Here is a 72,089-nt window from a genome sequence, read left to right as displayed (position 1 = left end):
ACAAAAGTTGAGTGATTTTTGCTTTTCCAACTGCAGTACTCAGTTCATCTCATTGGGACCAGTTAGACAGTGGATACCATACGTGGAGAGTAAGCAGAAGCAGGGTAGGGGGTTGCCTTGCCTAGGAAGTGCAAGGGGCTGGGGAACTATCTCCCCTGGCCGAGGAAAGTTGTAAGGGACTGTGCTATCCAGCCCAGATATTATGCTTTTCCTGTGGTTTTTGCAACTCAAAAACCAGGAGATTCCCTGGTGTGCTTACACCATCAAGGCTCCAGGTTTCAAGAACAAAACTGGGTGACAGTTTGAGCAGACACCAAGCTAGGTGCAGGAGTTTTTTTTTTGTTTTTTGTTTTGTTTTTCATACAACAGTGGCACCTGGAACCCCAGCAAGAAAGAGCCATTCACTCCCCTGGAAACAGGGCTGAAGCCAGGGAACCAAGTGGTCTTGCTCAATGGGTCCCACTCCCACAGAGCCTAGCAAGGTAAGAATCACAGGCTTGACATTCTTGCTGCCAGCACAGCAGTCTGAAGTCAACCTGGGATGATCACACTTGTTGTGGGGAGGAGCGTCCACCAGTACTGAGGCTTGAGTAGGTGGTTTTCCCCTGACAGTGTTGAGAAGCTGGGAAGTTCAAACTGTGTGGAAACCACTGCAGCACAGCAAAGTGGTTCAGGCCAGACTGCCTCTGTAGATTCCTCCTCACTGGGCAGAGTATTCTGAAAGGAAGGCAGAAGCCTCCATCAAGGCTTATTGATAAAACTCCCATCTCTCTGGGACAGAGCAACAGGGCTAAGGGGCAGCTGTAGGCACAGCTTCAGCAGACTTAAATGTTCCTGCCTGCTGGCTCTGAAGAGAGCAGTAGATCTCCCAGCACAGCACTCAAGCTCTGCTAAGGGACAGATTGCTTCCTCAAGTGGGTCCCTGAGCCCCATGCCTCCTAACTGGGAGACACCTCCCAGCAGGGATCAACAGACATCTCATAGAGGAGTGGCTGGCATCAAGCAGATGCCCCTCTGAGACAAAACTTCTAGAGGAAGGAACAGGCAGCAATCTTTGCTGTTCTGCAGCCTCCATGGGTGACACCTGGACAAACAGTCCAGCAAACTGCAACAGACCTGCAGAAGAGGGGGCTGAGTGTTAGAAGAAAACCCAGCAAACAGAAAGCAATAACATCAACATCTACAAACAGGACAGCCACAGAAAAACCCCATCAAAAGGCTATCAGCATCAAAGATCAAAGGTAGATATATACACAAAGATGAGGAAAAACCAGCACAAAAATGCTGAAAATTCCAAAAAGGAGAATATCTCTTCTCCAAATGATTGCAACTCCTCTCCAGCAAGGGCATAAAACTCAACAGAAAATGAGTTTGACAAATTGATAGAAATAGGCTTCAAAAGGTGAATAATAACAAACTCCTCTGAGCTAAAGGAACATGTTCTAACCCAATGCAAGGAAGGTAAGAACTTTGATAAAATGTTACAGGAACTCTAAACTTGAATAACCAGTTTAAAGAAGAACATAAATAAAACGATGGAGCTGAAAAACACAGCATGAGAACTAACTTCATAAAGAGTACACAAGTATCAATAGCTGAATTGATCAAGCGGAAGAAAGGATATCAGAGATTGAAGATCAAATTAATGAAATAAGACAAGATTAGAGAAAAAAGAATGAAAAGAAACAAACAAAACCTCCAAAAAATATGGGACTATGTGAAAAGACCAAACCTACATTTGATTGGTGTTCCTGAAAGTTTGATTTGCGTTCCTGAAAGTGACAGGGAGAATGAAACCAAGTTGGAAAACACTTCAAGATATTATCCAGGAGAACTCCCCCAACCTTGCAAGATAGGCCATCATTCAAATTCAGGAAATACAGAGAACATCACTAATATACTTCTCAAGAATAGCAACCCCAAGATACATAATCATCAGATTCTCCAAGGTTGAAATGAAGGAAAAAATGTTAAGGGCAGCCAGAGAGAAAGGTCAGGTAACCTACAAAGGAAAGCCCATCAGACTAACAGCGTATGTCTCTGCAGAAACCAAACAAGCTAGAAGAGAGTGGGGGCCAATATTTAACATTCTTAAGGAAAATAATTTTCAACCCAGAATTTCACATCCAGCCAAACTAAGCTTTATAAGCAAATGAGAAGTAAAATCCTTTACAAACAAGCAAATGCTGAGGGATTTTGTCATCACTGGACCTGACTTACAAGAGCTCCTGAAAAATCCACTAACTATGGAAAGGAAAAACCAGTAACAGCCACTGCAAAAACATACCAAAATCTAAAGACTAACAACACTATGAAGAAACTGCATCAACTAATGGGCAAAATAAACAGCTAACATCATGATGACAGGATCAAATTCACAAAAAATAATATTAATCTTAAATGTAAATGGGCTAAATGCCCCAATTAAAAGACACAGACTGGCAAATTAGATGAAGTATCAAGACCCCTCTGTGCCCTCTATTCCGGACACCCATTTCATGTGCAAAGGCACACACAGGCTCAAAATAAAGGGATGGAGGAATATTTATATTTACCAAGGAAATGGAAATCGAAAACAGCAGGGGTTGCAATCCTAGTCTCTGATAAAACAAACTTTAAACCAACAAAAACCAAAAAGACAAAGAAGGGCATTACATAATAATAAAGGGATGAATGCAACAAAAAGAACTAACTATCCTAAGTATACATGCACCCACTGCAGGAGCACCCAGATTTATAAAGCAAGGTCTTAGATACCTACAAAGACACTTAGACTCCCACACAACAATAGTGGGAGACTTTAATGCCCAACTGTCAGTATTAGACAGATCAACAAGACAGGAAATTAACACATATTCAGGAATTGAACTCAACTCTGGACCAAGCAGACCTAATAGACATCTACAGAACTCCCCATCCCAAATTGACAGAATATACATTCTTCTCAGCACCACATAGCACTTATTCTAAAATTGATCACATAATCAGAAGTAAAACATTCAGCAAATGCAAAAGAACAGAAATCACAACCAACAGTCTCTCAGACCACAGTGCAATCAAATTAGAACTCAGGATTAAGAAACTCACTCCAAACCAGACAACTACATGGAAACTGAACAACCTGCTCCTGAATGATTACTGGGTAAATAATGAAATTAAGGCAGAAATAATAAAGTTCTTTGAAACCAATGAGAACAAAGGCACAATGTAACAATCTCTGGGACACAGCTAAAGCAGTGTTAAGGGGGAAATTTATAGCACTAAGTGCCCACATCAGAAAGCAGGAAAGATCTAAAATCGACACCCTAAATCACAATTAAAAGAACTAGAGAAGCAAGAGCAAACATTCAAAAGCTAGCTGAAGACAAAAAATAACTAAGATCGGCCGGGCATGGTGGCTGAAGCCTATAATCCCAGCACTTTGCGGGGCCGAGGCAAGCAGATCACGAAGTCAGGATATCAAGACCATCCTGGCCAACATGATGAAACCCCGTCTCTACTAAAATAAAAAAAAAATAGCTGATGTGGTGGCATATGTCTGTAGCTCCAGCTACTAGGGAGGCTGAGGCAGGGGACTCACTTGAACAAAGGAGGTGAAAGTTACAGTGAGTAGAGATTGCACCACTGTACTTCAGCCTGGTGACAGAGCAAGACTCCATCTAAGAAAAAAGAGAAAAAAAAAAATAACTAAGACCAGAGCAGAACTGAAAGAGATAGAGACATGAAAAACCCTTCAAAACATTAATGAATCCAGGAACTGGTTTTTTGAACAGGTTAACAAAATAGACTTCTAGCCAGAGTAATAAAGAAGAAAAGAGAAGAGAAGAATCAAATAGACACAATAAAAAATAATAAAGGGGATGTTACCACTGATCCCACAGAAATAGAAACAGCCATCAGAGAATACTATAAACATCTACATGCAAATAAACTAGAAAATCTAGAAGAGGCTGGGCATGGTGGCACACACCTGTAATCCCAGCACTTTGGGAGGCCAAGGCAGGCGGATCACCCAAGGTCAGGAGCTTCAGACCAGCATGACCAACATCAAGAAACCCATCTCTACTAAAAATACAAAATTAGCTGGGTGTGGCTGTGCATGCCTTTTAATTTCAGCTATTTGGGAGACTGAGGCCGGAGAATCACTTGAGCCCAGGAGGCAGATATTGCGGTGTGTGTGTGTGTGTGTGTGTGTGTGTGTGTGTGTGTGAGAGAGAGAGAGAGAGAGAGAGAGAGAGAGAGAGAGAGAGAATGAGGGAGAATTTAATAAGTGGTTCCTATTTAACAAGTGGTGCTGGGAAAACTGGTTAACCATATGCAGAAAACTGAAACTATCCCTTCCTTATAGCTTATACAAAAATTAACTCAAAAGAAAAGAAATCCAGAAGAAATAGATAAATTCCTGGACATATACACCCTCCCAAGACTAAACCAGGAAGAAGTCGAATCCCTGAATAGACCAATAACAAGTTATAAAATTGAGGCAGTTATTAATAGCCTACCAACCAAAAAAAGTCTAGGACCAGAAGGATTCACAGACGAATTCTTCCTGAGGTACAAAGAGGAGGTGGTACTATTCCTTCTAAAGCTATTCCAAACAAGAGAAAAAGAGGGGCTACTCCCTAACTCATTTTATGAGGCCAGCATCATCCTGATATTCAAACCCTGGCAGACACAACAACACAAAACTTTCAGCCTAATATTCCTGATGAACACTGATACAAAAATCCTCAATAAAATGCTGACAAACCAAATCCAGCGGCACATCAAAAAGATTTTCCACTATAATTAAGTTGGCTTTCTCCCTGGGATACAAGGCTGGTTCAACATACGCAAATTGATAAAGATAATCCATCACATAAACAGGACCAATTAAAAGAAAACCACATGATTATCTCAATAGATGCAGAAAAGGCCTTCGACAAAATTCCCCATCCCTTCATGCTAAAAACTCTCAATAAACTAGGTATTGATGGAACGTATCTCAAAATAATAAGAGCTATTTATGACAAACCCACAGCCAATATCATACTGAATTGGCAGAAGCTGCAAGTATTCCCTTTGAAAACCAGCACAAGACAAGGATGCCCTGTCTCAACACTCCTATTCAACATAGTACTGAAAGTTCTGACCAGGGCAATCAGGCAAGAAAAAGAAATAAGAAGTATTCACATAGTAAGTGAGGAAGCCAAATTTTCTCTGTTTAGAGATGACATGATTGTATATTTAGAAAACCCCATTGTCTCAGCCTAAAAACTCCTTAAGCTGATAAGCAACTTCAGGAAAGTCTCAGGATATAAAATCAATGTCCAAAAATCACAAGCATTCGTATACACCAATAACAGACTAACAGAGAGCAAAATTATGAGTTAACATCCATTCACAATTGCTACAAAGAGAATAAAATACATAGGAATACAACTTACAAGGAATGTGAAGGACCTCTTCAAGAAGAACTGCAAACCACTAGAGAGAACACAAACAGATGGAAAAACATTCCATGCTCATGGATAGAAAGAATCAATATCATGAACATGGCCATACTGCCCAAAGTCATTTATAGATTTAATGCTATTCCCATCAAGCTACCATTGACTTTCTTCACAGAACTAGAAAAAACCACTTTAAATTTCATATGGAACCAAAAGAGAGCCTGTATAGCCAAGACAATCCCAAGCAAAAAGAACAAAGCTGGAGGCATCACGCTATCTGACTTCAAACTATGCTACAAGGCTACAGTAACCAAAACAGCATTGTACTGGTACCAAAACAGATATGTAGACCAATGGAACAGAACAAAGGTTTCAGAAACAACACCACACATATACAACCATTGGATCTTCTACAAACCTGACAAAAACGAGTAATTGGAAAAGGATTCCCTATTTAATAAGTGGTGCTGGGAAAACTGGCTAACCAGTTTTGCAGAAAACTGAAACTGTACCCCTTCCTTATACCTTATACAAATATTAACTCAAGATGGATTACAGACCTTAATGTAAAGCCTAAAACCATAAAAACCCTAGAAGAAAACCTAGGCAATACCAGTCAGGACATAAGCATGGGCAAAGACTTCATGACTGAAACACCAAAAGCAACTGCAACAAAATCCAAAATTGACAAACGTGATCTAATTAAACTAAAGAGCTTCTGCACAGCAAAATAATTTATCATCAGAATTAACAGACCACCTATAGAATGGGAGAATATTTTTGCAGTCTATCCATCTGACAAAGTCTAATATCCAGAATCTACAAGGAATGTAAACCAATTTACAAAAACAAAACAAACAACCCCATCGAAAAGTGGGCAAAAGACATGAACAGACACTTCTCGAAGGAAGACATTTATGTGACCAAAAAACATGAAAAAAAGCTCATCATCACTGATCATTAGAGAAATGCAAATCAAAACCGCAATGAGATACCATCTCACACCAGTTAGTATGGCTATCATTAAAAAGTCAGGAAACAGATGCTGGTGAGGATGTGGAGAAATAGGAACCTTTTTACACTGTTGGTGGGAGTGTAAACAAGTTCAAGCATTGTGGAAGACAGTGTGGCTATTCCTCAAGGATTTAGAACCAGACCATTTGACCCAACAATCCTGTTACTGAAATATACCCAAAGTATTATAAATCATTCTGCTATAAAGATACATGTACATGTATGTTTAATACAACACTATTCACAATAGCAAACACTTGGAACCAACCCACATGCCCATCAATGATAGAATGGATAAAGAAAATGTGGCACATATACACCATGAATATGCAGCCATAAAAAAACAATGAGTTTATGTCCTTTTCAGGGATATGGATGAAGCTGGAAACCTTCATTCTCAGCAAACTATAACAGAAACAGAAAGCCAAACACCACATGTTCTCACTCATAAGCAGGAGTTGAACAATAAGAACACATGGACATGGTGAGGGAAACATCACACACCAGGGCCTGTCGGGGGAGAGGGAGCAAGAGGAAGGAGAACATTCAGATAAATACCTAATATATGCAGGGCTTAAAACTTAGATGACAGTTTGATGGGTGCAGCAGACCACCATGGCACATGTATACCATGTAACAAACCTGCATGTTTTGCACATGTATCCCAGAACTTAAAGTGTAATAAATAATTCTTTTAAGTATGCAGCACCTCCCCACCCTCTCTTGCTTCTACTCCAGCCATGTGATGTGTGTGCTTCCTCTCTACTTTCTGCCATGATTGTAAGTTTCCTGAGGCCTCCCCAGAAGCCAAGCTGATGCCAGCATATTCAAGCAGATTCCTGTACAGCCTGTGAAATCATGTGCCAATTAAACCTCTCTTCTTCATAAATTACCCAATCTCAGGTATTTCTTTATAGCAGCATGAGGACAGACCAATACATCTCCTTTATCGCTTTTATAAGAGTGGGGAAGAAAACAATGAACACGCAAATACTGGGGAAAAAAGGAAGTGTTAATATAGGGAAGAAAAGGAAGCAAGAGTTCTAGATGTGATTGTGAGACTCAGGCATCTCAGGGTCTTGGGCTTTGCCTGGGTTTCCACAACTGTAGTAAGTATCAGTGAATAATAGGCAACAAAGCCCAGAGACAGTGAGACATAATCAAGAGCTAACAGGAATGTAGAGGAATAAAGACAGAAACGGTTACTTTTCAATAGGAAGAAGATCTCAGAAAGCATCTGTAGGAAAGTGGAAACGCAAGACAGGAAGTGAGAATAGCCAAAGCAGGTTGCATTAATGAGCACATTACCACTGTATATGGTGATAAGGATGTTTCTACTGTAGAAAACTGGGTCTCAGTCCTGTGGGGGACTCAGCAATTTGCATGTAGTACATCCCAGAATTGTATCACTTGCTGGACCACTTGATACGTAAGGAAGCTGGAGTGTTTATCTGTAAGTCCTAAATGATGTTGATTGAAATCTGCTTCTAGGACATCAACTCTGACAACTTCACACTGCTGCATGCACTACCTACACATACTTTTGTAGTCAGATAAACCTTCTAATGGAGAATTATGAGTGGCTGAAGTAAGACCTCATACACATGCATAGAAACAGCATATGTCAAAGAGCTGCTGAAAAGGCTCTGAAAGCATCATCATGAAAGGTACATGTCAGGTATCAAAGACTTATTCAAAGCTGATCTACATGGCTTGGGCTAGGATGAGGCTACTGAAAAGCCCTAGGCACCTCACTCTTAAGAAAACACTCGCTCCCAGGGTCATCCACCTACAGGACCTGCAGTTGGGTGACCCTGAGAGTGAGCGCCTCCTTAAGCTGTGTGCCCTAGATGCCCTGCCTGCCTCACAATAGCCCCAGCCCTGCTGGCCTGCTGCAAAAATGACAGGCTCCCTGTTTCAGCAAGGACGAATTCAAACTGGGCATGCCAGGCATCCAGGAGACTGTGCCCCCAAAAAGGTGGGAAATAGTAAAATTTGGGTCTCTTCTCTACCAGAAAAAATGTGGGCTGGCATGAAAAAGGTTAAAAAGCAGATCCTATCCAGTAGTGTAAGACTCAGGTTATTGTCTTCCCTATATAGTAAACTCCAGAAAGCCAACTCCAAAAAGTTTAAGTGAGTTAGGTGAGGTCCTATAGCTGGTTAATGACCTAACCAGATATGCAGCCTGTTCCTCTGTCGCCTTCTCACTACCCAATGATTCACCTTTTTGCTGACCCCATGATGCTCTTGAGAGAAGACAGAGTAACTAGAACTAGTGATACCAACACAGATGGTATCACAGATGGTAGCATTAGCTAAGCCTCCTAATAAGGTTAATTTGAAGATCGTGCAAAGGCGTTCATTCTCAATATGCCAGCTCACCTTCAGGTCTTCAATAGCTGGGAAAGCCCTCCTTTCTCAGAGAATGATGAGACTTTACCTCCAGATTTTTCAGGCAAGTTGGATCTGGGGCTGGCACTGGCCACCTGAATGTCTAATTAATGAACAGATGGTGAGAACAGCTATCATGTTATTTGTTCTGTGGCAAGAGGCTCTCTGGACCTATTTTACAAGGGGAACGTCCCTAAAGGGCAAAAGGTAACTGAAGATTAGCTCAGTAATCAATTCCAGAGGTACAGTCAGGCCTCAGAGACTACAACATCCCTCCCTTCTTGGGCCATGGCAAGATATTTAATATATCATGAGGACCTGCTGGAGATGCATAACCTCAGGTACAGCAGAAGAGAAGATAGAGAGAGGGAGGACTCAAGATGGTGCTGTGAGAACAACCCAGGATTGAAGCTCTCACTGGATGCGTGGAGAGGGTGAGTCGGGGATGCATTTCCAGATGGATCTTAGTTGCCCATAGAACGGGGAAATTCCCACGTATAAAAAAGACGTGGGATGCCAGGCAGAGGTCTCGGCTGGTGTGGCTGGTGTAGCCGGCAGCTGGTGCAGCTCTGGCCCGCGCTGGAGTGCAGTGGCACTCCACAGCACTCCATACAAAAGCACACTGTTATGGGTGCCCTGTTGAACCGGCAAACTGAGACCTGGGAGGGCTAAACTTGAGACTGAACGGGACTTGGGCAGTGAGCCAGCCCAGGAAATCCCAGGGACAAAGCGTTTGGGCTAGCGCAGTGCGACAAACAAAATGGCGATTCCAAACCCTCCCTGTGAGAAGGTTTTCTTAAAGCGCAGCTCTGTGGGGGAGGAGTGTCCGCCATTACCAAGGCAATCAGTCCCCACTGAGGTACACGCCCATTGCTGACTTAGCCTGCTGTTGCCGAAGCAACCCGGTACAACAGAGAGACTCCGCTACAGGGCGTAGCCCGTGGCAACAGGGCGGAGACTGTGGCAACAGGGCAAAGACCACAGCAGAAGGGCAGAGCCTGCAGCAACAGGGTGAACCTCACACCAGCAGGGCAGAGCCTCAGCAGGCAAATAGTGATTTGACTGCCTCCTAGCTGGGCAGGACAGCAAGGCTGACACTCACAAAAAAAGCCTCAACCCCCACCCCCCAGACAGAGCATCTGAGAAAAAAAGGAGTTTTTTCAGCCTATCAGCCCTGAATGAACAACAGAGCTCACAGCTCAGCAATTGACCTCCTACAAAGTACAGACTGTCTCCTCAAGCAGCTCCCTGACCCCTCTATATCCAAAAGACTGACATTTGGCAGGCATCATTCTGGGACAAAGATAGCAGAAAAAGAAACTGGTAGCATCCCTCGCTTTCCCACAGCTGCTATAGGCGCACCCCAGACAAGCAGGGCCTGGAGTGGACCTAAGCAATCATACAGCGAAGGGGCTAGACTGGTAGAAGAAAAACCAAGTAACAGAAATATTTCATCATCAACAATCTGGGTGTCCACTCAGAGACCCAATCGAAAAGTCAGCAACTACGCAGACGACAAGTGGATAAATCCACAAAGATGGGAAAAAAACCAGCGCAAAAAGGAGGAAAATACCCGAAACAAGAACACCTCACCTCCTATAAAGGACCAAAACGCCTCACCAGAAAAGGAACAAAGCTGGATGGAGAATGACTGTGATGAAATGATGGAAATAGACTTCAGAAGGTGGATAATAAAAAAACTTTTGTGAGCTAAAAGAACATGTATTAAATCAATGCAAAGAAACTAAGAACCTTGAATAAAGATATGAAAAAAGATTTGAGGAAATTATAACAAGAATGGATAACTTAGAGAGGAATATGAATGAATTAAAGGAGCTGAAAAACACAATACGAGAACTGGAAGCATTCCCTTTGAAATCCGGCACTAGACAAGGATGCCCTCTTTCACCACTCCTATTTAATATAGTTCTGGAAGTTCTAGCCAGAGCAATCAGGCAAGAAAAAGAAATAAAGGGTATTCAAATAGGAAAGGTGGAAGCCAAATTGTCTCTATTTGCAGACGACATGATAGTATATCTAGAAGACCCCATCGCCTCAGCCCAAAAACTCCTGAAACTGATAAGCAACTTCAGCAAAGTCTCAGGATATAAAATCAATGTGCAAAAATCACAAGCATTCGTCTACACCAATAACAGACTTAAAGAAAGCCAAATCAAGAACGAACTGCCATTCACAATTGCTACAAAAAGAATAAAATACCTTGGAATACAACTCACGAGGAACGTAAGGGACCTCTTCAAGGAGAACTACAAACCACTGCTCAACGAAATCAGAGAGGACACAAACAGATGGAGAAACATTCCATGTTCATGGTTAGGAAGAATTAATATCGTGAAAATGGCTATACTGCCCAAAGTAATTTACAGAATCAATGCTATACCCATCAAGCTACCATTGACTTTCTTCACAGAACTGTAAAAAACCACCATGAACTTTATATGGAACCAAAAGAGAGCCCGCATAGCCAAGTCAATTCTAAGCAAAAAGAATACAGTGGGGGGCATCACACTACCGGATTTCAAACTATACTACAAGGCTACAGTAATCAAAACAGCATGGTACTGGTACCAAAAGAGAGATATAGACCAATGGAACAAAACAGAGGCACCAGAGGCAACACAACGTATCTACAACTATACAATCTTTGATAAACCTCACAAAAACAAGCAATGGGGAAAGGATTCCCTGTTCAACAAATGGTGTTGGGAAAACTGGCTAGCCATGTGCAGAAAGCAGAAACTGGACCCCTTCCTGACACCTTACACTAAAATTAACTCCAGATGGATTAAAGACTTAAACATAAGACCTGGCACCATAGACACCCTAGAAGAAAATCTAGGCAAAACTATCCAGAACATAGGAGTAGGCAAGGACTTCATGAACAAAACACCAAAAGCATTGGCAACAAAAGCCAAAATAGACAAATGGGACCTAATCAAACTCCACAGCTTCTGCATGGCAAAAGAAGCAGTCACTAGAGTGAATTGGCAACCAACAAAATGGGAAAAAATTTTTGCAGTTTACCCATCTGACAAAGGGCTGATATCCAGAATTTACAAAGAACTCAAACAGATTTACAGGAAAAAAGCAAACAAGCCCATTCAAAAGTGGGCAAAGGATATGAGCAGACACTTTACAAACGAAGACATATATGAGGCCAACAAACATATGAAAAAATGCTCATCATCACTGGTCATCAGAGAGATGCAAATCAAAACCACATTGAGATACCATCTCACGCCAGTTAGAATGGTGATCATTAAAAAAGCTGGAGACAACAGATGCTGGAGAGGATGTGGAGACAAAGGAACACTTTGACACTGTTGGTGGGAGTGTAAATTAGTTCAACCATTGTGGAAGACAGTGTGGCGATTCCTCAAGGCCTTAGAAATAGAAATTCCATTTGACCCAGCAATCCCATTACTGGGTATATATCCAAAGGACTATAAATCGTCCTACTATAAGGACACATGTACACGAATGTTCATTGCAGCACTGTTTACAATAGCAAAGACCTGGAATCAACCCAAATGCCCATTGATGATAGACTGGATTGGAAAAATGTGGCACATATACACCATGGAATATTATGCAGCAATCAGAAATGATGAGTTTGTGTCATTTGTAGGGACATGGATGAATCTGGAGAACATCATTCTCAGCCAACTGACACAAGAACAGAAAATGAAACACCATATATTTTCACTCATAGGTGGGTGATGAAAAATGAGAACACATTGACACAGAGAGGGGAGTACTAAACACTGGGGTCTATTGGAGGGAAAAGGGGAGGTCCAGTGGGAGGGGGAGGTGGGGAGGGATAGCCTGGGGAGAAATGCCAAATGTGGGTGAAGGGGAGAAAGGAAGCAAAACACACTGCCATGTGTGTACCTACGCAACTGTCTTGCATGTTCTTCTCATGTACCCCAAAACCTAAAATGCAATAAAAATAAATAAATAAATAAATAAATAAATAAATAAATAAATAAATAAATGAAGATAGAGTCGGTAAGAGAAATATTGCCAGCCCACAGCTCAATAGGAAATGTTTCTGTCTCTTTAAGTTGTCATGGGGCCCACCCTGAGTTTCCTGATTTCTGGTCTGAGTGACTTCCTCTGTGTGCTGAGGGGAAATAGCCTTCTGAACTCACAGCCGAAGGGAAAGCAGCAGATTGGGGCATCTTGTGGCCAACTTCAGAGCCTGTCACCAGGAAAGGTGAGTGGTGAGCCTGAGCCTGGGTGCTGGCGGGAGCTGGGTGTGCTCTGAAAACCAGAAAGAATGTGATTCCTAGAGTGTTTACTGCCTGAGCACTCGTATGTAAAGATCTGGAACAATCAAGGTCATGCTTCCAGGTTTTTAAGTTGACAAAGTTCAGAGGAAATTTTAGCAGCATCTTCTCCAGCTCTGGAGCACGCAGGTTCTTGATAGGGAGTGAAATCTGTCTCCTCCCACATTCCCTTAACAAAGTAAGAGAAGAGTGTGCTGGAGCCACCTCTGGGAATAAAATATAGTTTGAAAGGCATTAAAGCTCAAGCTCCCTATTGAGCAAAGGCAAAAGATATTTCTGTGGCCCCATAAGCCATCTAACCCTGGAGTGAGTTACAATGTGACAAGACTGGGTACATCTGAACTCTCTTCTCTCCTCCTCACTGTCCACAGAAGGGGCCCCTGAGGAGACATCTGAGATGAATCGCTCGGTCTTCAACCCCTTTTTCTGCATAGTTCCTTAAACATCTGCTCCCTTAATTCAAGTTTCTCCTGCTCCAGCCATGGGGACACCTGAAGTTCCTCATCTGTACAATAAAGGGGGTTACAAAAATGACTGATGTCCAAGTTCTGAACTGTGGACATCAGAAACTTGATTTGTGAATCAGAATCTCTGAGGATGGATCCAAGAAATGTACATTTTTAAAGAGCATTCAAGTAATTCTGAGAAACAGCACATTTGAGTGGTAAAGAACTCAATAAATTTTGAGGTCTCTTAAAGTATTAGGAATATAGGATTCCACAAGTGTACATTCCTCAATGATTAAGAGTCATTTGCCACCTCAGAGTTCAGCTGGATCTTACTGTACTCTAAAAAAAAAAAAAAAAAAAAAAAAACTATTTAAAGTCATTTCAACCCCTGTTCCAAACCATGGAAAATTCCAATAGTCTATCTAGAGTTCTGCAGGTTCCCTGCAGTGCACTTTCCCACTTTCTTAGTTAACAAGGGCTTTTTGCTTCATCTAAATTCTTACTCTTTGCTCCGAATCTCACAGCTGTTTCTTCCTTTCTGCTCTGATGTCAATTATGATCCCCTGTTTGTTTCTACATGCAAAATAATTAATCACATAAGGTCCATGGAGTCAACTTTATTGGAGGCTTTGGGAACGGCCAGCGGACTTCCTGCAGAAACAGAAACAGCTCTAGCTTTAATACAAGGCAAACCTGTTCTCCAAGTCTTTCCATCAAAGACAGGTTACTCAGCCAGCCTCACTCTCTGCCCTTCCTTCATGTGTGATGCCAATGGGAGAGAACACGGGTACCCGAGTGACCAGGGTGCAAGACACAAAGAGGTGGAGTTTGACATGGAGGGTGAGGCACAGATAGGTCGGGAGGAGTGATAGTTCTAGGAGGGGAAGCAGAGTGGGTTGGAAAGGCCCTGGAATCTGCTGTTTGTGAAGTAGCTGACTGAGTGGGGGATTGGCTGGAAATGAGGTGGAGACATAGATGCAGGGTGAAGTGCATTTGTGTTCAGGAGCTTGTGTGATCAGGCAAACTGGATCACAGCGTGTTTAGCTCTATTACACAATGTTAGATTTCAGCACAATCAGCTTATCTTTTTTTATTTTTTTGCTGGTGCTGTTGTTCTTTATTATTTCTACTATTTTTACCATTCATTGCATAACAGTTAAAGTAAGTATAATAACCAGTAGATTCCTTATATGGTAATAATATGTAGTCTGAATTTTTAAAACTCAAATTCAACATTTTGTCTTATTAATAAACACATAAAAATATAATTATTACTTATATTATCAGAAAAGCAACCCATAAATTCTATACTAACACATATTTTAAAAATAAACTAAAAGAAAACATATCTTTTAAAGCCTCGGATTGGAAGGGGAAGCCACTTCAGGAGTTGAGGGGGAGTGTTCAAGTCTCTCCAGCACAGAGATCATATTTAGACATCTCTAGACAAAGCAAATTATTTGGTTTAAAGAAAACAGAGTCAGGGTCCCTCCAGATCTGCTTGGGAGATCTATTCAATTTCCAAAATAAAAAATCCTAATTTTCTTCTTGTTTTTTCTCAGGCCAGCTGCTTGAGGTAGGTGACTAAGTCACTGGGTAAATTTTCTGGTTCTGAGGGTTTACCTAATCCTCCCCCAGCTACTGAATCCCTTGCTATCTCTAGCTTATGTCAGTGATATAGAATCACCCAGGAAAAATTAACACCTAAAGCTTACCCACTGGCATTGGGTAAATGTTATAACCCACACTCTTCTTTTTGCTTTTGGAGTTCCTGAAAAGACAAATCCAAGCTCACCCAATGTTCTCACCACATCATACCAACTCAAGGGCAGAGTGTTGACCCTTCCAATGCCATTCTCTCAAGTTCTGGTATAATCCTTACTTCAAAAAGGATGAGAACAATGTATTATGTTGATGAAATGTACCTGGCTTCTCTATAGCCATCTGCCCTTCTGCCAAGACAGACACTTGGATTTTTAGATCCTTGCAAGCAAAAGCCATGTCTTTTCACTGTGCTGTCACCAGCTCTTCGGACTTTGCCTGACACACTGTAGGTGTCTATGCCTATTTGAGGAGTAAATACAGGAATTAACAAATTGTGTTTGGGAATCTTCTAGGTAAGCATGGGAGGAAGGAAGATGGCAAGAGATGAAGAAAATGTCTATGGTAAGACCATATCTCTGGACCTGATACTTGCCCCACTAGGCTTGATCTTAGAGTAATGAGAATGGGTCTTCCTCAAGACTGAACAGAGATAAGTTCCAGATGTGTCTCAACTCTGGAATGAAATAGCACCAGCCCTGAGATTTGCATTTTAGCTGGATCTCTGCTGTGAGATGTTCAGTTCTTTGACTAGCCTGCTCTCTTGGTTCCACAGTATAAAATAAGGGTAATAAGCCTACATCAGTCTCCACAGAAGAAGTGCAGAGGATATCCAATCATGTACTAAAGTGAACATGATTTCCAAGGTAGAATGTTTAGAGAACAAAGATAGAGGGTTAAAACAGATATTCTTTTTAGGCAGCCGGTTTAAGAGAGAGGGAGGGGAGGAAGGAGGGAGAGAGGGAGAGAAGGAGGGAAGAAGGAAAGAAACCTTATCTCACCCCCTCAACACGCCTATGAGAAACAAGCCTCTATTATCACTCCCACTTTTGCGGCAAAGGCTTAATACTTAGATTACTTAACTTCTCCAAGGTTACACAACCAGCACATGGTGGAGCTGTGATTCAAACCACGGAGTCTAAACTCCAGACAGCTCTTCACTACCAGGCAGTACTTCCCCCACTGCCTTTGTCTGGGGATGGTCTTGGGAGAATATTTCAGAGTCCATCAAAAGTTTTAAATATGAGGGAGGGACTCAAGATGGCGCGGTGAGAAAAACCCAGGATTGAAGCTCTTGGTGAACGTGTAGAGGGTGAGTCAGGGCCGCATTTCCAGAGGGATCTTTGTTGCCCACAGAACAGGGAAATTCCCAGGTATAAAAGAGACGTGGGACACCAGGCAGAGGTTTTGGCTGGTGCAGCCAGCAGCCGGTGCAGCCGGCGGCCAGTGCAGTAGCACAGTGGTGCTCCACAGCGCTCTGCACAAAGCACACTGGTCCGGGTGCCCTGTTGAATCGGCAATCTGAGACTTGAGAGGGCAGATTGGCATATCTATCTGACTGAACGGAACTTGGACAGTGAGCCAGGCCAGGAGATTCCAGAGAAATGGCGTTAGGGGTAGCACAGTGGGACAAACAAAACAGTGATTCCAAACGCTCCAGGTGGAGAGTTTCACTGCAGGCACAGCTGAACCCAGGATGGTGCAGCTCCGTGGGGGAGGGGCATCCGCCATTACCAAGGCAACCCGCCCCTACTGAGGTACACGCCCATTGCTGATGCAGCCTGCCATTGCCAAGGCAACCCGCCACAACAGAGAGACTCCGCTGCAGGGCGTACCCTGTGGCAGCAGGGCAGAGACTGCAGCAGCATGGCAGAGCCTGCAGCAACAGGGCAAACCTCACACCAGCAGGGTGGAGCCTCGGCAGGTAAACAGTGACTAGACTGCCTCCTAGCTGGGCAGGAGAGCACAACGGAAACTCATAAAGCCACAACCCCCTGAGACAGAGCATCTGAGAAAAAAAGGGTTTTTTTTTATGAGTTCTGCTGCAGCAGAATTAAATGTAGCAGCCTAACAGCCCTGAATGAACAAGAGAGCTCACAGCTCAGCACTTGAGCTCCTATAAAGTACAGACTGTCTCCTCAAGCAGCTCCCCCACCCCTCTATATCCAAAAGACTGACATTTGGCAGGCATCATTCTGGGACAAAGAAAGCAGAAATAGAAACTGGTAGCATCCCTCACTGTTCCGCAGCTGCTATAGGTGCACCCCAGGCAAGCAGGGCCTGGAGTGGACCTCAGCAGTCATACAGTGGAGAAGCTAGACTGGTAGAAGAAAAACCAAGAAACAGAAATACTTCATCATCAACAATCTGGGCGTCCACTCAGAGACCCAATCAAAAAGTCAGCAACTACTCAGATGACAGGTGGATAAATCCACAAAGATGGGGAAAAAACAGCGCAAAAAGGAGGAAAACACCCAAAACCAGAACACCTCACCTCCTAGAAAGGACCAAAACTCCTCACCAGCAAGGGAACAAAGTGGGACAGAGAATGACTGTGAAGAAATGACGGAATTAGACTTCAGAAGGTGGATAATGAGAAACTTTTGTGAGCTAAAAGAACATGTTTTAAATCAATGCAAAGAAACTAAGAACCTTGAAAAAAGATTTGAAAAAAGATTTGAGAAAATGATAACAAGAATGGATAACTTAGAGAGGAATATGAATGAATTAAAGGAGCTGAAAAACACAATACAAGAACTTCGCGAAGCATGCACAAGTTTCAACAGCCGAATTGACCAAGCAGAAGAAAGAATATCAGAAGTCGAAGATCAACTCAACGAAATAAAGTGAGAAACCAAGATCAGAGAAAAAAGCACAAAAAGGAATGAACAAAGTCTCCAAGAAATGTGGGACTATGTGAAAAGACCTAACCTACATTTGATAGGTGTACCAGAAGGGGATGAAGAGAATGAATCCAAGCTGGAAAATACTCTTCAGGACATCATCCAGGAAAATTTCCCCCACCTAGCAAGACAGGCCAACACTCAAATGCAGGAAATACAGAGAACACCACAAAGATATTCCACAAGAAAAGCAACCCCGAGGCACATAATCGTCAGATTCAACAAGGTTGAAATAAAGGAGAAAATACTAAGGGCAGCCAGAGAGAAAGGTCGGGTCACCCACAAAGGGAAGCCCATCAGACTCACAGCAGATCTCTCGGCAGAAACACTACAAGCCAGAAGAGAGTGGGGGCCAATATTCAACATCCTTAAAGAAAAGAACTTTCAACCCAGAATTTCATATCCAGCCAAACTGAGCTTCAGAAGTGAAGGAAAAATAAAATCCTTTGCGAACAAGCAAGTACTCAGAGATTTTGTCACCCCCAGGCCTGCTTTACAAGAGCTCCTGAAAGAGGCACTACACATAGAAAGAAACAACCAGTACCAGCCATTCCAAAATCACACTAAATGCTAAAGAGCATCAACATAACGAAGAATCTACAACAACTAACGGGCAAAACAGCCAGCTAGCATCAAAATGGCAGGATCAAATTCACACATAACTATATTAACCCTAAATGTAAATGGACTAAATGCACCAATCAAAAGACACGGACTGGCAAATTGGATAAAAATCCAAAACCCATCAGTGTGCTGTATCCAGGAAACCCATCTCACATGCAAGGATACACAAAGGCTCAAAATAAAGTGATGGAGGAAGATTTACCAAGCAAATGGAGAGCAAAAAAAAGCAGGAGTTGCAATTCTCGTCTCTGATAAAATAGACTTTAAAGCAACAAAGATCAAAAGAGACAAAGAAGGCCATTACATAATGGTAAAAGGATCGATACAACAAGAAGAGCTAACGATCCTAAACATATATGGACCCAATACAGGAGCACCCAGATACATAGGCAAGTTCTTAATGACTTACAAAGAGACTTAGACTCCCACACAATAACAGTGGGAGACTTTAACACTCCACTGTCAATATTAGACAGATCAACCAGACAGAAAATCAACAAGGATATCCAGGGCTTGAACTCAGACCTGGAGCAAGCAAACCTGATAGACATTTACAGAACTCTCCACCCCAAATCCACAGAATATACATTCTTCTCAGCACCACATCACACCTACTCTAAAATTGACCACATAATTTGAAGTAAAGCACTCCTCAGCAAATGCAAAACAACTGAAATCATAACAAACAGTCTCTCAGACTATAGAGCAATTAAATTAGAACTCAGAATTCAGAAACCAACCCAGAACCACAAATCTTCATGGAAACTGAACAACTGGCTCTTGAATGTTGACTGGATAAACAATGAAATGAAGGCAGAAATAAAGAAGTTCTTTGAAACCAACGAGAACGAAGACACAACATGTCAGAATTTTGGGGACACATTTAAAGCAGTCTCTAGAGGAAAATATATAGCAATAAGTGCCCATATGAGGAGAATGGAGAGATCTAAGGGAAACCTGTGGGGATCGCTCCCGTGTGAGGCCCCTAGGAAACGGGCCTCACCATACAGTGAGCTTGAGCCCAGACACAGATCCCCGGTTGGGGGAGTCGAGCTGAGGGATAGCAGGAACTGAGAGAGGGACTATATGTTATTCAAAATAATTAACAGACATTACTTTATGAATATGAGGTCTTCGGAGGCACTGTGTCCACTTTCGGCTTCTTATGGTTTATTGCTTGGTTGTGTTCATTTTGGACCCTTGTTACCTTCATTGTAAAATATTAACTTAATATTTACACTTGGTAACTTACTTACCATAACTTACTGGGCGTAACTGTAACTTACTTACCGTAGCTTACAGGGCGTAACTGTAACTTGCTTACAATTGTTAAGTACTTACTAGGCGTAAGTTACTTGCTGGGTGTAACCTATTTACTGGGCTTAACTTGCTTACTGGGTGTAACTTAGTGGGCGTAACTTGCTTACTGTAACTTAAGTACGCTGATCTGGCATAAACAACTTTAACCTCAGAAAAGTATATAATGAGACATATTGCAAAAATAAAATTGCTGCATGAGCATAGAGCATGTAGCCCTCCGGACCTCGCTCTTTTCTATCTCCTTTTTTCCCAGTGCATGCTCTCTTCCAGGTTTGGGACCCTCTCGCTGGATGAGATTTCCAGGCTCTCATTCAGTTCACAACAGCAGGCATCCGAGCGTGGGGCCTGGACATGAGGGACAACTGTGACGCCTACAAACTATAGAGGTGAAGCTTCAGTGTAAGTGAGTGAATAATTTTTTCATCTAGAGTAAAACATGAGGCAAATAGAGTATAAAGAGCATAAATTGTACAGCTTTTGCAACATATGATTAAGTCACATCTTCGTGACATTAAATTTAAAACTGTTGAGGAATTTGTGCACATAGTGTGCGAGCTTTGTCCGTGGGTTGTGGATTCTGAGATCAAACTTAGAACTGAGGGAGCAAGGAGCATGCACTGCTCTTGCGTGCTCTTGCACCACTCGCGTGACTGGCCGGTGTGTGTGTGAGGTGCCGGCTCCCGGGACACAGACTGCCGAGCACGTGCCACTGCGAGTACTACTCAGGTCTGAGCAGGCTACCCAGGCCGGCATGAGGTGCAGGCGGGCAGGCCCAGCGCTCACTCGCCCCGCGTCTCCTCCTGTGGCGGCTGCTCCTTGGCACTGACAGCCCCAGCGCCGCTCCCCGGCCCGGCCAGAGAGAAGGTGGTGGCCCTCGAGAATTTGGCGGCGGTGGAACCCGTGGAACTGCTTTGTGTGCAACCCGACAAGGGGCAGCTGCCAAACACCTGACAGAGGCCCAGGTGCTCAATGCACCTTCCGCCTGCATAAAGAGGAGAGGCCGGTAGAGGACTGTGAATGAAAAGTTGTCCCCCAGGTTGGACTTCACCACACAGCCCAAGCCTGCCACTGCCCTCTGTGGTGTCGTGAGTGCCAATGGTAAGGTCGCTTACCCTTCAGGTGTAAAAGAGATCACCGACAAGATCACCATGGACGAGATGATCAAACGCCTGAAGGTTTTGGGGTTCCTTAACGTTTCTGGACCTTGGTATGATGATGGGAACTCAAATGGATATTGATAAGAAAATTGATGAAAAACTTAATGCTTTGGGACAAACTGTTACTATTCTTGGTGACTAATATTCCTTATAATGACACTAAACAACAGTGGCCTCTTGTTAAGGCCCATTTACAAGGAATTTGGACGCATGACAATTTCCTTCTCCCGGTACTCTTTCGCCTTGTGTTCCCCTCCCTTTAACAACTGCGGCTCAAGCTTTTTGAGTTGCATCTAAAAACAAAAGGGAGAACTAAGGGAGACCTGTGGATATCGCTCCCATGTGAAGCCCCTAGGAAATGGGCCTCACCATACAGTGAGCTTGAGCCCGGACACAGATCCCCGGTTTGGGGAGTTGAGCTGGGGGTGAGAGAGGGACTATATGTTATTCAAAATAATTAACAGACATTACTTTATGAATATGAGGACTTGGGAGGCATTGTGTCTACTTTCGGCTTCTCATGGTTTATTGCTTGATTGTGTTCATTTTGGACCCTTGTTACATTCATTGTAAAATATTAACTTAATATTTACACTTGGTAACTTACTGTAACTTACTGGGCATAACTGTAACTTACGGTAGCTTACAGGGCATAACTGTAACTTACTTACCATAGCTTACAGGGTGTAACTGTAACTTACCATAGCTTACAGGGCGTAACTGTAACTTGCTTACAATTGTTAAGTACTTACTGGGTGTAACTTACTTGCTGGGTGTAACCTATTTACTGAGCTTAACTTATTTACCGGGTGTAACTTAGTGGGCGTAACTTGCTTACTGTAACTTAAGTACGTTGATCTGGCATAAATAATGTTAACTTCAAAAAAGTATGTAATGAGACATATTGCAAAAATAAAATTGCTGCATGAGCATAGCGCATGTAGCCCTCCGGACGTCGCTCTTTTCTATCTCCTTTTTTCCCAGAACACGCTCTTTTCCAGGTTTGGGACCCTCTCGCTGGATGAGATTCCCAGGCTTGCGTTCAGTTCCCAACAGAAATCCAAAATTGACACCCTATCATCAAAATTGAAAGAGCTAGAGGAGAAAGATCAAAAAAACTCAAAACCCAGCAGAAGACAAGAAATAACTAAGAACAGAGCTGAACTGAAGGAGATAGAGACACAAAAAACCCTTCAAAAAATCAATAAATCCAAGAGCTGGTTTTTTGAAAAGATCAACAAAATAGACACACCACTAGCCAGATTGATTAAAAAGAAAAGAGAGAACAACCAAATAGATACAATAAAAAATGATAAAGGGGAAATCACCACAGATTCCACAGAAATTCAAAACATCATCAGAGAATATTACAAACAACTCTATGCACATAAACTAGTAAACCTGGAAGAAATGGATAAATTCCTGGACTCCTGTGTCCTCCCAAGCCTAAAACAGGAGGAAGCTGAAACTATGAATAGACCAATAACAAGGTAAGAAGTCGAGGCAGCAATTAAGAGCCTACCATACAAAAAAAGCCCAGGTCCAGATGGGTTCACAGCTGAATTCTACCAGACACACAAAGAGGAGCTGGTACCATTCCTTCTGAAACTATTCCAAATAATTCAAAAAGAGGGAATCCTTCCCAAATCATTTTATGAGACCAATATCATCCTGATACCAAAACCCGGCAGAGACCCAACAGGAAAGAAAACTTCAGGCCAATATCCATGATGAACATAGATGCAAAAATCTTCAATAAAATATTGGTAAGCCGATTGCAACAGCACATCAAAAAGTTTATCCATCATGATCAAGTAGGATTCATCCCAGGGATGCAAGGCTGGTTCAACATACTCAAGTCTATAAACGTAATTCACCACATAAACAGAACCAAAAACAAAAACCACATGATTATCTCCATTGACACAGAGAAGGCATTCAACAAAATTAAACAGCCCTTTATGCTAAAACCCTCAATAAACTCGGTATCGATGGAACGTATCTCAAAGTAATAAAAGCTATTTACGACAAACCAACAGCCAGTATCATACTGAATGGGCAAAAACTGGAAGCATTCCCTTTGAAATCCGGCACTAGACAAAAATGCCCTCTTTCACCACTCCTATTCAATATAGTACTGGAAGTTCTAGCCATAGTAAGCAGGCAAGAAAAAGAAATAAAGGGTATTCAAATAGAAAAGTTGGAAGCCAAATTGTCTCTATTTGCAGACGACATGATAGTATACCTAGAAGACCCCATCGCCTCAGCCCAAAAACTCCTGAAACTGATAAGCAACTTCAGCAAAGTCTCAGGATATAAAATCAATGTGCAAAAATCACAAGCCTTCCTCTACACCAATAACAGACTTAAAGAAAGCCAAATCAAGAACGAACTGCCATTCACAATTGCTACAAAAAGAATAAAATACCTATAAATACAACTCACAAGGAACGTAAGGGACCTCTTCAAGGAAAACTACAAACCACTGCTCAACGAAATCAGAGAGGACACAAACAGATGGAGAAACACTCCATGTTCATGGTTAGGAAGAATTAATGTCATGAAAATGGCTATACTGCCCAAAGTAATTTGCAGAATCAACGCTATCCCCATCAAGCTACCATTGACTTTCTTCACAGAACTGGAAAAAACCACCATGAACTTCATATGGAACCAAAAGAGAGCCCGCATAGCCAAGTCGATTCTAAGCAAAAAGAACACAGCAGGGGGCATCACACTACCCGATTTCAAACTATACTACAAGGCTACAGTAATCAAAACAGCATGGTACTGGTACCAAAACAGAAATATAGACCAATGGAACAGAACAGAGGCATCGGAGACAACACAACATATCTACAACCATACAATCTTTGATAAACCTCACAAAAACAAGCAATGGGGAAAGGATTCCCTGTTTAACAAAAGGTGTTGGGAAAACTGGCTAGCCATGTGCAGAAAGCAGAAACTGGACCCCTTCCTGACACCTTACACTAAAATTAACTCCAGATGGATTAAAGACTTAAACATAAGACCTGACACCATAAAAACTCTAGAAGGAAATCTAGGCAAAACCATCCAGGACATAGGAGTAGGCAAGGACTTCATGAACAAAACACCAAAAGCATTGGCAACAAAAGCCAAAATAGACAAATGGGGCCTAATCAAACTCCACAGCTTCTGCACGGCAAAAGAAACAGTCACTAGAGTGAATCGGCAACCAACAGAATGGGAAACCATTTTTGCAGTTTACCCATCTGACAAAGGGCTGATATCCAGAATTTACAAAGAACTCAAACAGATTTACAGGAAAAAAAACAAACAAGCCCATTCATGGTTGGGCAAAGGATATGAACAGACACTTTACAAAAGAAGACATATATGAGGCCAACAATATATGCTCATCATCACTGGTCATCAGAGAGATGCAAATCAAAACCACATTGAGATACCGTCTCACGCCAGTTAGAATGGCGATCATTAAAAAATCTGGAGACAATAGATGCTGGAGAGGATGTGGAGAAAAAGGAACACTTTTACACTGTTGGTGGGAGTGTAAATTAGTTCAACCATTATGGAAGACAGTGTGGCGATTCCTCAAGGCCTTAGAAATTCCAATTGACCCAGCAATCCCATTACTGGGTATATATCCAAAGGACTATAAATTGTTCTACTATAAGGACACATGCACACGAATGTTCATTGCAGCACTGTTTACAATAGCAAAGACCTGGAATCAACCCAAATGTCCATCGATGATAGACTGGATTGGGAAAATGTGGCACATATACACCATGGAATATTATGCAGCAATCAGAAATGATGAGTTTGTGTCGTTTGTAGGGACATGGATGAATCTGGAGAACAACATTCTCAGCAAACTGACACAAGAACAGAAAATGAAACACTGTATATTCTCACTCATAGGTGGGTGATGAAAAATGAGAACACATGGACACAGGGAGGGGAGTACTAACCACTGGGGTCTATTTGGGGGAAAAGGGGAGGGCCAGCGGAGGTGGGGGAGCTGGGGAGGGATAGCCTGGGGAGAAATGCCAAATGTGGGTGAAGGGGAGAAAGGAAGCAAAACACACTGCCATGTGTGTACCTATGCAACTGTCTTGTACGTTCTGCACATGTACCCCAAAACCTAAAATGCGATAAAAAATTTTTTAAAAAAAGAAAGTTTTAAATATAAAATAAATATGTCTGCATGTGTGTGAATGACCAGAAATATCAGATGAACGATTAGCCTGGATTGATAACAGGGCATTTCTATGATAATTAGCTGTCTTTGGAGCATCTACAGGTGCAGGCAGACCACCCAAATTCAAAAGGAAAAGGTGGAAATGAACCCAGGGGTTCAAGTCTCTCTTTGTTTTTTCTTTCTTTTTTTTGAGATGGAGTTTCACTCTTGTTGCCCAGGCTGGAGGGCAATGGCTTGATCTCAACTCACCACAAACTCCACTTCCCAGGTTCAGTTGATTCTCCTGCCTCAGTCTCCCGAGTAGCTGGGATTACAGGCATGTGCCACCATGCCCGGCTAATTTTTGTATTTTTAGTACAAACGGGGTTTATCCATGTTGATCAGGCTGGTCTCGAACTCCCGACCTCAGGGTGATCCACCCACTTCGGCCTCCCAAAGTGCTTGGATTACAGGCATGAGCCACCGCAACTCGCCTATTCTTAACTTTTTTTTGTCTAAGTTCCCAATGGAAAGTTGGTTAAACTTAAGTAAAATTATAACACTTGGTCTCACAGGTTTAGAAGAGGACACCCAGTCCTGGCAGGAGCCCACGCTGAGGCTCATCCTTGTTGGGAGAACAGGGGCCGGGAAGAGCGCCACTGGGAACAGCATCCTGGGCCAGAAACGGTTCCTGTCCAGGCTGGGGGCCTCGTCTGTGACCAGGGCCTGCACCACGGCCAGCTGCAGGTGGAACAAGTGGCACGTGGAAGTCGTGGACACTCCAGACATTTTCAGCTACCAGGTGCCCAAGACAGATCCCCGCTGCGAGGAGAGAGGTCACTGCTACCTGCTCTCGGCACCAGGGCCCCACGCGCTGCTCCTGGTGACCCAGCTGGGCCGGTTCACCACCCAGGACCAGCAGGCGGTGAGGCAGGTGAGGGACATGTTTGGGGAGGGCGTCCTGAAGCGGATGGTCATTGTCTTCACCAGGAAGGAGGACCTGGCCGGGGGCTCCCTGCACGATTACGTGCGCGGCTCAGAGAACCGGGCCCTGCGCGAGCTCGTGGCCCAGTGCGGGGGCCGGGTCTGTGCCTTTGACAACCGGGCGACCGGCCCGGAGCAGGAGGCCCAGGCGGAGCAGCTGCTGGGGCTGGTGGAGGGCCTGGTGCGGGAGCACGAGGGCGCCCACTACTCCAACGAGGTGTACCAGCTGGTGCAGCAGCTGCGCTGGGCGGACCCCGAGGAGAGGCTCCGGAGGGTGGCGGAGCGCGTGGCCAACCGCATGCGGAGGAGGCGGTGGAGCGCCGGGCGTGGGGCGTGGCCGAAGCCGTGCTGGAGCTGGAGCCTGGGCCTGGCCCTGCTGTTGGGAGGCGCCCTACTGCTCTGCATGCTGCTCCACAGGCGCCAGTGTGAGGTCTTGTTGGAATTCAGGCCTGACTGACAGCGCAGGCCCTAAAACTGCAGGCACCTTGCTAAGAGAGCGGTTGAAGGAAAAAATTCATTCCAACAGAAGGAATCCTGTCGTTTCACGCATCGAGTTTTAACGACACAGAAAACTTAGAACGCTGCATCATCTTTGCAACTTTGCCAAGGCTCAGAGCTAACTTTGTATGTTTTTAAGTCTAATTTTAAACAATGCGTATGCAGAGTTTTAAAATAAATTCGTCTAACAATAACTTTCTTTGATAGTTTTGGTAGTTTAATGTCAAGTAGCTTGTAGTGGGGACAAATCCATGGCACAGGGAAAACAAGTGCCTTTATTTTAGAACTTTTTAAAAAATTCTATTTGGACTGCTCCTCCTTGATAATTTTCTTGTTCGTATTCATTGGTAGATATGTTCCTTTGGGATTCTTGTAGACTTTTAGCATCAGTGAAAGAAATGTGGGGGTTACACATGTTAATATTACTTCTGAGACATCAGTTTATTAGTACAATGATTTTCTACCAAAATGGTAAGTGTAACTGTGCTGAAAATAACAGTTTCCACTTTTCTAGAACATATTATGGTTCTTGGCTTTCCAAAATGAAGTAGGGTCCCGGCACAGTGGCTCGACCTGTAATCCCAACACTTTGGGAGGCCTAGATGGGCGGATCACCTAAGGTCAGGAGTTCAAGACCAGCCTGGCCAACATGATGAGACCCCGTCTCTATTAAAAATACAAAAATTAGCCTGGTGTGGTAGCCTTCGCCTGTAATCGCAGCCACTCGGAAGGCTGAGGCGAGAGAATCCTTTGATGCAGTGAGCCGAGATTGTGCCACTGCACTCCAGCCTGGGTGATAGAGTGAGACTCTGTCAGAAAGAAAAAGAAAGAGAAAGAAGAAAGAAAGAAAAAGAAAGAAAGAAAGAAAGAGAAAGAGAGAGAGAGAGAGAGAAAGAGGGAAGGAAGGAAAGAAGGAAGGAAAGAGAGAGAGAGAGAGAGAAGGAAAGAAAGAAAGAGAAAAGTATTATATTGGGGAAATAACATGTAATATCTTCTATATGGTTATTCATATTTTTGTCACCTGTATCCCAAGCTCCTCCCTGGTCACGGAGAAGAGGCAGAGCACCAGGTGCATAGACTGAGATTGCAGACACCAGAGCATCCTATGCTGTGTAGCTAAAGCATCCGGGGCCTGTCCAGGAAGGTTCTTGAATGCCACATGATTAGAAAATGTGACGCTCACTGACGCTGACTGGTTCTGCAAACCAATCCTTATTTCTATTTCTGAGCATAATGAGAGGCCTTTAAGGGAACTCGATGTCTTTAAGTCAGCCAACCTCTAGTAAGGACATGGAGACACCGGAAGCAGATATTCACCTGAGCCCCAATCAAGGGGAGGAGGAGGAGGCGGCGGCAGCTGGAGTGTGCGCAGGTGCCCTTGGGTCCTTCCCAGCACACGTTGGGAAGGAGGAGTCTGCAAGCATGTGCACAAATGCCAGGTCGGGCTAAAGACCGCTGGAGGTTCCAGGTAGGCTTCAGGCTTCGGACAGGCTATGGTCTGGGATCCTAAGGGTCTTGGTGACCGCTGCAGGGAGTTGGACTTTTTGAAACGTGGCTCAAGAAAAACCCATGTTTAATTTCTCCCTTTCACTTCCTCAGCAGCCATACTTGGCCCAAGCAGGGGCCTCAAGCCAGGAAGGGATTCCTTTAATGACCAGAGGGGGCAGCAGGGAGGGCACAGCGTGGTAGCAACTAAGTGGTTTAGTGTACAGCAGCAGCAAAGGTATTGCTCTTCGTGGAGCAGGGCTCCCCCATAGGCAGTGTGCCCAGAGTGGCAGCAGCAGCGTGGAAGCAGTTCTGCAGTCATAGTTATACCCGCTCTGAATTATATGCAAATTAAGGGGTGGATTATGCCAACATTTTTAGAAAAAGGGTGATAGCTTCCAGGTCGTGGCATTGTTGCCATGGAAAGGAGCTGTAACTTCCAGGTGTTGCCTTAGCAATGGTAACCTGACATGGCACTGGTGAGTGTGTTTTATGGAGAGACTCACCTCTTCCCTATCAAGCTAGTCTTCAGTGTGTCTGGAGCCCAATCCCCACCACTAGAGTCGAGCCCTGCCTCCTACCTCAGTAATATAAAGTAGCATATGGTTAATTGTCAAATACATTTGTAAAGTGCAATCAAAGATGTATTGTCAATCTGAATCTCAAAATATGCTATCATCGAGAGGGGACTCAAGATGGCGCGGTGAGAACAACCCAGGATTGAAGCTTCAATCAATGCCCATTGATGATAGACTGGATTGGGAAAATGTGGCACATATACACCATGGAATATTATGCAGCAATCAGAAATGATGAGTTTGTGTCGTTTGTAGGGACATGGATGAATCTGGAGAACATCATTCTCAGCAAACTGACACAAGAACAGAAAATGAAATACCGCATATTCTCACTCATAGGCGGGTGACGAAAAATGAGAACACATGGACACAGGGAGGGGAGTACCAAACACTGGGGTCTATTGGGGGGAAGAGGGGAGGGACAGCGGAGGGGCGGGGAGCTGGGGAGGGATAGCCTGGGGAGAAATGCCAAATGTGGGCGAAGGGGAGAAAGGAAGCAAAACACACTGCCATGTGTGTACCTATGCAACTGTCTTGCATGTTCTGCACATGTACCCCAAACCTAAAATGCAATAAAAAATTAAAAAAATATATTTTATCATTTTTGAATTTGAATAATATTTTAAAAGTTACAGCTTTACATTCAATAACATTTCTCTAGTGATTTTCTTTTTCAGAAACTTTGATTACGATCTTTTTTTTTTTCACCTTTGTATCCCTGTCATACAACCCAGTGCCTGGCATATAAAGTAGGGTCAATAATTGTTTGGAAAATGAATGGTAAAGTTGAATTTCCTGTACACTTTTAACATTGGGTTTCTAATTATGAGAGTGTTTACCATTTTCTAAGTTTTCTACTATAGATAACAAAAAATTCTTTCGTGTAAGCATGTCATTGTATCAATGACATTCTCCTGCCCTAAGGAAATTTTCTTCCCTTTAAGCACAGAGTCCCCCAAATTACTGTATTTTTACCCCTTTCAGCTTATTTTATCCTTTTCTCCTGCTACAGGACAGCTGGCATTCACCGTTTCATCCAGTAAAGTATATTTTAGGCTGTGGTTTGAAGGGTGCTTTTCCCCCCATAGCTCAGGGTTAGGTCTTGTGACCTCACTTATGTAATTCGAGTGATTTGATAGCACAAATCAATTTTATATTTAAATTACAGCATAAAACAGCACTGCCTCCTATAGGTGTGCACCATTCTAAATTTTGCTAAAAAATTCTTGCCAATTTTAATCAGTCACAGGGTAAAAATACTGCCCAATACTTCAAAAATTGCATGAATATATATTCATTTCAATTGTGTCCCCCTTCCTCTCTTCTTTTATCTCTTTGAGGATAAAAAATGTATGAGTCATGCGCTAATGATGTTTCTCTTCATGTTTCCAAGCCTTGGTGCCCTGGACCAGCTTTTGTTCTACACAAAAAGACTTGTATCTGGCTTATTTCTGAAAGCTAGTGTTGGCCATGGTCAACTTTTAGAACAAAATATTTCAGGCACTGTGTACATTCTTATTCTTACACAATCAATTTTCAGTTCCAGCCACAACATGACCCTGATAGTCACCAGTGCTCCTTCCAGAGATTCACCTATGGATTGAATTCCCAGAAGAGAATTCCTGTAAACTTTGGGGGAAGCTATAGCTAGACTATGGGTAAACACTCATTTATCCCCAGTGATTTTTAATCTAACAGTGGCAATGTTGGCCTATTCTAGGCAACTATTGTTCTTGCTTATTCTACCAATAAAATATATTATTGAGATGCTTCTAAATTTGTCCCCAGCCTCCTTATTTATTTGAGCAGTTATCACTCCATATACTGGGTATTTTGTTATAATTATTGGTTTGAGTCTTATTTTTATACTTTCAATCACGTTCTTTGCCTAATTCTTCTCATATTTTCATATTTTCTTTCCCTCCTCATAATTCTCTTTACATATCACTAAGTTTAGGCACTTAGACATTTTTTACTTTCAAACGGTGTTATATTGAGCATATACTCTTGATTTCATACACCTGAAGATTCCTAGACTATTTTCTCTGCTGCATGCTAGCATGATGTATCATGGTGAACACTGAAGAGAACTGTGTACCACTCCTCAAAAATTACACACACACGCTTGCATGCATGCAAACACAGACACAAACACACTCACATCTCAATCCCAAGAAACAAATAGATATCTCAATCCCAAGAAACAAAAGGAATGAAAGACTTTCTGACTTCCAGTTCTGCAGAATTTCTTAGAAGGGTCAACTCCAAATTTTAAGCCCAAATTCCCAGAATTTGTTTCCAGTAGGCAGAGAAGGACTTCTTCCTGAAAAGCCGCAGATTCTTTCTTGTGTTAAAAAATAATTCTCTGTAGAGAATTCTCGGTAGATCCCTCTGTAATATTCTCTGTAGATCCTTCTGTGAGAACTTGCACATGAAGACCTAGATCAGGATTGTCTCTGATGCTCAAAGAGTTAGGGTTACTCAGAATCAATGAGATCAACGGAGCATGGATCTTATGGTAATGGTGGTTAGATAGTACAATACTCCCATAGAGAATAATGTCCAAACTCGAGATAAAATAAATAGTAAGCTTCAAAAACCCAACAAGAGAGTGAGAAATTTCTATAACAAACCTAAGAAAAGTGAAAGCCCAGAAAGTTAAGCCTGGTAAGGAGCCACTTTTGACCTTAGAGTATTTGCAGATCAAGTAGAAACAGCTTAAAAATGGAGCCACACCTTGGGGTTTGGTAATTTAATAGGATAATCAGGGTAAAAGTAAAATCCACAATCAATCCAAAGTGAAGACTCTCATCCTCATCTTACTTTCAGAAAGGATCCCGCCTGTAATCTCAGCACTTTGGGAGGCTGAGGCAGGCAGATCACCTAAAGTCAGGAGTTTGACATCAGGCAGGCCAACCTAATGAGACCCTCTGTCAACTAAAAATACAAAACATTAGCCGGGCATGGTGGTGCACACCTATAATCCTGGCTACTCGGGAGGCTGAGGCAGGAGAATTGCTTGAACCCAGGAGGCAGAGGTTGCAGTGAGCCAAGATTGTGCCACTGAACTCCAGCCTGGGCAACAGAGTAAGACTCTGTCTCAAAAAAAAAAAAAAAAAAAAGATCCCAAAGTGATAAATTATCAGATGTAAATCATCTCCTTCCTGTAGACTTGCAGTGTGAGTGTCCTGAGACTTTATTAAAGTGACCTTTCTCTGAAAGTGTCTCAAGATTTGGCATTAAAAAGAAATTCTACCTGGAAATTGACACTAACATTTTGGGCCTTCAATTTTCCTTTGAACACTTCTTTGTAAATGTAATATTTAGCACTCAGAGAAAAACCAACCACCTAAAGAAACATGATGCAATGAGAAAACCAAACAAAAAGTAACAGAAACAATTAAGTAAGGACTTGAGATACTATAATAATCAGATATAGGTATAAAATAAGTATACTTATTTTACTTATGGTCTGAGGGCTACCTGTCCCTCTACCTGCTTCTGCCTCCATTACATTTTTTGTACATCAAATCCAGTTTTGGTGTTTCCTCCGTCACAAACCTGAACTTATATATAACTGAAATTAACAAGTCAGTAGACAGATTTAATGGATTAGACAGTGCTGAAGAGAGAATCAGGATAGAAGAAAATCCAGAATGCAGCCCAGAGATATCAAATAGATAGGCAATGTGGAGAGAGGGTAAGAAATATAGAGAAAAGAATGAGAAGTTTTAACATATTAATCATTCTGAAAGAATAGAAAAGCATAGGTTCACAGAGACAAGAAAAAAAGGGATAGAAAAACAGGAGTTAAGACAATATCTGAAAACATGAGAATTTTCCAGAACAGATAAAATATATCAATTTACTAATTCAATTAAGCTAATAAACTTAAAGCAGAAAAAAAGATGAGGCAAAAAACCCTCTCTGTTCTGTACAAGACTTCTATTATACATATACAAGGAACATCCTAAACTCTGTGATAGTTAGTTTCATGTGTCAGCTTGATTGAACTAAGGGATGCCTAGATGGCTAGTAAGATATTATTTCTGTGTGTGCTTGTGAGAGTGTTTCCAGAAGAGATTAGAATTTGACTCTGCAGATTCAAAAGAGTAAAGTTCTGCCATCACCAGTATGGGCAGACGTCGTCTAGTCTGCTGAAGTTCCAAAAAGAACAAAAAGGCAGTGAAGGAAAAATTCACTCTCTCTTCTTGAGCTGGGACATCTGTCTTCTTTTGCCTTCAAACATTGGAGCTCCTGGTTCACAAGCCTTTGGACTATTGGACTTACACCAGCAACCTCCCCCACACACACCTGGTTCTTGGACCTTTGGCCTCAAACTGGGAGACTTACACCATCAGCTCCCCTAGTTCTCAGGCCTGCAAACTCAGATTGGATTACACCATCAGCTTTCCTACTTTTCCAGCTTGCAGACAGCGTATTATGGGGCTTCTTAGCCTCCATAATCATGTCAACCAATTACATTACACACACACACACGAGATGCACACACATACACAATGGGTTCTATATTTTTGGAGAACCCTCATGAATACAGGTGCCATTAGGAAGAAGGTCAGTATCACTGAGAGAGCCCAGCACCCAAGGCCTAGGCACATAGGCCATGCCTAAGACTGAAGCTGTGTAAGAACAGCAAAGAACACTGCTCTGCCCTTGACATACACCTAAAAAATACTGAGTGATTAATAAGCAATCCAGTCTACTATAGGGAAGGATCAAAGCTTGGAACAACCCTCTATGAAGTGGAGTTATGCAGAGATGACTGAAATCTGAGGGTGACTGTAACAGGAACACCAAGTAAAGCCCTATGGCATTTTAGTCCCCACTCAAGCATCAGGCAACATTAAACAAATTAAAAACCTAAGATGCACTGAAGGTAACTATAGCAACAACCCCAACCCAGTTCAACTCTTGATTAGATTGACTCAGCTGAACATTAAGGGCCTGACAGAAGAAGAGGCATAACCATTCTAGGCATAAATACTATTTATCTCAATTTACTTTCCTACTATGCATCTTTGCAATTTAATAAAATTGTAATATATTCAGAAAAGCAAGAGTATAATAATCTACTACGAAAAGACAAAAACATCCACAGAACCAGACTCAGAAATGATCCAGAAGTGGGACAGGGTCTTTAAAATAGTTATGATTACTATGCTAAAGGATGAAGTGAAAAATGTAGACAACATGTAATAAATTACTAGGCATTTCAACAGAGAGATGGAAACTATAAGAGTCGAATGTAAGTGTTAAAAATTAAAAACATTCTATTAGAAATAAAGTATTCCTTAGGGGTTACATCAGTAGACTTGACACCGTTGAGGAAGGAATCAGTGAATTAGAAAATAAATTAATAGAAATTGCTCAAACTGAGTAAAGGGAGACAAACAAATGAGGGAAAAAACATCTAGGAGCTATGAAATTATATAAAGCAGTTTGACATACACGTCAAAAAGAGAGAATGAACAGAAGATAATATTTGAAAAGGTAGCAGTTAAGACTTTTCAAAAAATAATGAAACATATCCAAGATTACATATCCAAGAAACAGAGTGCTCCAACCTGGGTAAACACATAACAAAGCAAAATAGAAAAGCTAGACATTTTATACTTAAACTATTGAGAGCCAATGATAAAGAGGAAGTCTTAAATTTAACTAGGGGGAAAATACATTATATTAGAAGAATAAATATTAGAATCACAGCTTATTTTTTGTCAGAAACTACAATTCAGAACACAATTGAATAGCATCTTTATAATACTGAATTTAAAAAAACTATTAACCCAGAAACGTATAGCCAGCAAAAATCTTTCAAATATGATGGTAAATAAAAATGTTAGTTGTTAGTTAGAAATAAAGAATCTAACTAACAAAAGCTAAAACAATTAATTATCAGCTTATCTTCACTACAAGAAATGTTCAAAGAAATTTTTCAGGCAGAAGGAATAAATATGACACCAGATAGAAATTTGAATCTACACAAAAAAATGAAAAATCCTAGAAATGGAAAAAATAAATACAAATATAAAAGGAATTTATTTTACATTTTTTAGCTCTAACAAAAAAGTAATAGTGTATTAGGGAAGTTATAAAATATGTAAAAGTTCACAACAACCATAACATGAAAATGGGAAGGATTAATTGCAAGTACACTATTGTAACTCTTAAAATACATGTGAAGTGGCCTGAAATTTTTATAGACTGTGACAAATGGTCTAAAATCCACTTAGATTGGTTAAAACCACAAGATTCAGCCATATGCTACTACAAGAAATGCACTTTAAATATAATGAGTGAATTGGTTATCTATTGCTGCATAACAAATTACCACAAATGTGACAACTTACAACAACATACAATTATGATCTCACAGTTTCTGTGGATCAGGAGCTTATATTTTTGGGATATTTGGCTCCTCATTTCTCATGTTGAAATGTAATTAATGATGTTAGAGGCAGGACCTGGTGAGAAGTGTTTGGGTAACGGGAGTGGATCCTTCATAGATGGGTTGCTGCTGTCCTCACTGCAGTGAGTGAGATCTGGTTATTTAGAAGTGTGTAGCACCTCTCCCACCCGTTGCTCTTACTCTCTTCCAGTGACATGCAGGCTCCCCTTTGTCTTCCACCATGATTGGAAGCTTCCTGAGTCCCTCAACAGAAGCAGATGCCAGCAATGTGCTTCCTGCACAGTCTGCAAACTGTCAGTCTTATATATTTCTTTATAGCAATGCAAAAACAGCCTAGCACAGGAGTCCAGGCATGGCTTAGGTGGACCCTCCAGTCAGCAATTTATAAAACTGAAATAGAAGTGTCACCCATGCTGCTATTTGGAGCTCAGGGTCCTTTTTCAACTTCATTCAGGTTATTGGCAGAATTCAGTTGTTTGTGGTTGAAAGACTGTGGTGTGGATAGCTCCTAGAGGCTGATCCTCTTCATAGGCAGTTTAAAGCAGGAATGTTTGCTTTCTTAAAAGCTGGAAGTATCTCTTTTAAGGCTTCTTTTAATTAGGTGAGACCTACCCAGAATAATCTCCCCTTTAACTAATGTAAAACTAGCTGATTAGGAACCTTAATTAAATTTGCAAAAAAAATCCCTTTACTTATCATGTAAACCAATCACAGGAATGGCATTCATTCTACTCACAGGTCTTCCCACACAAAAGGGGAAGAGATTATCCAGGACATGTATACTAGTTGACGGTAATCTTGGAGCCCACCTTAGAATTCTGCCTGTCACAGTCATAGAGATGGGTTGAAAGTAAAAGAATGGGGAAATAAAAATCATGAAAACACTCATCAAAAGGAAGCTGGAGTAGCTACATTAATATAATACAGCTCTGTAGTCTACAGAGCAAGGGATATTGTTAAGGATAAAGATGGACATTACATAATGATAAATGTGTTAAATTATCAGGAAGACATAACAGTCCTTAGAAGGTTTGCACCTAAAAACAAAGCTCCAAAATACGTGAAGCAAAACTAAAGAAACCAAAAAGATAAATAGACATATCCAAAATTATACTTGGGTACTTTAAACCTTCTTCCTCAGTAATCAATAAAACATGTAGACAGAAAATCTGTAAGAATACAGAAGGTGTAAGACCGGATACATTCCCTTAAGTTCAGGAAAAGACCAGGATGTCCCTCATTGCCATTCCAATTTAACGTCGTGATAGAGATCCTGCCAGTGAAAAGGAAAAGAAATTAAAAGCACACAGATTGGAAAAAACATAATAAAAATGGTTTTTATTTGCAGATGACATAATTTTCTATTAAGAAAATCTCAAAGAATCAAGAAAAAATATTGTAGAACTAATAAATTAGCAAGATCAGAAAATACAAAGTCAACATACAAAAATCAATTCTATTCTTACATACTTGTAATAAATGGCTGGAAACTGAAATTAAATAATCAATACCATCTATAGTATCATTAAAATTATAAAGTATTGGGATTAATCTAAAACTATATTAACCTGAAAACTATAAAACATTGATGAGAAAAAATCAAGTAAGACCTAATAACTGGAGCAATATTATGCCATGTCCATTAATCAGAAGATTCAGTATTATTCAGAGGTCAATAATGTCCAAATGAATCCATGGAGCCATGCAATCACAATCAAAATTTGGAAGGATTTTCTTATATATTTTTTCAAACTGATTCTAGAATTTATATTTAAAAACCAAAACCATTTTGAAAAAGATAATTCCTACTTCCTGATCACAGGATTTATATATAGCTACCATCATCATAACAGTGAGGTATTGGTGAAGACTAGACATAAAGATCAATGGAACAGAATACAGGTTAGAAATAGGCATATATATATGATCAATTAACTTTTGAAAGGATACCAAAGTAATAAAAAAAAAAGGATAGTTCCTCCAAGATAGGTTCATGGAATGAAAATTTGAACAAATATTTCTAAAAAAAAAAATCTTGATTTATATCTCACACCATATACTAAAATTAACTAATGTGATCTTCTGAAAACCAGTTCTCTACTTTGGACTACTGTCTCCTTACCTGTAATATGGGGGGGAAAAGAACTAGTTTGGATGATCTCCAAAATTCTTCTAGCTCTCACCTTCTGTGGCTGTGCCGTTTTCCTTTCACTTCCACAAAACTCAGTTATTCACTGGGTTAAACTCAAATGGCAGACACGTGCATGCAAATCTCCACGAGACTTATGGCCAGCACAGGCTGCGGTTTTCATAGAAAAGCCGCAGGAGGTCACAGGAGGTATGACTTTTAACGTTGTCACTGAACTCTTTCTAACACCTCTTGTGCAAATCAACACCCTTCACCCTTTCAGCAGAGAAATTAGCTTTGTCTCCACTTTCTACCATTGCTCTTGCTGTGTTTTCCCTTCTCTGAAAAAGCAAATAGGTAGCCACTGTGATCCTGGCTCAGGTTCTCAGAACACAGAAGCATCCCCAGGCCAGGAACCTCATGTCCTGGGTCTAGGAGGACCTGGCCTTGACAGAGACCATGAGGCAGCTGGGGAGCACTGCCTGGGGCAGAATCTACAGAATCTCCTGACTGTGTGTAAGGTCTGATAGCTTCATAAGGGGAGGAACCAGAGATATGTTAAAAGACAATGTGCACCCCAGAAAGCCTTGGGCATTCCTACAGCTGTGCCTGTTGGTAACTCTGATACCCCAGGATGTCAAATGCCAATAGTAATCAGACAGAAGGAAAACAAGACCCAGACAGCACGACTTGGTATATTATACTTTTTTCTTCAAAAGTAGAGCTTCCCAACTTTTTCATGTCAATGTCCACATGGTAACATTTGTCACAGCATAGTGCGTAAACACGAGAAACTGCCCCCAACCTCAGAAACATCTGATCTCAGGCCTCAAGCCATCTTGGGGTTTGGCGTGGGGGCCTTATCTTCCCTCTAAGACTGAGGGGGGAAATAGCTCAACAAACCTATAATTGATTGACAGCTCAAGGGCCGAGAAGTTCTAATGTTCTCAAAAGAAGTTCTTTTGAGTTCCCACTCAAAAGAAAATCAGCCTGGTGAGAGTACACCTCACAAGCTCAGAAACATTATTTGTGACAGGAAGGTATCAGCTTCCTGTGGATGCCAAGGCGCTCAGCAGGAGACATTCAGTTGCAGGTGATAATGTCAGTGTAGGGAAGGGTCTCTTTAGGCTTTCAGGAAGGTCCACCCCACTCCAGATGCAACAGGAGCAATCCTCCATAGTGCCGGCCGGGAAATCTCCAGGGATCTTGTCATCCCAGGTGGACCTCATCTAACCCATCCAATAAACAACTAGAGGAGAACATCAAGGCATGGATTCAGTCCCTGCTGCTCCCTCTTGGCCTTTTGGGTTAACTAAATAGGTGAAGGTTCTACTCTAAATGCAATGCTGTGGAATTAGACAACTAGACATCAGCTACCCTGACAACTCCAGAGGTCAGGATAACAAGCTCTTACACCTGCTGTATGGGCTGTCCTGCCCTGACATCTACATACTCTCTGCTTCCTTTAAATCACCGCTTCAAAGGGCCCCTTCCCCACCTCCTGTCAACCCTGATCACATGTCCAAGTTCCACTCCACACGTCAGGGCTTTCTTCTTGGGGTTGGTTCATGTTGACCTCTTTTCTTCCCAAAATCCTGTTTAATACATCGTCTAAAACTATGCTTTCATGTACGTTTTACCATTTCCTTCAGTCTCATACTGCTTCCCAGAACTTACATACACTCATATTTTATGTGATTAATTTTGATAGTTTCTATTCTACTCTATTTCATTTTTGAATGCTCTATAATGGGGTGTATGAAGTATCCTAGTGCACAACATGTATTTGGGATCCTTACTTATCGTCTTTCGTTTGCATGTCTGTCTCTGATAAGATTTTGGTTTCTTTAAGAGGGTGGCTTCTTTTCTGCTTCCCATGGGTGCTGTCTGTCTGGACTTATCCTCAGTAGGTGTGCTGTGGTGCGCAGGCTCAGGAGAACGGGGTAAATGTGCTTTGTGAGATGCAATATTCAGATACTTAGGAGTGTGTTTTCTGGCATCATTAATCTTTCCTTCATGTTGTGTGTTAACTGTGGGCTCAAATAGCTGCCCTCGTATTGACCTGAAAGTTTCTGAATCCTCAACTCTACATCCTAGATTCACCCCTAGATGAGCTCTGCCCCCACCGTGAAGCCTCTTCAGCAGGTGTGTTCTCTGCGGTGCAGCCTGACCCAGGAGGCTCCTTCATTCACCTCCAATGAGAGGTGCCCTGACCTGGCCCCTCTCAGCCCTGAAAAGAGAGGCCATGACCTTCTGTGGACACATAGGAAATAATAATGTTGATAATATAGAAATGCCTTCATTTTAGTACTTTTTTCAGGATCTTTTACCTGCTTTTCGATTTTCATAAGAACACAAAGTTCTAAAAAACTTCCAAGAAAGAACTATTTTTAGAGTGACTACAGACAAGGAAGAAAAATCACACTTCAGCATTTAGCACCCCCCACCCCCCTGCACTCTGACCTGGGGTTTCATTTCCACGTTTTCCACTAGTCATGTTCATGGGAGACCTTCATGGAATAGGATGAAATGATGAATGAAGAGACAGAGGCCAGATGGAGACAGAGAGCAAGCATGACTAAGTGTTAGGAGATTGTGGGTGGCCGACAGGCTCGGTTTGACTGGGACTAGGGGTTTCCCAGGACTAAGGGGTTTCCCAGGACGTGGACCTTATCGTGCTAAATCCAGTCAAATTCAGAGCAAGTTGAATGGTTGGTCATCTAGGAGCTCAGCCCAATGGCTCAGGAGAAAGTGGTAAATGCCACGCCTCCTCTTTCCTCACTCTTCTTCCTCCTTCATCAGAAGGCAATAATTGTCTATCTCCCATGCCAAACAGAAGGTTCAAGACCTGAACCCAGGGGTCCTTGAATCACTCCAAGTTGGTAGGGAAGGTGGCTGCCAAAAATGTCTTGAAAATGGAGCTTTGTTATCTCCACAGCTTAATAAAGCTGATTCTCAGAGCAGCCTGCAGGTATCTACCCTGAGGTGGCTACTGTGCTAGATCTCCAGAACCTTCATCACATAACTAAAGCACGTGACTTGCAACTCAGTTTGCTCAGTTCTGTGCACCAGGGACTTGAGCATCGGAGAGAGAGAACAGGGAGAGCAGAAGTGTCTGGGGATGGATAGAGACCTGTTTTCAGCAATGATTCATTATATTGTGTAGTATGCCATATTTGGTAGAGAACTCTCTCTGTCCGGGCTGAAAAGGGATTGAATTTGGTGTCAAACAGAAGGATAGGGAAAATGGCCACTTCCGCACTTCAACTGAGAGGTGTCCCAGGTTTCCTGTTTTTGTTTTTGTTTTCTTTCTTTCAAATCTGGACAGAGGAACAGAGAGGGTGAGGAAAAGGCACAAGGAGTCTAGTCTTGGAAATACTTTTATATCTGGATATATACTGATTTCTACAATCCTAGGTTCTGAAAGTAACTACCTAAGATTCTTCTTCTAGCACTAAATGTAACTACAAAAGGGGGCATGAGGGAAGAGTTAGAGCGTTTAATTAGTACGTTTTACCCATTTACTCAGTAAGTATTTTTGAGCACTTTCTAGGGCTGAGTTCTGGTAAATCCCTGACCTAAAGACAGTGCCTGACCTGTGAGAAGCCGAAGATCTCATCCAGAAGTCTGATACGGACCAGTTAACACATTTCATCATTGACTCCCTGGGGTCTCTTTGAGCCATAAGAGGAACCCAGGAACAGCTAGTGAAGAAAAGATCAAATTTAGAGAACAGGAGAACTCAAAGCAGAAAATCAGCCCTTACTGAGGTGCCAGAGCACCCAGCCAAGTGGATAAATACGTTTGTGAATAGCTCAAACCAAAGGAAAGAAGAGAAGGAGTTTGAAGATGTTGCTAGAATGAAGTGAAGGCAGCAAAGTTTGCTACATTGGTAAGAATGGGTAACATCGGTGCCCCTCGCTGTTTATGAGATTTTGATGTGAACTCTGTCCGTCAAGTTTTTGAGAGATTGCAGCCAGGTGCTGGGGAAGCACCTCCTCTCTAACTAATAAGGGTGAAATCCTCATCAGACTACAGCCTGCTTCCTGCCCTGCTCTGCCCAATTTACACAAGTTATGAGTGCTGACTCGGTTGAAAGTCCTTGAGGAATTTAAGAGTAAGGGCCAATAAAATATCAAAAATAAGGAGAAAACATCAATTCTCTTTCCTGGGGGGGAAAAAACGTGGAAAAGAATCACCCCTCCCTTCTTATGGCATTTTCTTTAGAAAGCTTGTGTGAATTCTTTCTCTGCCCTTTGTAATGCAAATCTTTTTAAAAAGCTGTTTGACAGCCTAGGGCTGTCTTTATGTCTTTAGAGCACCTGGGAGCCATCCCTTCGAAATGCAAACATCAAGGAAGATCGCGTCCCCACCTCCCAGTCTCCGTGGGAAAGCAGGAGCCTAACTTAGAAGCGTAACTTAGGTAGGAGCCTCACTTTTGCCAGCACCTTTCCAAGCTGCTAATCTTCCCCTTTCCATGGAAGATATGAGAGGGACAGTTAGCTAACACATATGGTTACTGAATGAACTTAGGATGAACGATGTGTGACAAAGAGTGCTGTCAAGTCCTCTTACTTGAGGATTAGTTATGGGTTAGCTTGAGAACACGTGTGTAAGGGGTGGCCCCTGCCTGGCTATATGACCAGGCGGCATCCCTCTCCGTCTTTGCAATCTTTTCCTGGATTGTCTGGTGGGCTCTAGATTACATTCTGGTTCAAGACACATTGAATAATGAAATTGCTTTCTTTCTCTTCAGCCTTTGTAGAGAAGTTTTCTGGGCTGGCAGGAGACTGTTTAAAATTGTTTTACCCATCACATCTTAGACGATTGTTACAATATGACTCTAAGCCCCACTTCAAATGTCAACCGATGTGGGGATTCTCCTTCTTCCAAATACTGCTTGCTTGAAAGTCAAAAAAAGGAAATAGGAATCCGGTAGTGTGAGGCCCCCCGCTGTGTTCTTTTTGCTTAGAATTGACTTGGCTATGCGGGCTCTCTTTTGGTTCCATATGAAGTTCAAGGTGGTTTTTTCCAGTTCTGTGAAGAAAGTCAATGGTAGCTTGATGGGGATAGCGTTGATTCTGTAAATTACTTTGGGCAGTATAGCCATTTTCACGATATTAATTCTTCCTAACCATGAACATGGAATGTTTCTCCATCTGTTTGTGTCCTCTCTGATTTCGTTGAGCAGCGGTTTGTAGTTCTCCTTGAAGAGGTCCCTTACGTTCCTTGTGAGTTGTATTCCAAGGTATTTTATTCTTTTTGTAGCAATTGTGAATGGCAGTTCGTTCTTGATTTGGCTTTCTTTAAGTCTGTTATTGGTGTAGACGAATGCTTGTGATTTTTGCACATTGATTTTATATTCCAAACACCGCATATTCTCACTCATAGGCGGGTGATGAAAAATGAGAACACATGGACACAGAAAGGGGAGTACTAAACACTGGGGTCTATTAGGGGGAAAAGGGGAGGGCCAGTGGGAGGGGGAGGTGGGGAGGGATGGCCTGGGGAGAAATACCAAATGTGGGTGAAGGGGAAAAGGAAAGCAAAGCACACTGCCATGTGTGTGCCTACACAACTGTCTTGCATGCTCTGCTCATGTACGCCAAAACCTAAAATCCAATGAAAAAGTTAAAAAATTAAAAAAAAAAAAAAAAAAGGAAATAGGAGGGGGCACACTGTCCCAAGGCAGGCTCCTGACAGGAAGTCACCCGTTAAGGAGGCAGCACATTACTGCATTTGGCTGGTTTTCAGGGTCTTGTTCCCAATCAGTTTCCAGCCAATGCCAGGCTGTCCTAATCCACAGGGCTGTGGGGGGCACACTCCATAATCTCTACTTTTCTTCTTTTTTTTTTTGCAACTGAGTCATGAAGTTTTCAGCCCCAGCATGTGGCTCCTCCTTAACTGCATCTGCTCAGCCTCCCTCAGCCCTGTGAACAGCCGCCCCACACACAGACCACAGAGCAGGGCTCTCTCTCTGCTGCCGCTTCACCTTCCTGAGAGAAGGCCAGCCTGCCAGAGCCTCAGTGACCGCTGCCCTGGAGGATAGGGCACAACAGCCATTTCTGGTAAGGAAAACCGGGTTTATACTCACAGAGACTTTGGGAATAGGAAGAATCACAGTTTGGTCAAAGCTGTTCATTTCTGACATGACCTTGCACGGGTCCCCTCGCTTCTGGGTTCCCTGGTCAGTAAAATGGGGCAGCAGCGGTGAGTGCTGCAGGATCCGCAGGTGCGCAGCTAGTGGAACACAGCCTGAAGAATCAGCGCCTGCACTCACAGCCCAGGCCCGGGGCAGCAGGCTTTGTTGGCCCATTGCCCATCACTTAGCTGAGTCGATCTCCGTGAAACTCTCAGGGGGTAAGGCTGAAATGATCCTCTCATCCGTGGGACAGATGGGAAAACTGAAGCTTCCAGAGGGTGATAGGCTTTCCCCAGCTCCCCTAGCAAGCCAGGGCATTCTTCCCAATTTTACCCTCCTAATTTCTCCTGTCCCAGCCCAGCCAGACATGCACCATGTCCCAGACAAGCCTGGGAGCTGAGGATGGATTCTTTAGGGCTCCCCAGCGCAAATGCGGGATATTTTCCAATCCTAGGAGCCTCCTGTTCCAAACAAGACCCCTGAGTGCACCTTGTCCTGTGACTTTCAACTTCTGAAATCCACGCTATGGTCCCCTAGAGGCCCCACGTTTTTCCTATGACCCCCTGCAGGATGCACACTACAGGGAAACAGACTCATGATCGGGCACCTGTGAACAATCCCTTTGTCAGCCACATCTTATGTGAGAGACGTGCCATGAAATCACAGCGACCAGACCACAAAACACATGATTCCAATACCAGGAAATATATGGGCTGGGACAGACAGGGTGAAGGAAATACTTATGAACAAGGAAAAAAAGAAGTGGTTGGATCTCTTCTAAAATAGCATGGAAGAGGCTACTTTCTCATGTTTTGCTAAAATAAGGTCTTCTCATGGTAAAATCAGGTTCATGCCATTTTCAAATCAGAATGTGCGTTTTGTTCATTTGCTTCACCCTCCTCCCTGAGCCAGACCCTCCCAACAGAGGGTGCTACTGTCTTGCTTGCACACTGCCTTCCAATTTCTCATGACCTTTGGACTCATTTGTGGGAAGTTCAGTAAAATTTTTCCTTTGGAGAAGAAACCTGCCTTCCTTCTCAGTTCCCCCAATTTTGTCTGCCCTGTAGACCAACACGTATGACATTCCTCCAAGCCTATGACGTGTCCAACAGTCTTTTTCTAGGCTTTCTTCAGTTCTCTAGTAATCTTCTCCATGATTCATCTTAGCACTGCCATCAGGTTCCTTTCTGACTCACCTGTGGACACTTGGTTATTTGTTAATATCTGCGGAGAGATATATTCCTCAATGCAGCCTGATCCACTGAGGTTGGATTGGGAGAACTATTTTTGTTGGTTGGCTAACATAATAGAGTTTGATTCGCTTTTGTGACAGGTAGTTGTCTGTTTTAAAAGGAAAGACCTCAATTCAGAGAAACTCCTGCCACCTGCAATTTTATTTTTGAATAACCTTTTTTAAGAAATGCACTCAATATTTTGCAATAAAATTCTATGTGTCGGTTTTAGGGTAGGCTTCTAGCTGTCCAATTGATTTGTCTTGACCAGGGAGTGGCAGCATTATACACCTGTCCCAAGAGGACTGTTGAGTTCTTTGGAATAACCTCTTTTTCTGCCTGTGGAATCAAAGACAATATACAGACAAAAGGAGCCATTTCATGATGTTGGCTCCATTGTAAATATGTAACCTTTGGCAGGTCATTTAATGCTCAGTTTCCTTGCATTTTAACAGAAATTTTAAGACCATCCTTGATCACATCACAGGGAATTTGGGAGAGCAATTAAAATAAGGAGGATGAGATAACTTTGAAAATTATCCATGTCTGCACAGAGGTTTATTACCGTGATGATGTTCATAATCAGCATCGTTACCACTGTCATCTTGACCTTTACCATAGTGTTGACTCGAAACCTCAGGAAACGTCGTCTAAGGTAGAGAGGATGTCAGGGACCTGGTGCTACTTTGACAAAAGACAAAAGCGTCATTTATCAGAGACAAGAACAGTGTGTGGGAGAGAGGAGAACATTCTTCTCTGGGCTTAAGAAAAAGAAAGAAAGAGGGAGAGGGGGGAAGAGGAAAGGAGGAAGAAGGAAAAGAAGGGAAGGGAGTGGGGCAGGAAGCTGTCTTAATACATTCTGATAATATAAAAATGGATTGCTTGACCTAAAGAAGGCCAAGAAAATCTACTAAATGCATAGAAAAATGTGGAAAAGATGGAAATCACAGAAGTTATTATGTATGGAAGTTTATAAATAACCAAAATAGCAAACAAACCATGAAAACTGTTTTAAATTCAATGATAATCAGCAAAATGCAAGTTTAAGCCAATTAAGACATGCTTATTTATGCCCATACAGATGACAAGAAATTAAAAGTGTATTATTACCAAGTGACTGTGAAGGTTCGGGGACCTCTTAGAAATGGGTGGTGCAAACAGGAGTTAGCACGACTCCCTGGGAGTCCTATTTGGCAATATCCAGTCAGGCGGCAAATGCACATCCCCGTTACTGTTGCACAAGGCTGGAAATTGTTACCCGGAGCAGGAAATGAGTTGTTCCTGAATTCTGCCTGAAGTTGATTCTTTCTCTTCAATCACCTCACTGCCTCCTCTCCACCAACCGTCAGGGTGGGAAGGCAGTCATGCCAGTCCCCCAGCACCACTTCCTCTCACATCAGTTCTTCGTGTCCCTGATCCCCATTCCGCCCTCCCATTGGAAAGTACCTCGTAATTTCCTCTCTGCCGCTGGAATAGGCATCTGACACAAAGAATTTCTGGGACTGGAAGTTTCCAGTACTTCAAATAAACCAATGTTATTTACAGCAAGGCAATTTTTTTTCTCTATTCTGGCAAGTTTGCCTACTTGGATTTCCATTTTTTTAAATGCCCCACTGTTTGTTCCACAGAAGAATGCTTTCTTCATTTCATGCCTTTCTGGTTGGGGGAGATGATCAACTGATTTGCTTCAAAACGTTTCCTGATTTTCTGTAAGTTGATGGGAGGGAGGCAATAGTGCATTATTTTAGCAGAACCTAACATCACCTGGTTTGCTTAAAGTTGTTTACAGACGTTTCAAATAAAGTATGAGTTAGAAAATTAGTGATGGAAATGGCTCATCTGAGGATAATTATTCTTAGACGTCTGAATCGGGTGCTCTCAGGCTCTACCAGCTCCCATATGGACATTTGCTTTTTATCCCTTTCCTGTTTTCATTCCAGGAGAGAATGGAAGGATTCCAGAAGGGCAAATATGGAACTATGGCTGAAGGTAAGAAAGTCTTGAAGTTCTTAAGAGCTCCAGAGACTTGGGAGAATCCCAGTTCTCTCCCCAGCTACCCCCACCTAAAACGCAGTGGCAGAAACCCATTCATTTTAAATGAAAAAAATAAAGGCAACTATCATTTTTTACCTCCCCAACCCTCTTGTGCTGGACCACACCATCACACACACACACACACGCACATGCGCGCGCGTGCGCGCACACACACACACACACACACGCACACACACACCATAGATGCTCTCCCTGCACCAGGTATGTGGGAAATGTGGGAAGGAAATCCCAGAGGTTGAAAGGTCTGGAAACAAATGGTGAATATGTTTTCTCTTTCTTTGTCTTCTGACAGCTGAAAAAAGAAAATGTTCCCCATAGGGATTTAGTCACTGTACTTGTTACAAAACACCACAGAATAACTTAAGGAAAGGAAGAACTGACACAAAGTAGGAGGAATAAAATAACAGATTTTTTTTTTTTGGAGACGGAGTCTCGCTCTGTCGCCAGGCTGGAGTGCAGTGGCGAGATCTTGGCTCACTGCAGCCTCCACCTTCTGGGTTCAGGTGATTCCACTCCCTCAACCTCCTGAGTAGTTGGAACTACAGGCGCAGGCCATCATGCTTGGCTAATTTATTATTATTATTTATTATTATTATTATTTTAGTAGAGACGGGATTTCATCATGCTGGCCAGGCTGGTCTCCTGACCTCATGATCTGCCTGCTGCCTCGGCCTCCCAAAGTGCTGGGATTACAGGAGTAAGCCACGATGCCTGGCCTAAAATAATAGATTTTTAAGAGCCTACAGTGCACTTCTAATTCATTTTGGCCCTAGAAATCCACAGGATCCCCCCTCTTCGCGCCTTGAGGATTTTAGCTCCTGCCAGAGTCACTGTCTCCAGCACCACTTCTGCCATAATTTCATGTGCTTGGATCAGCCACATAGATGAGCTTTTCAACACACATGTTTCTGTTGACCTTATCTTCCACCTTTTTGAGCCGTCCACCCTAGGGCCATCTCCTAGACGTTGCCCTAACATTAACTGCGACCTATATCATCTCAATTTCAAGCATCTCACCCCGTATCCAGAGAGCACAGGCCCAGGGACAGGCAGCTGACGCTTGGCAGTGGGTCACTATAGCTCTGCCAGTGGAGACCTCCTTGACCCTCAAGGCTTGGATGAATGTGTGAAGTGTGTCTATACAAATGTGCCTGGAAATGTGTGGGTGAAAGAAAAGTAATTGTATTTTCACTTGCAGCTACTCATCCCCCGCCTCCTTCTAATCTCACAACATTTATTTAGCAATTAATCCTCCATGGAGCTGGTCTAAACACCATGCAGGGGAAAACACAGGGACCGTTTCTTTCAGGAAAGCTCTATTTGCCATGATCCAGGTGGAGTGCTTAATGGATCTTCTTAATGCAAAAGTTCTGACTCCTGCCTGTGGATCCAAACATGGGCTTCCAATGGGGGCTTTCTACATGCAAGATTCCCCTGCAGTTGTATGCACACTTTTATATGCATATAAATATGTCTGTCATTCTGGGGATGAGGTTCATAGCTTTCATGAGATAACCATGAACCTAACAGTCTTAAGGATCATTAACTTAGTAAGACACAAAACTTCTTTTTCTACAGGTAGATCAGCAAATGACAGGTTTGCAACGCCACTGGCATTGAGGATTATCCTAGTGGGCAAATCAGGCTGCGGGAAAAGCGCCACAGGGAACAGCATCCTTGGCCAGCCCGTGTTTAAGTCCAAGCCGGGGGCCCAGCCGGTGACCAGGATGTGCCAGGTGCAGGCAGGCACATGGAACGGGAGGCAAGTCCTGGTGGTCGACACGCCCTCCATCTTTGAATCAAAGGCTGATACCCAAGAGCTGTACAAGAACATCGGGGACTGCTACCTGCTCTCTGCCCCAGGACCCCACGTGCTGCTTCTGGTGATCCAGCTGGGGCGTTTCACCCCCCAGGACACGGTGGCTGTCAGGAGGGTGAAGGAGGTCTTTGGGGTAGGGGTCATGAGACATGTGGTTGTCCTCTTCACCCACAAAGAGGACTTAGTGGGCCAGGCCCTGAATGACTATGTAGGAAACACAGACAACTACAGCCTGAGGGGCCTGGTGCAGGAGTGCGAGAAGAGGTGCTGTGCCTTCAACAACCGGGCCACTGAAGAGGAGCAGAGGCAGCAGCGGGCAGAGCTCCTGGCTGTGGTTGAAAGGCTGGAGAGGGAGCGAGAGGGTGCCTTCCACTGCAACGACCTCTTCCTAGATGCCCAGCTGCTCCAGAGAGGTGGGGCCATGCCCTGCCAAGAAGACTACAGGCAGTACCTGGCCAAGGTGGAATGGCAGGTGGAGAAGCAGAGGCAAGAGCTGAGGGAGGACGAGAGTAACTGGGCACTCAAGGCACTCCTCAGAGTCAAACACCAGATGCCTTTGCATTTTAAGATTTGTGCTTTTCTTTTTTGGTGCAGCATATTTTTTCTTCTATTTCTGCTCATCTTTCATTATCTTTAAATCTCTCGACCCTGGGACCTTTGTGAAGTATCATCGAATGGAGTCATTGTTCTAAGAATCACCGATTCAGATTCGGATCCTTGTGGTCTGTGGAGCAAGCTGCTTACTGTCCGTACAGTTCCCATTTACCTTTCTTCCTTATAGACTTGGATCTGTGTGTCTCTGCTCCAGGGCCGCCTGGCTGTTCTAAGCACAATCCCACTCTCTCTGCCAATGGCTGCCTCAGGAATGGGCCTGAGATCCGATGCAGACCCATGGGTAGTGAATGAAAGTCTGCACAGGTGGGGATGGATGGTCTCTCTTTAGATAGAGCCTGTCTTCATCCCTGGTGTTGTGGGGTCTGGGTGTGACAGTGGGACTATCAGCAGCTTTGTGCTGCCAACCTAAGTTGAAGGCAGCGCCTCAGAGCAGCCAGAGAGTTGGGGCCACCTGAGCCCTGAGCCACCAGCCCTGCAGCCTGCCCTGTCTCTGCATTTCCTGTTGTGTTACCCAATAAATTTTCTAATTGTTTAAGCTATTTGAGTTCCAGGTCTCTTTTAACCTGAATTTGAAAACATTCAAACTAATAAAAACTTCTCCTCATTCCTTTTTATCCTTTTAATCTGTTGGAACTTCCCAGTCCTCATGCTTCCTTTCAGCAAGTGGCATCCAGAATAAAGGAACAGGCTTGGCTTTTCTTGTTCCTAAAATTAGGAAGAACCTCCTGCTCTGACTGAAGTACCTGCCACGTTGTGGACATTCATTGAACTCTGAGTAAAGCAAAGCACTTTCAGTTCGATTGCATTGACATGGGAATGGGGGAAGGCCAAGGGAATGGGGTAGTCTCTAGGCAGGGCTTTCTCTGTGCTTTCTTCTCAGTGTGGCCAGGGGCACAAGGGAAACACAGTTCACATTTGAAGCTCTGGAAGGAATCACTTTGGCAAACGTTCTGAGAAAGGTTAACCAAACCCTTTCTCCTTCTCCACTGTAAAATGCCCTCGGATCAGCTCTCCAGCTCTATTCCTTTGGAAATTGATGTCTACAGGGTTGGGGTAGGGGGGCAGGCTGTTGGCTGGGTACCAGGCACTCCTGCTCACCATGAAAGTGACTCCTTGTAGGTACAGGGAGTATGGACTGGGCAACCTGGAAATGGGCCATCCCTACACTGGAAGGAGGCTACTCTGGCAGTTCTGCTTCCTAATGCTTTCTTAAGGTCTTGGCTGTGTCAATCCAGAGTGCCTCCCTGGAGGAAAGGAGAGCCCAGATATCGTCTACTGGACCAGTGTTCCGGAGGCTTCAAGGTCACCACACTTACGTGCAGTCTTTGCCTCCCTCTGCTCTCCCAGTTCTCCTCTGCAGGGCCACTGCAGCGAAGGGAGCCACGTTTCAGTCACCCAGGACAGAGGTGAGTTCCCTCCTGATGTTACCATCAGTGACCACACTGCGGAGCACCTCCTTAGCTCTCCCCAGCCTGTCCCGTCCATCCCCACTGCTACTGCTGGAGTGCAGGTGTGATTCCCTCTGAATGTTATCCCTGTCTCCAGGTTTATACTCGTACAACCCAGCTGCCACCTTCTCTTCCCAAGACACACCAACCTGCTCAGAAGCCTCCATGAAAGATTTGAGGAGGTTCCCTCAAATCCTGAGAATGGGACCCAGACCCCCCAACCCCTGCCCAGCCCCAGCCCCCTGTGCATTCCTCCTGTGTGCTGACTCCCATTTCCCTCCTTAATCACAGGCCCCTCAGCCTCCAGAGACTTTCCCCAAGAGGCAAGGATGTTCCCAGTCAGCTTAGTGTCATCCCGTCTAGGAAGCCTCTGCAGAGCCTGTCGTGGTCTCCTTCTTGCTGACATTGCTTCCAAAATATAACTTCTCCTACAGCCCTACTCCTACGTGCTTTCATTCCTCCACCCCACACTCCCTCCTGGCTCCCGGCGTTGGCCCTGACCCTCAGTACTCACATCATAAATGTCTGTGAAGCTGGACTGAATTAAATCAAGCCCAGTTGGAGCAGTTTGGGAACACTGCATTGAGGAAGCGGTTCCTGGTCTGAGAACTCAGGGCTCCTCAGGATTCCCAGGGTTTGGGGAGCTGACACACAACACACTCCCCTGCACATGTTTGGGATGGGTTCTGTGCTAGATGATGCAGGAGTCAGGGTCATGGAGCCAGACGTGGAGCTTCACTGCCGCAGCAGTGCTGGAGAATGCTGCTGAGGGGCATTGCAGCCTAGCACTTCAGACTTACCCCAGAGTAGCCTCCTGCCCATCCAGGCTGTCTGGGACGGGTGCAGGTCTCCTTTACCGAACACGAAGAAGAAGGAATGGTGGAGGGACCTGGGAAGCTCCTCCTCATCTGATTACCTGTTTCTACTGAATTCCCCTCCTGTGCAGACTTGAGCCTCATGTCTGCCTTCTTCTCTTTGCTGCCACTGAGATGCGGAACACCACCCTTTCTCCTCAAATGCCCATGGACATCACACGTCACTGTCCTGGATGGTACTGAGTTTGGGGGTAGGGATGTGTCGCAGTGCAGCCCAGCCAAGAATGGGTAATCAGTGAAACAGGTGACTGCCCTGGCCCAAGTCTAGCCTGCCTCCTGTTTTGTACAGCTGTGAGTTAAGAAGGATGTTAACATTTCTAAATAGTTGAAGCAATCAGAAGAAAAATAACATTTCATCTTCACACATGAAAACTGCCTGAAATTCAGAATTCAGTGCTCAGGAAGTTCTAGGTGATGCAGCCTTGCATGTCGCTTACAGTCTCATCCCTGGTGGCCTCTGTCCATGCAGCAAAGTTGAGATAAGGAGCTGGAACAGCAACCATACAGTCTGCTGAGCCCAGGTTTTCTGCTCTCTGGACCTTAAAACTCCTGCTCCAGGAAATCTCAGGTCCTGCATTTCCCAGCTGCTCTCCCTGCTTTCCCCAAGGCAGGCCCCATCCTGCCACTGCAACTCTTGCTCTCTTTCCCTCAAGCCCAGCCCCTTCTCCTCCAGCCTCCTCCACACCTCCGGGGTCCCCTGGTTGATTGAGCAGACCGATCTCACCATCCTTGCTCTCAGGGGTGGGATCAGGGCATCATCTTTTCAGCCTCCAAATAAATCAGAGCAAGTCTATGAATAAAGTAAGGAATTCTGCCAGCAACTTTTCGCATAGCATGTCTCCTGCTTTCTTCTTCTCCCATCCCTGGCTGATCTTGATTTTTCACAATAACAGAGTATTATTTGGAAGATCTTGTCCTCACTGAAAAGAGGATGGCAGCTAACATGCTGTATTTCTGGAGGAGGGGCAGAATGTGCTTTCTTTGTCGTGGGTGAATATAGTCCTGTCCCTTTCACTGCCCAATGGGAAGTTTGCCCCCAGTTCTGAGTCTACAACCTTTGACCTTTATAAGAGCTTCACCAAGTGTAGCTCCCTTACCTGTGCAGAAGGCATCTTCTCCACCCATTCGAAGCCCTTCTATTTTGTCCTAGAGGGGAAAGCTTACACTGGTTGTTCACACCGGAGGTGGATGTGATATCCAACACAAAGCATCACACTTTACAGATGAGGAAATTAAGACAAGAAAAGAAACCCCTACTGAGGTCACACATTATTTAACGGATAAACGGAAACTAACACCCAGGTCTGCTGACCTCAGATATTCCCAGCAGCAGTCTGGGCTTCCTGCTGAAGAACGTGCAGACAACCCCAAAACGTCAGCACATGTCTGCATTTCCCACCACCTGTATTTAATAGAGGCTGTAGACAGCCCCACAATGCACCACATGCCTGCGTTTCCCAGCACCCATATTTAACATGCAGATAACCCTAAAATTCAGCGCATACCTGCGTTTCCCAGAGCATGTACTTAGCTAATGGGAAGCAGGGGAGGCTCATAGAGGCTGTCCACCCAGATCAAGAAAGTCAGCCGTCATTTCCAACTGAACAGCTGACTGTCATGGGTTCTTGTCCGCCTTTAGGGTCTCAGGGCTGGTACCCAAACTAAAGTGTGCCTGGCAAAGCATCCCCCTTAAATAAACTCACTAAAGAAATTATCCCCTAAGTTTCCATGGTGATGCTGGTGCAAAGGGTGACAAACCATCCTGTTAGCCCAGGTCTCAGAGGATTCCCTGATCAAAGGAATTTCAGTGCTGAACTGGGAAAGTCCCAGGCTTACTCCAAGGGTACGAGATTGTCATGGGTCCAGGTTAGGGGTGGAGAGTAGAAAAGAACTGATTTGTTGGGCTCAGATCAATGACTTATGCTACAGAGGAGGATTGCTGCTTCCATATTCCTACCTCAAACAGTCTCAGACCAGTCGCTACCCCAGGGGCATCTCTCATCAAGCCCCCTCACCTCCTTGCATTGTTCCCACCATACCTTTCCCTCCTACCTCCTACTTCTGGTGCTCAGGTAGAAAATCCACCCAGGCCCCACAGAAGAATGACTTCTCATGCTTCCCTACTGTGGAAAACCCACACAACCCTTCCCAAAGCAACATGAGGACCTTGCTGTGTGCAAAGTTTCAGTGTATTGCCTTGTAACAGGCTCAAGACATTAATACTAAAGAATGAGTCTCCAATTTCAGAATTGAAGAGCCTATGGCAGGTCAACTGAAAAAATACTTTTTGGACTGATGTCATGGTGCTTTGGGGGAAGAAGTTGGTGTTCCGCGTGGTCCTGGTGCTGAAGATGCAGTCCACAGTCTGGGTCCCCTGTAGCTTGTTTCTACCCACCTGGCCCTCCTGCGCCCACCTTTTCCCTCTCTCCCCTAGCAGGATGAGGCGTGCAGGCTTGGGTGAAGCAGGACCTCCTGGCAACTCTGGGAACGACGGCTAAGCTAACAGCAGGTATAGCACCTGTGAAGAAGAAAATGAGAGACTCGCTGAAAGTCTGAGAAGCAAAGTAGCTGCTATAAAATCTTTTCCCGTGGAAATAGGCCATGGAGTTAAAACCCAAAATAAATTATCAGCTGAAACGGATTCACAACTGGATTCTACAATTGGATGTCTAGTATGGACAGACTGCAGACCTTATCCATAGGAAGCCACACAATGCTGCTGTGCCCTACGATGCTGCCTTCTTCGTTTGTCACGTATTGGATTATTAACCTGAGGTGATGCAAGCAACTGTGAATTTGGAATTTGTTCCAACTTAATGGCCTGGTGTACCACTTTGACAAAACTCAGCATCAAAACATCCCTAGTTTTCAAACACTATGGCATTTTCCATTGAAAATAGCTGCATGTCGCTTGTTTTATAAATCACATTAGATAATACAGTGCTCTTTGAATACTGTCTGTTTTTTCAATTTTTCAAGTCCTGGGGTACATGTGCACGTTTGTTACATAGGTAAATGTGTGCCATGGTGGTTCGCTGCACCTATCAACCCATCTCTTAGGTATTACGCCTGGCATGCATTCACTATTTTTCCTGATGTTCTTCCTTCCCCCACCCTATCCTCCCCTGACAAGCCCCAGTGTCTATTGTTTCCCTCCCTGTGTCCATGTCACACTTATAAGAGAGAACATGTGGTATTCGGTTTTCTGTTCCTGCATTAGTTTGCTGAGGATAATGGCTTCCAGCTTCATCCATATCCCTACAAAGAACATGATCTCATTCTTTTTTATGGCTGCATAGTATTCCGTGGTGTATATGTACCACATTTTCTTTATCCAATCTATCATTGATCGGCATTTGGGTTGATCAAATACTGTTTTTTAATGATTCATTTTAGCCTCTATTTTAAGGGATAGTGAGCTGGTGTGGCTCCACCAATTTCCAATTTGTTTTTCTATTATTTGCCAACTGTCAGATTAAATCACATTGTAATATTCTGTTGTTATCATAAATGTAGGTTTATGCCTGATTTAAGGAAACTTTTGGTAGGAGAGTAATAGAATGCCTGAAAAGCCTGCCTGTGAGCTCTAGAAGCAGGTAGCCTGTTGTGATCGAACGGTGCATCAACTGTGATCATGCACTGCCTTTTCCTCCTTTATTTAGTTAAAATCATAGGCTGATTTCTTTTTACCTGTAATCTTCCTAATAATTTTTTATGATATTGACCCTTCACTTCTCTCTGCCCAAAGATCTAATTCTTTAAATAATGCTTGTTGTTTTAGCATAGTTCTAGTGGGGCCCACTGCACAGGTGTATCAGTATAGTTATTGTTTTATATTTACTTTCTAAATTCTGTTGACTTGGCTTATAATAGTTTTATGATTTTTACTATATAAGTAGAACATTTGATTATCATTTGTGACAGAATAACGTGAAGTTAGGTAATTACTAAACTCTTAATGGAAATAGTATTTGAGAAACTCTGGCATTGAACTTGAAAGTAAGAGTATTACTGCTTTAATCCAGTGTATTTGTTTATGGAAAGGAAAACACAAAAGTGGACTCTTGAGTAAAAAGAAAAATTATTTTGCAGATGTGGTTAATGTGAAGGAAGGACCACCTTCCATAATGTAGAGGGAAATCATCCAGGCACTTGAAGGTCTTAAGGCAAAACTGACTTGAGAAGGAATTCTGCCTCAACACTGCAGCATCCACTCCTGGCTAAGTAGCCAGCCTGCCCACCTGTCCTACAGATTTTGGATATGCCATCCCCTGAAATCACATGAGCCCAATTCCTGGAAATAAACCTCTTAATGGATATATCCTGTTGCTTTTGTTTCTCTGGAGAAAACTGACCAAAAGCCAAAGCTAAATATTTCCAGCGAAACTCAGAGAAAGAGCACACCTGAGCATAATTGTCATCTTTTTGGCCAGGTGTAGTAGCTCACACCTGTAATCCCAGCACTTTGGGAGACCGAGGTGTGTGGATCACCTGAGGTTAGGAGTTTGAGACCAGCCTGGCCAACATGGTTAAACTCTGTCACTACTAAAAATACAAAAATTAGCTGGGCATGGTGGCATGTGCCTGTAATCCCACCTACTCAGGAGGTGAGGCGGGAGAATCACTTGAGCCCAGGAGGTGAAGGTTGTAGTGAGCTGAGATTGTGCCACTGCACTCCAGGCTGGGTGACAGATTAAATAGCATTGTAATATTCTGTTGTTATCATAAATGTAGGTTTATGTCCAATGTAAGGAAACTTTTAGTAGGAGAGTACAGAATGCCTGAAAAGCCTGACTGTGAAGCTCTAGAAACTCACAGTCGACAGACTGAGACTCTTTCTCAAAAAAAAAAATCTCATCTTTCCATGTGATGAGTGTCACGTCGGGGTCCACCTGAGACGTTGATCACCACCTGCAGAGGTCTGTCCTGCAGACCCTGACTCAGTGACAGATGAACAAAATACACTCACACACAGAATACAGCATGAGTTGGGCTAGGGATGGTTGTTAGCTGCTTTCAGAAGGTCATTGCAGCTAACAACCACTACTCCCTCTTCCTCCACAAATTTAATAACAGAGGTTCTAAGTCAACATGCTTGTGGATAATTAACATGGTTAAAAGAGTGGTTTTATGAATGATAAAAGGTCTTGGTTCTGAAGCCCAGAATAAACACCATTAACAGGTAATTCCTCTTCGACTCCCCCTGAGAGGACCACCCAGCACAAAGTTTACATGTGGAAACAGAGTGGAGACAAAGGGATGTGGGGTAAACAGACTTAACTGGGGAAGCTTTTATTATCCTAATCTTTACCCTATGACTTAATGCTCTAACATAAGAACTGGCTGCTTTCAGCTTATTCCATAAGTTAATTAAAAACCTTTCAGCCTTGTGTGCTGGGCTACTGATGTGTGCAGTCATGAGTCTGTCAGGTGAGGCAGCCATTGTGTCTGACTGGTGAGGGGGTCATTGGTCTTATTTCAGCTTTACATTCTAGAATTAGCAAATAACATAAGACAATTCTGAGTACAACTGGCAACATTCTTTTCCAGTCAAAGAGTGACTCCCAGGAACAGAGGTTTCACTAGGAGAGATGATCTTGCACACCTTTCTACATGGCTGTTTGTTGGGTTTGTAGATCTATAGCGTGAAGAGATTCTAAAAGTTTAGTTTTAAGTGCTTTATGTCTGCTGTTCTGTTTGTACTGACTCAGTAATAGATGTCACTGCAATGCTGGCAGCTGCCAGGATGACTATGGCTGAGACTATAACGGCCATAAGTTTAACTATGAATCCTTTGTGTCTGACTTGTAGTGTTACTTGACATCTTAATGAGTTGTATGCCATTAACGCAGAACTTCACCAGGGGTATGTTAATCTCTTTTAGTCGAGCAGTAGCATTGTTAGAAGCTGTGACCGGGGTGTTAGTTTAAGTTACAAGGCAGAAAAATGTATATTAGAAAATGGGCTTGATAGTGTAGCAAGTACAGTTTGCAGGCAGAGTGAAAGAATAAAAAAGATACAAATCATCTGGAGTGATGATGTCTGTCTCCTGAATAGGATTCCCCGTGGCCTCCAGCATGGTCCTGTTCAGCATTCCTTAGGTGATGCCCTGGCTTGTGTGGTTTGAGGAAGCTGCATCGTTTGGAGTTGCGGATCTTGTAGAGTCTTTCCTAGGCTGGCTCGAGTTTTTTCTTCTTTCTACCCTTGTGAGGACAGAGTCTCTAGGCTGGTGTGGGTGTACTGGAAATTCTAGGAGTTGTGCCTGTGCTAAGACACTTTTTATAATCTTCATAAAAGAGCAGGTTAGTACTTTAAAAAAAAACTTGTGCTTTATTTTAATGTCTAGTTTACAGAAAAACGAGATACTTCTTTAACTTTTAACTAATATATTTACATACAGAATTTCTTTTACAATTAATGTTTTAAAACTTGCTTAGACTTTCAAAACAAAAATTATACAATCTACTTGCATAAATTCTTTTCTATAACATTTTTCACAGTTTTCACTGGCAGACTTAGACATGTCTTGACTTTCTTTGTTTTATAGCCTTCTTTACTAATGGTACATTTCTTTTTTTTTTTTTTTTTTTTTATAAAGACAGGGTTTCACCATGTTGGTCAGGCTGGTCTTGAACTCCCGACCTCAGGTGATCCACCCACCTTGGCCTCCAAAGTGCTTGGATTACAGGCGTGAGCCACCACGCCCGGCCAACATTTCTTTTTCTACTTCTTACTTTATCTCCTTTGTCTTGCTTTCTGTGCTTCTTCATCTCTCTTCGCCTCCTTGTCTCCTTTCCTCTCTCTCTCTCGCTGACTCTCTTTTTCCTTTTTACACTACCTCTTTCCTTAGTCTCACTTTCTGTATCTGCCTGTCTTGGTCAGGCAGTGATGTTAACACTTGTAAGTCTGCTTGTTCATTGCCATGAGCCAATGGGCCAGGCAGTGCACTGTGGGCTTGAGATTAGACTTAATTAAACTTGTTTCAAGATTTTGTGGTAGATAAACTGAGTGAGCCAAGCCACTTACTGTATTTATGGGCTGAGCAGGAAAAGCTTTAGGGCTAGTATCACAGTTTTAATCTCAGTTCTCTGACTGCTAGTAAACTTAGATCGGGCGACTGAATTATGTGGTCTTGGCTAGACTACAGCCTTTCCTGTTTACCTGATTGATCAGGAAACAGTGATAAAGCATTAGGTATGGAGAAGTGCAATACTGCTTCAAATTTCTCTTAAAGGAATCTTGATATTAGGATCATAAGTTAGCAATTGACTGCATGAATCATTAACATGACAAGCTGAAATTGGTAACATGAAATGTAAAAGGACATATGAAAATATTTCTAGAAGCAAAGACTCAAATAATATATTTGAACCATATGCTTAAAACCACAGGTAGAATAGCTTAAATCTTGCAGGTGAGTCTTCAGGCTTAGTTTATGGACCTTAAACTGGCAAACTGTTCTGAAAACAGTGACTCACTACCAGGACAAAGACTCTCTTTAATCAGCGAGGCAAGACAGTTACTTACGCATATGTTTCTACTACACTTCTCACAAATTTCACTTTCTGAGAATGGGCACAATATTTTTACTTCTAAATTCAACAAATATTATTTAAAGTTCTCCTTTAAAGGGTAATGTGTGGTTTTACATGCTTAGCTTTTAATTGCTCTTTAATTCATGCGCCTTCTGTAATTTATCTCCTTTTAGACGTCACTGTTCAACTTAAGTTGGATTTTTAAAGAGCCACATTAAGGATAAGAGAAAAGAACAATGGCCATTATCAGAATTTGAATTTTACTTAAATCTCAGCAGAGAATTATAATCTAGGGCGTTGCTTGTAAACAAGGAACTCATGAAATTTCACTGTGGGACATCCGTGGAGCCGGAGCACAGGGACGTGGGTCCCGGTGGGCAGCCATGCTGGCCCCGCCCAGGTGCTGCTTTCCATTTCCATTTGGGCTGCTCACTCCCGGCCTCCCCCAACCCAAAGGTTGCCGGCTGGGACAGAGCTTCCCTGAAAAAGCCTTCCCCACCCCCGTTTTTTTTTTTTTTTTTTTTTTTTTTCCTTTAGCTTAATGGCACGGCTTTGGCTTCTAATGCTTTTCCTTATCTTTTTATAACCAGAAACCTGATTGTCTGGCCAATCATCAATTACCGGGCAGGCTAAGCGTTCCTTCTGTAATGCTGCTTGCTTAAGACAAGGACCTACAGCTGTAGCTGTTCCCTTGTCCCTTTTTCTGTTCATTGCATACCTTCGTGCATGATTTCTCCCCACTCCCTCCCAGAGCTTTATGTCCATCGTGCTCTCTGCTGGGAACTTGGACTTTGGGAAACAACCGTGTGCATTCATTGAGCTTGATACAGTTTCTGTTGCACTGATAACTGCGGTCCTGTAATGAATCCGTAGGCTGAAACAATCCCTCCCAAACTTGGCAGTCCCCAGTGGGTACAAATGACTTACTGACTACTTGAACGCGAGGTCTCTGCACCTTCTGTTTTTTTTTTTTTTTTGGCGGGGGGGCAGGTCCACTGCTTTTCTTCTTCACAGCGATGATCACGTCAGTTCACTCCCTGTTCAGGCGCCTGCTATGACGATGACGTGGTCAGGTTTCCTCACACCAGGACACTGGCTGTGGCAAGGGTCACATCGGGGTCACCACCTGAGACATTGGTCACCACCAGCAGACCCTGACTCAGCGACGGATGCATGAAATACACTCTCACACTCAGAGTACAGTAAGAGTCTGGCTAGGGATGGTTGTCAGCTGCTCTCAGAGGGCGACTGCAGCTAACGACCCCTACTCCCGCTTCCTCCTTGCAGTTATTCAGCAGAGATTTAATAACAGAGGTTCTAAGTCAACGTGCTTGTGGATAATTTACGTGGTTAAAAGAGTGTTTTGTTTTGTTTTGTTTTTATCCATTCCCTGAAGCGTGATTCTGTTACTGGGATGCGCAAAAGAGTGGTTTACAAATGATAAAAGGTCTTGGTTGCAGGGCCCAGAATAAACCATTAACAGGAAATTCCCCTGTGTCCTCCCCACCCACACGACCATCCAGCACAAAATTTACATAAGTAAACGGAGTGGAGACAAAGGGATGTGGGGTAAACAGACTTAACTGGGGAAACTTTTACTATCCTAATCTTTACTCTATGACTTAATACTCTAACGTACAAACTGCCTTCAGCCTGTTCCATAAGTTAATAGAAACCTTTCGGCCTTCCAAAAGGTTGGAGACTATATCTTACAACCTTTCCCTAATATTTCCCTTAATATGTTGCCAGCCACCCTGAGTGAATCCCCATGTTTCCAAGGATGGTTCTTTTCTTTCCAAGGATGATATTGGGGTGGACATTTTTTAAAGATGGGATTGCATGAGGGGGATGGCAAATGGGAAAACCAACATTTTCTTTTTGATACCATCTTGTTCGCAATGCTAATGGTTTTGAATTCAAGACTCTCTGTTTTCCCATGTGCTGCCCCTGGATTGTCTTGAACGGTGGCCCCCCACAGAGGGCCGGTAAGGAGGGGCTCCTGAGCATGAGAGGAAAACCGGTAGTACCAAGTAGGTGCCTGGAGAGGTGGGCGAGGGTCAGACGAGGCAATGCTAGAAGAGCTGCAGAGAGGGGCGAGGGAACGTGCAAGCAAGTATTCCTACACTAGGGGAGGCTGGGGACCTAGCCATCTTGTCATACCATCCACTTCTTCTAACTGCCAGGAAACTAAGATTTCCAGGATTTCCTAAAGCAGCAGTGACATGAGGCCAAGTCTGCACCTGAGATTGAGGGAGTGAAAGGATATCAAGGGAGAGATGGCAGCTTTTTTACGTGTTTGGGGACAAACTGAGTGTCTGTAGGGCCGGACTCTGCTGCTGCCCCCGTGTGCTGAGAGGGCCCAGCCCTCTGCGCCTGTGTGCAGCAGGGCTATTCACGTGCTATGTGTGGCCAAGAGACTGATGGCAGGCCATTTCCTCCAAGACCGAGAACTGAAACTGCTGATTTCTCAGAACCCAGCCTGAAGAGAAAGAGAAGTGAAAAGGGGGCTTCTCAGAAACATCAGGGTTGTTCTCATTTTCCTTAATTATTTTATTGAGGAATTTTTTCTCTCCAGTCACAGTGCTATTCCTCTAGCCCAAACCGCCACTGCAGAGAACCCCACCCAAAGGCCACAGAAGCTGTCTGGACAGCACTGTCATCGCCCCTCTCCAGGAAAAAAATAAAAATAAAATAAAAAGCCTATCCTGGGCTGGCCATCAACCCACCACGCTCATCTTATATCCATCAATCCTTCCATTAATTCATTTTAAAACAGTGGTAAATCCCTGTATTTACAGGCATTTCTCATCCATGGGATATGGTTGAACCAGTTTAACCAATTTAACTAGTCCAGGCACAGTGGCTAATGCCTGTAATCCCTGCACTTTGGGAGGGAAGCCGAGGCCAGAGGGTCACCTGAGCCCAGGAGTTCAAGACCAGCCTGGGCCACAAAACCCCATTTCTACCAAAAAATAAAACAAAACAAAAATTAGCCTGGCACAGTGGTGCATGCCTATAGTCTCAGCTACTCAGGAGGCTGATGTAGGAAGATCATCTGAGCCCGGGAGGCTGAGGTTGCAGTGAGTCATGATTGTGTCACTGCACTCCAACCTGGGTGACAGAGCGAGACCCTGTCTCAAAAAGAAAGAAAGAAAAAGGAAGGGAGAAAGGAAGGAAGGGAGGGAGGGACAGCAGGAGAGAGGGAGGGAGAGAAGGAGTGAGGGAGGGAGAGAGAGAAGGAGGGAGGGAGGGAGGAGGAGGAAGGAAAAGAACAGTTCATGCCCCAGACTGGGAGAGCATCATCTCTAAGCTAATGAGAGTAAAGAATGGTTCCCTCCAGGCCGGGCACGGTGGCTCACGCCTGTAATCCCAGCACTTTGGGAGGCCGAGGTGGGTGAATCACGAGGTCAACAGATCGAGACCATCCTGGTCAACATGGTGAAACCCCGTCTCTACTAAAGATACAAAAAATTAGCTGGGCATGGTGGCGCATGCCTGTAATCCCAGCTACTCAGGAGGCTGAGGCAGGAGAATTGCCTGAACCCAGGAGACGGAGGTTGCAGTGAGCCAAGATGGTGCCATTGCACTCCAGCCTGGGTAACAAGAGTGAAACTCCGTCTCAAAAAAAAAGAATGGTTCCCTCCACTATGAGGGGCATGGTGGAGACGGGGAAGGTGGAGACTCCCACTGGAAAAAACTATGAAATGCTCTGAAACTAGTTGGTTGACCTTGGACAGATCATTTTACTCTCATTTGCCAGAAGTAGCAATAATACTCTCTTTACTTCCCTCACCTGAGTTTCCAAAAGACAAATGGCATGCTAATTAGAAAAACATAACGTGCAGTTGTGAGGATTTGCCAGTTAGAGGGTTATGAGTCAGGGTAACTGCCTAGTAATAAAGCCCTTGCTATCTATAACTTTCTTGCTAACAGTGGGAGTTTAACTAATTCTTTATGTATATATTTATAATATACCAAACTAGTACAAGATATTACTAATAGGGAAAATTGTTGGGGCAGACAGTGAGGAGTACAGGGGAACTCTCAGTATATTTCATTCCTATTTTTCTGTAAACCTAAAACTGCTTTTAAAAATACATACATATATATGTGTGTGTATATATATATATATATATATATATATACACACACACACAACTATAGATAGATAGATGATAGATAGATAGATAGACAGATAGATAGATAGATAGTTAGATAAGATCACCTCGACTCCTATTCCTGGAATCTTTCTTCCCTCTTTAAGATGGAAACGACTTCCATCAAGTTGAGCGGTATAGTCAACAACAAAAAGCAATGAGAATAAAATAAGATTAAGATCAAAGGGTGAATTTCAGCTTGTTCTTCAAAGACTATCCCATTGCTTCTGGGGCAGGCCAGGCTGGGGGAAGGATGTTCAGGTGATCTTTTCTTGCCCTGCATTGTATGGGGAATCCATATATGTACCCACATAGGGGTGCAGCAGCCACTATGTGCGTATATGAAAATGCTCTTGCACAAACACAAGAAGTGAGCTCATTAGTATCACCACAGGGGTACCATCTGAGCTCTTTCTAGTCCAGATTTTAGGTTCTGAAAAATATATCAGTCATGTTTTCAGCTGGCACATATTTGGGACTTTAGGGCATATGATTTTTTTCTCCTAATTCAGGAATAAAGAAACTCAGGTTTACAAAGATCAAGTGCCTTGTCCAGGCCAGCAAAGACTGTTACTAGTAGGACTGGGGGTGCGGGAGAGAAGAGAGAATGAAAGAAAACAAAGCAAGCCTGGTTAGCTGCTAGGTCCTGGAGTTTCTTACAAGGTCTACGGACGGCCTAGGAGCACACTTCTCTCTCCCTATCCTAGAGAGTCTCCCTCGTAGGTGTCTGGGCTCTTTGTAAAAACACAAGAGCAGTGAGAGATGATAAGATGATAAACTTGGCCAGACATTTTGTCTGCTAGAGAGAAAGAGAGGAACCATGTCCCTGGGGACAGGAAAATAACAATGTATGTGGATTTCCTTACAAAGCCGCCCTCAGAGGGTGACTCGAAGCCCTCAGAGGCAGTAAGGGGAAGGAGCTGTTTATAAAACAGCTGTACTTCCTCTTCCCACCACACCTCTGTGATGCTTTTGTGCAAAACAATATTTTTACCAGAATTAGCAGGAGCACTGAGACCCAGAGACGCCACTAAACATCTGGGTATGGCTGCATCCCAGGGCAGGCCAACAGCTGCCGTTACTGGTCCAGGCTGGACATACACATATCTCCCAGCCACCATCTGTGGTCTGCCATAAAGAGAGTTTCTTTTTTTCTTTTCTTTTCTTTTTTTTTTTTTTTTAAGAAATGAGGTCTCCCTGTGTTGCCCAGGCTAGTCTTGAACTCCAGAGCTCAAGTAATCCACCTGCCTCAGTCTCCCATACTGCTGGGATTATAGGCATGAGCCTGGCCAAGAGAGTTTCCTATGTGGAATTTTAGATGGCAGTGAGGACTGAACCCAAGGGCGCTCTCAAGATTCCACTGCACAAGTAGCAGGCATCTTTCTTGAAACATTCTATGGCTCCCTCTTACTTCTGCCAAATGCACTGCCCTCAGGTTACCTGTGTTTTGGCATGAGGGGGAGGCAAGGTTTAGCAGATTTCCCCACCCAGGAGGATTTCATTTCTACAGGGACCAGGAAGACATCTGACCCCATTCATTATGTGATTTAGGCAAAGTGACAAGTACTTAACAAGGGGCTCAGGAGAAAGGAAAAGGGTGGTCCTGGTGATGCTGGGACCCTCTGTGTTGTGGGGGTAAGTTCAGGGGTGTGGAGCTCCTTTCTGGGGACTTGCTCAGGTGAATGAGGCAGAGCTTGATCAGTTACCTGCACATTTGCATTTGGATTGATTCATTTTTTAAAGAAATTATAAGTGAGAGAAAGAGATACAGGTAACTCTTGTTTCTTTGACTTAGTTTGGAGAGGAGAGAGGTTCTAATGCAGAGAACATATGCAATCAGCACTTTGCAATAAAAACCGGATTCGACTTTCAAAATATTCTCTCATATTAATATTGTAATGTTAACTTTCCATATAATAATAGTTATAACTTTCCCTCTCTAAAAGTCTGTAGAATTACGGTGGTTTTATTTCAAAATGTGTCTTCCTAACAGTGAAATGTAATAGAAATCTGGTAATTCCTAGCAGATCTAAATTCTTATAAGATTTTTTTGACAAATCTAAAGAGAATCACTGATACGTCTCTCTCCTACCACAGACGTGCAGGTGATAAAATAAAACAAAACAAAATATAATAGTCAAAGAGTTTCAGAATCTCATCTCCTTTAGCTTCGCAGTGTGCTGAGTAAAACAGGACTGTCAGCTGTGGTCACATACCTTGCAAACACCACCCCCTGCTGTTCATCTCTTAAGTTTGCCATGGTCAGTTTTTTGCTGTCCGGAAATTTGAACAAATGTTTTCTTTACGACACTGTCATTCTTCGTCCCATTATTTAAGAATATATTACTTATGTCCACACAAAAATCTGCACACGAAGGTTCATAGCAACTTTATTCATAATTGTCAAAACTTGGAAACAATCAAAATGCCTCCAATAGGTGGATGGACAAATAAAGTATGGCACATCTAGACCATGGAATCTTTTTCCATCAAAAAGTAACTGAGCTAACAAGTCATGAGAAGACACAAAGGAAACTTAAATGCATGTTGCTACGTGAACTAATTCAATATGAAAACGCTACATACTGTATGATTCCAAGTAAATGGTATTCTGTAAAAGACAAAATGATGCAGACTGTAAACCAGTCAATGGTTGCTGGCAGTTCTAGGGGATGGAGGGAGAGACAGATAGGAATAGAGGGAATTTTTAGGGTAGTGAAGCTATTCTGTATGATACTGTAATGGTAGATACATGTCACCACACATCCATCAAAGCTCATAGGCTATCCAACACCAAAACTCAATCGTCATGTAAACTATGGACTTCATTAATAATAATTTATCAATATTGGGTCATCAATTACAACAAATGTACCACACTAACGCAAGGTGTTACTAATAGGGGAATTGTTGGGGCAGACAGCAAGGAGTGTAGAGGAACTCTCAATATTTTTCATTCCAATTTTTCTGTTAATCTAAAACTGCTTTTTAAAATAAAACCTATTAATTTTTTAAATGAGGAAGATTAAAGGAGGTGAGATGAGGAAAGGGAGTGAAAGGAGGTAGGATAGGGAGAGAATCGAGGAGGGATGAGAAGAGGAGAGAGAGTGGGAAGGCAGGAAAGAGGGAAGAGGAAAGCAGGGAGGAAAGGGGCAGAAGGGAAGAACAAGGGTCCCTTGCATACGGTAAACTCCCTGCCCTGTAAGAACCCAGTTTACAGTACATTGGAGAGACAGCCAAGATAACTAAGTTGTCATTAGATTAAAACAATATGAATAATATGAAGGCGTGAAGTGAGTCTTATTCAGTAACAAAAGCCTTATATTCACGTTAGATGTAGAACATCTTTTATACCGCTACTCTGTATGACTTCTATGGCTCAAAATTAGTGCTTTTATTTTTCATGATTCACTTAACAATATTTTCTTTATCTAGCTATGGTTTGTTTGTTGTTTTGAGACAGAGTCTTGCTCCGTCACCAGGCTGGAGTGCAGTGGCACAGTCTCAGCTCACTACAACCTACGACTCCCTGGTTCAAGCAATTCTCCTGCCTCAGCCTCCCGAGTGGCTGGGATTACAGGCATGTGCCACCACGCCCAACTAATTTTTCTATTTTTAGTAGAGGCAGGGTTTCACCATGTTGGCCAGGATGATCTTGATCTCCTGACCTTGTGATCTGCCCGCCTCGGCCTCCCAGAATGCTGGAATCACAGGCGTGAGCCACCGCACCAGGCCCTTGTTTTGTTTTAAGCCTGCTTTTGGCTTATCTATGTCTCTCAGTTAATTCCCAGGATGGGGGAATTAACTAGCTATCCATCTATAAACAGATAGATAGATAGATATAGATATAATATATATAATAGCAGAGAAGTGGGAATATGATAATTTAAGGCCTTAAATTATGTGTGAATATGTCCAATATTATTTAATGATATACTCTAATAAATTAAAAATGCATTATAACTCCTGTACCAATGACTAAACTTTTTTAAAGGGATGAACAAATAATGTCAGTAGGGGAGATAAAATAGAATCATCATTCCATTAAGTGCTCAATTAACTCAAGAGAAGGCAGAAAAAAATAAAGGACAGGTGGATTAAATAAAAAACAACTAAGAAAATGGTAGATTTTAATTCAGTTAACCACATTAAATGTGAATTATCAACATATGCCAATTAAAAAGCAGAAACTTTCTTCTTCTTTTTTTTTTTTAATTGCATTTTAGGTTTTGTATTTTTAGTGGAGGCAGGTTTTCCACCATGTTGGCCAGGCTGATCTCGAACCCCTAACCTCAGGTGATCCACCTGCCTCAGTCTCCCAAAGTGCTGGGATTACAGGTGTGAGGCATCATGCCCAGCCCTGAATGTTTATTCATAACCAAAAGTGAGACACAGCTGAGCCGTCTTTCACAGGTGAAAGGGTAAGTACACTGGTGTAGAACCAGACAACGGAATACTCTTCAGCAATAAAAAGTGAATGAATCTAAAATTCTTTTTGCTCAATGAGCGAAGATCCAAAATGTTACATATTGAATGATTCTACTTATATGACATTCTGGAAAAGGCAAAATGATAAAACCGGAAAGCGAATCTGTGGTTGCCAGTAGTTGGAGGGGCCATATGAAATGACGCCCCACTAAAGAGCCTCATTAGGAAACTTTTGGGTGATCCACTTGTTCTGAGTTGAACTGTACTCTTGTATATGTGACTCTATGAATTTCTCAATCCCATAAACTTACACACCACAAAGGGTTAAACTTTGCTGTGTGCAAATTTTTAAAAAATCAGCCAAAGTCTTGGGGAAATCCAAGATGAAAAGAAGACTGCAAAAATGAATTTAACTGTATTACAAATTTAAAAAACCACATAATCATACAGAGGTGTGGGGGAAAGAAAGGAGCTGACCTAAGTGACTTTGTAAAGCAATGTTTTGACTGGAGATCATCAGGCCAAAGACAAAAAGAATGATACAGAAACAATATACCCTCATTGATAAATTCATTTTTCACAAACAACCCTAAACCTGTGGTATATTTGGGCTCAAAAATAATTAAGCATATTGTAAGCTATGAGATCCATTGTCAGAAAGAAGTTAAAAATAAGCAAAGAGATAATGCTAGGATAAATCCTGGTGCCGGATCGGAGTTAGAAATATCATATGAACTCAGAGTTGATTTCTTTTTAATAGATACAAAAACATAATATGTGTATGTATGTGGGTCAGTTGTAGATACATGGATTACCTAGTTCTGTCTGCTGAGAGAGACTACAAGCAGTGAGACCAGTAGCAATGAGCACAGCCAGCGCTCAGATCTGGTTTCTAAATGCCATTCCCCAATGAAAGGAACAGGACTCCTTAAAGAAGTGTACAGGCAGGGTGTGGTGGCTCATGCCTGTAATCCCAGCACTTTGGGAGGTCCAGGCAGGTGAATCATAAGGTCAAGAGATTGCGACCATCCTGGTCAACATAGTGAAACCCCGTCTCTACTAAAAATACAAAAAATTGGCTGGGCATGGTGGCACATGCCTGTAATCCCAGCTACTCAGGAGGCTGAAGCAGGAGAACTGCCTGAACCCAGGAGGCGGAGGTTGCAGTGAGCCGAGATCGCACCATTGCACTCCAGCCTGGGTAAAAAGAGTGAAATTCCGTCTCAAAAAAAAAAACAAAAAGGAAGTGTACAAGTGGCTGATTCCATGGCTAGAACAGGGAAAATAAACACAAGATGAGCCTGGAATACCGTATAGTGCCGGCAAGTAAAGAAGCAAAAACAGGATAGAGCATGTCAAAAGTACAGAAGAGGAGGCAGAAATTTACCACTCCTCTCTTGAGGTTTTGTGGTGGTGTTTGGAAGATTTTTTGCTTTTGTTTTGTTTTCTTGTTTGTTTTTTGCCTGGGCCTGGAGAATTAAACAGACATAAGACAAAAGGAGAAAACCATATGAAGTATTTAATGAAAGTTGTATATGGCAGGAGAGACTTCATAAGGAAATGAAGACATAAAGAAGCAGGTGGAGTCAAACATTTATGCCCTGAATTGTGAAAATGCAACAAGGCAAAGGGGCTTGTGCTAGGGTAGATAATTGGGTGGAGAAGTGATGAGGAAGGTAAGGGAGCCTTGGACAGCTTCCTATCAGCCTTAACTTCCTGTCCTTGGTGATAAGAATGTTACTTCTTCTTGGTTTAGTACATCTTTCACATGGGAGTTTCATCACTGGCTTTTAAAGAACAGTGAAGGTCAGAGTAATCCTCTTGCACCTCCTGTTTTTATGTGCCTTTAGTTTAAAATAATTCTGATGCCAAAGTGGTGTATTTGGAATGATGTGTTCTGAGTGACATGCTTTGGGGTATTGTATCCTGAGCCTTGTCATTCTCCATTTGAAACTTTACTTTTAGAAAGTTTCATATGTTGAAACTCAAGTTAGTAGCTATGAGCAGATTTGGGTTGGAAGTTGTGAGACAAGAGATCAGCGAAGGGGAAGAAAAACCCAGATTGGAACCTGCAGAAGAACAAAGATTCCCCATATCTTGACACAGCCTTTTAGTCCTGAGAATAATTCAGTTCAGTTAAACAGTCGCATCTGATTTTAGGAGGCAGTGTTGCAGGTGGGCTCTGATCCAAGTTGAGCCTTCATATTGTAAATGATCAGGTAGTTAATAAGAGGCATTTCTATGGAAACAAAAGAAAAATAAATGTTAAGGTTTAGAGCAAGTTATAAGTCCAGTGTTTGAATCCATAGGCAGTCAGTTGGTAAGGGTGCTATAGGTTGGACTTAAAGCATCTTTAGATGGTGGAGTGAAGATAAACAATGGTAATTCTGATCGGTTTCCTGCTTTGCAGGTTGAACGTCTCTGGTGAGGTCATTGGGTGTTCCCATGACATTTCTGAGTGGCCTACACAGCAACAGGCACAAAGGTGGCTTATTGACGAGCTGTGGTTGTGATTTCTCTGAAGTTTATATCTAGTCATCCAGTTTCAGCTTGCACAGTTTCAGGAAAAGGGCAGTTTCAATTTTCAGTGATGTCAAGTCCAGAAAGTAGGAGAAAAACATGAAACATTAGCTTGAGGATTTGTTGCCAGATACGGGAGGAAATTAGTCTAACACTAATCCATTCTACATGTAGATAACAAAACCTCAAAGACAATGAATAGTACTAGAATCCAATAACAGGTACACTAGTTTTTTTGATACATTTTTTCTCTGCAGTCACTCCCATTTTTACCAAATATAGTCACAGTAAGACTAATTTTTTTTTTACAAAATAATTCTATTCTCATTAAACTTGTCTTGGTTATTTATGTAAGTGCAGCAAGAATAGTGATTGATCATATAGGCTCTTTTTAAGTCTGCTTTGCTGGAACTATTAATAAGAAATCTAAAAGCCTCTTGAGTCTAGGAAGCCAAGCCAAGAGCTTGTCATTAGATTTTGCCTATAGCACCTCTAGATTTGGGTGAGCTTCTCTCTTGTCAAGGTCTCCGAAATATTTTTAAGGCTCCCGGGCCTGGGAGAAAATGGCCTTCTTTACTCAACTGTAAGACTAGGAACTCTGCGAGCAAGGTACCAGGCTGGGATTTTTTAAAGGAACTTATTGGCCCCACGAAGTCAACCTTAGTTACTTGAAACTGTGTGGTCATATCTGATTCTATGACATTCTAAAAATTACATTCCAAAGCTTTTGCAACATAACCAATGTTTTTCATTGTGTCCTGTTACAAAGAGATTAGATTCTTATTGGACCTATAAAAACAACTATTGTCATGAACATAAGAATACTCAGGATCATTTTCTTTTTTTAATTTTTATTTATTTATTTATTTATTTATTTTATTACATTTTAGGTTTTGGGGTACATGTGCAGAACATGCAAGATAGTTGCATAGGTACACATGTGGCAGCGTGTTTTGCTGCCTTCCTCCCCTTCACACACATTTGGCATTTCTCCCCATGCTATCCCTCCCCAGCTCCCCCCCCGCCACTGTCCCTCCCTTATTCCCCCCAATAGACCCCAGTGTGTAGTACTCCCTTCCCTGTGTCCATCTGTTCTCATTTTTCCTCACCCGCCTATGAGCGAGACTATGCGGTGTTTCATTTTCTGTTCTTGTGTCAGTTTGCTGAGAATGATGTTCTCCAGATTCATCCATGTCCCTACAAAGGACGCAAACTCATCATTTCTGATTGCTGCATAATATTCCATGGTGTATATGTGCCACATTTTTCCAGTCCAGTCTATCATCGATGGGCATTTGGGTTGGTTCCAGGTCTTTGCTATTGTAAACAGTGCTGCAATGAACATTCGTGTGCATGTGTCCTTATAGTAGAACGATTTATAGTCCTTTGGACATATACCCAGTAATGGGATTGCTGGGTCAATTGGAATTTCTATTTCTAGGTCTTTGAGGAATCTCCACACTGTCTTCCACAATGGTTGAACTAATTTACACTCCCACCAACAGTGTAAAAGTGTTCCTTTTTCTCCACATCCTCTCCAGCATCTGTTGTCTCCAGATTTTTTAATGATCGCCATTCTAACTGGCGTGAGATGGTATCTCAATGTGGTTTTGATTTGCATTTCTCTAATGACCAGTGATGATGAGCATTTTTTCATATGACTGTTGGCCTCATATATGTCTTCTTTTGTAAAGTGTCTGTTCATATCCTTTGCCCATTTTTGAATGGGCTTGTTTGTTTTTTTCCTGTAAATCTGTCTGAGTTCTTTGTAA

At 42.9% G+C, this 72,089-nt stretch overlaps 2 protein-coding genes and 1 pseudogene across 2 annotated transcripts; all 3 read left to right on the top strand.

The window, feature by feature from the left end:
• The first annotated feature begins 12,993 nt into the window (after positions 1-12,993).
• Positions 12,994-29,524, top strand: GIMAP1 (GTPase, IMAP family member 1). The gene is made up of 2 exons (XM_078343468.1): positions 12,994-13,074; positions 25,964-29,524. Exon 2 carries the CDS (start codon positions 26,332-26,334, stop codon positions 26,827-26,829), a length of 498 nt encoding a protein of 165 aa, XP_078199594.1. The 5' UTR covers positions 12,994-13,074; positions 25,964-26,331; the 3' UTR covers positions 26,830-29,524.
• Positions 12,994-49,893, top strand: GIMAP5 (GTPase, IMAP family member 5). Its single transcript, XM_035254392.3, is given in 7 exon segments — positions 12,994-13,074; positions 15,714-15,762; positions 25,964-26,318; positions 43,348-43,504; positions 43,506-43,559; positions 46,806-46,854; positions 48,499-49,893. Coding segments are annotated over 6 exon segments (1,536 nt in total). The 5' UTR covers positions 12,994-13,074; positions 15,714-15,719; the 3' UTR covers positions 49,377-49,893.
• Positions 49,894-54,115: 4,222 nt separating this feature from the next.
• LOC118143869 (BET1 homolog pseudogene) lies at positions 54,116-54,457 on the top strand (annotated as a pseudogene).
• Positions 54,458-72,089: the final 17,632 nt, after the last annotated feature.

Source organism: Callithrix jacchus, chromosome 11 (genome assembly GCF_049354715.1).
Source record: "Callithrix jacchus isolate 240 chromosome 11, calJac240_pri, whole genome shotgun sequence".
NCBI lineage: Eukaryota > Metazoa > Chordata > Mammalia > Primates > Cebidae > Callithrix > Callithrix jacchus.
Note: the sequence above shows the minus strand (reverse complement) of the source record. Positions and strands in the feature narration are given on the sequence as shown.

Excerpts from the sequence above, each read along its gene's own strand:
- GIMAP1 (XM_078343468.1), top strand. The coding sequence starts at position 26,332 with ATGTTTGGGGAGGGCGTCCTGAAGCGGATGGTCATTGTCTTCACCAGG.